Source organism: Rhinatrema bivittatum, chromosome 6, assembly GCF_901001135.1.
Source record: "Rhinatrema bivittatum chromosome 6, aRhiBiv1.1, whole genome shotgun sequence".
Lineage (NCBI taxonomy): Eukaryota > Metazoa > Chordata > Amphibia > Gymnophiona > Rhinatrematidae > Rhinatrema > Rhinatrema bivittatum.
In genome coordinates, this window is record NC_042620.1 from 334,050,270 (window position 1) to 334,122,358 (window position 72,089).

Here is a 72,089-nt window from a genome sequence, read left to right on the forward strand (position 1 = left end):
CAATTACCCAAACACTAAGAAAATCCCATGCTACTGATGCAATTAATAGCAGTGGCTATTCCCTAAGTAAACTTGATTAATGGCCGTTAATGGACTTCTCCTCCAAGAACTTATCCAAACCTTTTTTTGAACCCAGCTATACTAACTGCACTAACCACATCCTCTGGCAACAAATTCCAGAGCTTTATTGTGCGTTGAGTGAAAAAGAATTTTCTCCGATTAGTCTTAAATGTGCTACTTGCTAACGTCATGCTAACTTAATTATCATCCTAAATTAGTAGCATGAGTTGTAATAGGTACTGAGGTTCCATGTAAGGAAAGATGAGAAGGAGAGCCAAGCCTAGAGCTGGAAATTGATGTGAGGTAGACAAGTTCAGTCTTAGATGTATTTAATTTGAGACGGTTGTGAGAAAGCCAGGTGTTGATGGTGTTAAAGTAAAAAGACTGAAGATAAAGTAGAAGACAAAGAACTGTTGAATGGCACGAGGAACTGGATGTCATCTGCATATATTTTAAATTGGACGTTTAATGATGATAGAATGTTACACAGGGGGAGTAAGTAGATGTTACAGTATGGGAGATAAAGATGAGCCTTGGGGGATACCAGATGCAATAGTAAAAAGGTCAGAAGTGTGGTTGCCTATATTAATCTATTGTGTGTGATTTGATAAGAATGAGGAAAACCATTTTAAAACAGTATCTGTAACACCTAATGCTTGTAGTCCAGTGAGAAGAATCGTATTTATTTGTTTGTTTATTTATTTATTTAGTGTTTTTATATACCGATAATCATTGGAACTTCTAATCGGTTTACAGAGAACAGAAATTTTAGCAACAGGCTCTACATATAAATTAGTGAATAAACAATTCAAAAACAGTTATAATTAAAGATTGGAAGTCCATGTAACTAATATGAAATTAAATACATTGTGTAACATTTGGCAACGGGTGTCTAAGAAGTGACAACTAAAATACAAAATATACATTTAGTTTGGAATTTAAAGGTTAGTATCGATGAGTGTATAATTATTCAGAGGTGTCGATTGTCATTAATTGTATTACTGCGTACATGTTTGTTTATTTAAAAATTTATTTATTTAAAATCTTTTCTATACCGTCGTTAAGCTAGTTGCCGTCACAACGGTTCACAATAAGGCACATAATTTCAAACTTAAATGTGTTGAGTTATATTAACTAAACAGGTGCCATCAAATACTGTAACATAGTTTCATATTAAATATTACTTAGTGGTTGTGATAAGTCATGTCTACTTTAAGTATAACGGCTATAAGATAAATTAACACTTAAGTCTGGTCCTCTGTGGCTGCAATCTAATAGAGGTAAAGTAAAATAAAATATATACACACACACACACCATTCGAGTAAACTGATGTGTGTGTGTGGGAGTTCTTCGGACTGCATCATACAATTCCCTGGATTCTACTCTTCATTCCCTTTGTGGTATGCTTGCTTAAATAGCCATGTTTTTAAACTTTTTTTGAATGCTTTGATGTCTCTTTGTGTTCTGATTTCTAAAGGCATTGTGTTCCATATTATAGGTCCTGCTTAAGTTGAGTGAGAGACATGCTATTGGAGGTAAAGAGGTGACTGAGACCAGCGAAGGGAGGGGAGGGAGAATGACACAAAAAAAGGGGGGGGGGGAGGAAGGGAAGGGGGAATGGCTTAGGTAAAGGCTTGCTTGAAGAGCCATGTTTTGAGATTCTGTTTAAATTTCTTATAGCATGGTTCCTGTCGCAGCGTGTGGGGCATGCTATTCCATAATGAGGGGCCAGCGGTGGAGAGGGCACGGTTAGAGGTGGACTTAAGTTTCATAGATTTGTGTGAAGGAGTGTATAATGTAGCTGCGTGTTGTTTTCTAGAGTATCAAAAGCCGCTGAAATGTCCAAAAAGACGATGATGTAATCTGTATTATTGTCAAATCCTTGTATTAGAATGTTGAGGGTGGCAAGTAGCAGAGTCTCGGTAGAGTGTCCCTTACGAAATCCATGTTCACTTGAATGTAAAATGTCATTCTCATCACCTCTGACTTAGATTCCTACAGCCTGCTCCTCAGATCTCCCAGGGAACTATCTCTCTGCGCTACATTCTTTCCAAAATTCAGCTGCACAGTATCACTACATTCATATAACCTTTCTTCTCCCTATCCATTTCTTCATATTGTTCGAGTTCCTCTTTCTCACTTAAAATGCCTTCACTGTAGCTCCTCACTTCCTCTCTTCCCTTTTTGAAAGGGTTAATAAACATATTGATAAAGGTGAATTGGTAGATGTAGTGTATTTGGATTTTCAGAAGGTGTTTGACAAAGTCTCTCATGAGAGGCTTCTAAGAAAACTAAAACGTCATGGGATAGGAGGTGATATCCTTTCATGGATTACAAACTGGTTAAAAGACAGAAAGTAGGATTAAATGGTCCATTTTCTCAGTGGAAAAAGGTAAACAGTGGAGTGCCTCAGGGATCTGTACTTGGACCTGTACTTTTCAATATATATATAAATGATCTGGAAAGGAATATGACGAGTAAGGTTACAAATTTGCAGATGATACAAAATTATTCATAGTTAAATTACAAGCGGATTGTGATACATTGCAGGAGGACCTTGCAAGACTGGAAGATTGGGCATCCAAATGGCAGTTGAAATTTAATGTGGGCAAGTGCAAGGTGTTGAATATAGGGACAAATAATCCTTGTTGTAGTTACATGATGTTAGGTTCCATATTAGGGATGTGAATCGTTTTCCATATCGTCTTAACGATAGAAATCGTGTGGCAGGGCAAGAAAATCGTCTTAGGCACGATTTTTTAGTTAAAAAATCGTTAAAAATCGTTTTTTCCGATTAGTGCGCACTAACTCGAGTTAGTGCTCACTAACTGGGAGTTAGTGCGCACTAACTGAAAATGATACAATTTGACACTTTTCAGGTCAGTTAAGGTCAGTTTAGGAATGAATATGTATTCCTATTGGCTGCCCTCTTATTTATTCATGTTACCAAGTTTCCTACTGACAGTATATGGGGGATGGGAAATGGAAACAGTTGGTAGCTTGACAAAACAAGTAATGTGATCAGTCAATGTGATTAGAACTTGTGCCCTAACCCTGATACCAGGGGTATTGTGATCTTCCTGCACACAGTGCCCTATCCCTATTAATACCAGGGGTGTTGTGATCTTCCTGCACACAGTGCCCTATCCCTAATACCAGGGGTGTTGTGATCTTCCTGCACACAGTGCCCTATTCCTGATACTGGGGGTGTTGTGATCTTCCTGCACACAGTGCCCTATTCCTGATACCGGGGGTGTTGTGATCTTCTTGCACACATCCCGATATCAGGGATAGGGCACTGCATGCAGGAAGATCACAACACTCCTGGTATTAATAGGGATAGGGCACTGCATGCAGGAAGATCACAACACCCCTGGTATCAGGGATAGGGCACTGTGTGCAGGAAGATCACAATACCCCGGAGGAGTGAGGGTCAGGCAGCTCCCCCCTGTCTGTGAAGCCAGCCTCTCACTAGTAATGCAGGGAGGGAGCTGTCTCAGACTTCACCATCCTCCCCCCCCCCTTACCCACACACCATTCACTAGCTGGGACATGAGGGAAGTCAGGAGTGAGGGTCAGGCAGCTCCCCCCTGTCTGTGAAGCCAGCCTCTCACTAGTAATGCAGGGAGGGAGCTGTCTCAGACTTCACCATCCACCCCCAACCCCCTCACCCACACACCATTCACTAGCTGGGACATGGGGGAAGTCAGGAGTGAGGGACAGGCAGCTCCCCCCTGTCTGTGAAGCCAGCCTCTCACTAGTAATGCAGGGAGGGAGCTGTCTCAGACTTCACCATCCTCCCACCCCCCCCCCCCTCACCCACACACCATTCACTAGCTGGGACATGGGGGAAGTCAGGAGTGAGGGTCAGGCAGCTCCCCCCTGTCTGTGAAGCCAGCCTCTCACTAGTAATGCAGGGAGGGAGCTGTCTCAGACTTCACCATCCTCCCCCCCCCCCCCCTCACCCACACACCATTCACTAGCTGGGACATGGGGGAAGTCAGGAGTGAGGGTCAGGCAGCTCCCCCCTGTCTGCGAAGCCAGCCTCTCACTAGTAATGCAGGGAGGGAGCTGTCTCAGACTTCACCATCCTCCCCCCCCCTCACCCACACACCATTCACTAGCTGGGACATGGGGGAAGTCAGGAGTGAGGGTCAGGCAGCTCCCCCCTGTCTGTGAAGCCAGCCTCTCACTAGTAATGCAGGGAGGGAGCTGTCTCAGACTTCACCATGCTCCCCCCCCCTCACCCACACACCATTCACTAGCTGGGACATGGGGGAAGTCAGGAGTGAGGGTCAGGCAGCTCCCCCCTGTCTGTGAAGCCAGCCTCTCACTAGTAATGCAGGGAGGGAGCTGTCTCAGACTTCACCATCCACCCCCCCCCCCTCACCCACACACCATTCACTAGCTGGGACATGGGGGAAGTCAGGAGTGAGGGTCAGGCAGCTCCCCCCTGTCTGTGAAGCCAGCCTCTCACTAGTAATGCAGGGAGGGAGCTGTCTCAGACTTCACCATCCTCCCCCCCCCCCCTCACCCACACACCATTCACTAGCTGGGACATGGGGGAAGTCAGGAGTGAGGGTCAGGCAGCTCACCCCTGTCTGTGAAGCCAGCCTCTCACTAGTAATGCAGGGAGGGAGCTGTCTCAGACTTCACCATCCTCCCCCCCCCCCCTCACCCACACACCATTCACTAGCTGGGACATGGGGGAAGTCAGGAGTGAGGGTCAGGCAGCTCCCCCCTGTCTGTGAAGCCAGCCTCTCACTAGTAATGCAGGGAGGGAGCTGTCTCAGACTTCACCATCCTCCCCCCCCCCCTCACCCACCCACCATTCACTATCTGGGACATGGGGGAAGTCAGGAGTGAGGGTCAGGCAGCTCCCCCCTGTCTGTGAAGCCAGCCTCTCACTAGTAATGCAGGGAGGGAGCTGTCTCAGACTGGTATCAGGGTTAGGGCACTGTGTGCTGGAAGATCACAACACTCCTGGTATTAATAGGGATAGGGCACTGTAAGAGATGACTGTAGTAGATTGAATAAAGATCTGATGTTTCTGCTCTCCTCACACCAAACAAAAACAACACACAAGCAGAGAAGCCCTTCTTACAAAGCTGAGCTAGTGAGTTAAGTAGGAGGAAAAGTAAACATACTGGTGCCAGTGTGGCTACTTAAAAAATACACTTACCAACAATCAATTACATATATTTGAACTGTGTACAGTTCCAGCCAGGACCACCTTTCTAAAATGCACAGTGATTGGCAAATTCAACATGCACTAGCATTTCAGGTGCCTGCTAACAAAAATAATAAACAAACAAGTTCTAGTCACGTGAGTGCTGATCATTACATTACTTTTTTTGTCAAGCTTCCAACTGTTTCCATTTCACATCCCCCCAACCATATTGGTAACATCAATAGATAAGAGCACAGCCAGCCAATAGGAATACATACATACATACATATTCATTCCTAAGTGACCTTTACTGACCTGGGAAGTGTGAACACTTTGTTTCATTTTCTGTTGGTGTTCGTTAGTTTCCAGTTCCATTTCCCATCCCCCCAACCATCACCTCAGTGGTAACCTTGGTAACATCAATAGATAAGAGGGCAGCCAGCCAATAGGAACACATATCATTCCTAACTGACCTTCAGTGACCTGGAAAGTGTTTATTTGTATCATTTTCAGTTAGTGCGCACTAAATCGAGTTAGTGCGCACTAACGGGGAGTTAGTGCGCACTAACTCGAGTTAGTGCGCACTAACACGATTTAACGATTTTTAACGATAAATCGTTAGAATTTCTATTGTATCGTGTTCTATAATGATTTAAGACGATATAAACATTATCGGACGATAATTTTAATCGTTGAAAAACGATTCACATCCCTATTCCATATTAGGAGCTACCACCCAGGAAAAAGATCTAGGCATCATAGTGGATAATACTTTGAAATTGTCAGCTCAGTGTGCTGCGGCAGTCAAAAAAGAAAACAGAATGTTAGGAATGTTTAACAAAACGGAAAATGTCATAATGCCTCTATCATTCCATGGTGAGACCGCACCTTGAATACTGTGTACAATTCTGGTCGCCGCATCTCAAAAATGATATAGTTGCAATGGATAAAGTGCAGAGAAGGGCAACTAAAATGATAAAGGGGATGGAACAGCTCCCCTATGAGGAAAGGCTGAACAGGTTAGGGCTGTTCAGCTTGGAGAAGAGACGGCTGAGGAGGGATATGATAGAGGTCTTTAAGAGCATGAGAGGTCTTGAACGAGTAGATGTGAATCAGTTATTTACACTTTCAGATAATAGAAGGACTGGGGGCACTCCATAAAGTTAACAAGTAGCACATTTAAGACCATTCAGAGATAATTATTTTTTACTCAACGCACAATTAAGCACTAGAATTTGTTGCCAGATGGTTAGAGCAGTAGGTGTAGCTGGATTTAAAAAAGGTTTGTCTAAGTTCTTGGAGGGAAGTTAATTAACTGCTATTAATCAAGTTGACAGGGAATAGCTAATGCTTTTAATCACATCAGTAGCATGGGATCTTCTTGATGTTCGGGTAATTGCCAGGTTCTTGTGACCTGGTTTGTCCTCTGTTGGAAACAGGATGCTGGGCTTGATGGACCCTTGATCTGACCCAGCATGGCAATGTCTTATGTTCTTATCTTTCCATACTCCCTTCCTCATGAACTCTACTCATCAAAGTCACTCTTATCTAGATCCTCTCTACTGCTAACTCGCAATTCTTTACTTTTCATCTTATTGCACCATAGGCTTAGAATAGACTTCCTGAGTTAGTGTGTCATGATTCCTCTCTGGCCTTATTGGAATCCAGCTTAACAACACACAATTTTTAGATGCTTTTAAATCTATTCATCTTACAGCTTTGCTGATTTTAACCAAGAAAGCATGAAATAAACATAGAGAATCTCTAAGGGAGTGGTAGGATTATAAAGATGATTAGTTGGTGTGGATAAACAAATTAGATAGGCTGTAATAGACTTTTTCTACTATCATGTTTCTATCTTTATAATCAATGAGATTTTCCAAGCCCCTTTTGCCCTGTCTCTTTGTCTTGAGTAGATTGTAAGCTCCACCACGCATGGACTGTCTCTTATGCATGTTTGCACAATGCTGCATATGTTGAATAGTGCTAAAGATGTATTTATTTATCTATTTATTTATTTTATTTATTTATTTATCAAATTGCTTTTATTTCACCATTACACACAATGTGGTTCAAGGCGGATTACATCTCAAACATTCACAATAAAAGAACAACAATCAGCAATAAAACAATTCTTAAAACACTATCACAGTCATAACACAAAATGAAAAATAACATTGTTTGCATGCTTCAATAAAATACAAAGTCTTTAAAAGCTTTCTAAATATCTTTAAATCCATCTCATCCCTCAGACTTGCCAGTAATCCATTCAAAATTTGTGGATCTAAATATGATATACAGTAACTCTTTTCTATGCTTGTCGTAGACTAGTTTTTGAGAGCTAGGAAAATTAACAATTATGTGGCAGTGGACCATAGAACACGTGGAGGTACATAAGGTTTTAATCTATTTTCTAGTGGGCAGACCTCCTCAGAGTCTAGATACTTATACAAAGTATAAGCATCTTGAATTGCACTCTCCATTTCCTAGGTAACCATTGAAGCTGACTCAACACAAGAAAAATATGCTCAAATAATCTCTTCCAGGATACAAGTCTAACGTAGCAGGTTGAACATGCAGCAGCTTTTGAGGGAGTCCTACATAGAGGCTATTGAAGAAATAAAACCTGCCAAAAATTACAGTTTGCACTATTGTTCAAAATAATACAGGAGCCAACAATTATTTCAGGAGTCTCAACAGTTTAAGCTTAAAGAAGGCTGCTTTTGCCACATATTGTATTTATTCTTGAATTCATAAACTAAAATGTAAATAAAACCCCAATTTCAGGCTTCGGTTTTCACAGGCAAAATTGTGCCATCATATTCTAAAGTTAGTAGCCCTTCACTAGGAGGGGACTTTCCTAGCCATAAAATCGATGTTTCCCAGAGATTAAATACTAATTGGTTACCTTGCAGCCAACCATTTATGGTCTTTAAGCAATTCTGGAATCAATTTTTAAACAAAGTAGTTTGAACAGTATATGGAAGAAAAAAACTGAATATCATCTGCATAAACCTAATGGAGAAAGATAGATATTAAATAAAATAGAAGATAAGGCTGAGCCCTGAGGAAAGCCAGAACTCAACTGACACCAGAGAAATTGCTCTCCAACTGGATGCACTGTTTCCTATCAGTAAAGAAGGAGGTAAACCTTGAGATTACAATACTCTCCAATAGGGATGTGAATCGTTTTTTAACGATTTAAATTATCGTCCGATAATTTTAAAATCGTCATTAATCGGTAAGGGACTCGTTACAATAGGAATTCCCTCGATTTATTGTGAAAAATCGTTAAATCGAGTATGGGAATTATTTGGGGGGAGGGCGGGAAAACCGGCACACCAAAACAACCCCTAAACCCACCCCGACCCTTTAAAACCAATCCGTTACCCTCCCCTACCCTCCCGAACCCCCCCAAAATGTTAAATTACCTGGTGGTCCAGTGGGGGGGGGGGGGGCCCAGCACGATCTCCCGCTTTCGGGCCATTGGCGCCATTTTGGCTACCGCTGATAAAATTGGCGCCGATGGCCCGATAAAAAAAACCCCACCCCGACCCTTTACAAATTACCCCTTTGCTTCTCCCACCCTCCCGACCCCCCCCCCAAAAACCTTTTACATGTACCTGGTGGTCTAGCGTGGGGTCCGAGAGTCATCTCTTCAATCATACCCTCGGTGCTGGTGCTGGACTGGTTTCAAAATGGCGCCGATCGCCTTTGCCCTCAGTCCCTCGCTCCCTGTGACATAGTGAGGGCAAAGGCGCCATTTTGAAACCAGTCCGGCACCGAGGGCGTGATTGAAGGGATGGCTCCTGGACCCCCCAGACCCCCCGCTAGACCACCAGGTACATGTAAAAGGTTTTTGGGGTGGTTGGGAGGGTGGGAGAAGCAAAGAGATAATTTGTAAAGGGTCGGGGTGGGTTTTTTTTATCGGGCCATTGGCGCCATTTTTATCAGTGGTAGCCAAAATGGCGCCGATGGCCCGAGAGCGGGAGATCGCGCCGGGACCCCCCCCCCCACTGGACCACCAGGTAATTTAACATTTTGGGGGGGTTCTGGAGGGTGGGAGAGCAAAGGGGTCATTTGTAAAGGGTCGGGGTGGGGTTTTTTTTAATCTGCTCAGGCCTCACTAAAAAATTAACGATGTGAATTGGAATCGGAACCGATTCCAATTCACATCTCTAACGATCCGATTTTTTTCTCCCTCCATCTTAACCTGATCGTTAAAACGATTGGGCACACGATTCACATCTCTACTCTCCAAGGCTAGCTTCAACAATCAATTCAGCAGTATCTTATGACTTGCGCACGCAAGGGGGTGCACATTAGTGCATGTTGCTCACTCCAATGCCCGCAACCTTCCCCCGTTCCCTTCCCCCTAATATAATCTTCCCATCCCTTCCCCTAACCTTTCCACCCCCTAGCCCTATTCTAACCCCCCCCCCCCCCCCGACCTCTATCCTACCTTTTGCGCCTGCTGGCAGCCTGCCAACACACGATCCTCCAACACAGCAGCAAATGGTCGCTCTGCTGGAGGCCTCTGGCCCCACCCCCTCCCCGCCCCCAGACCATCCCTTTTTTAAAGCCCCGGGATATGCACATAAAATAGACCCAGCACGTGTTAGCCTTTATGTGCATAGAGCTTTTAAAATCCGGCCCTTTTTCTTTTATGATCTTAATTACTTACCCATTCTTCTTGAATATGTAGACAGCCCTGGGCACAAAACTACTTTGGGCACTGTCACATTGGTAGCCAGATGATTAAGCTATTGGAGTTTCCACTTTTAAAAGTTGTTAAGGAAATAGTTTGAACACCCAGAATATTTTCACCGTTAAAAAATTAAAATAGAAAAATGAAAAAGGAACTTTTAGAATCAAATTAATAGATTTATTTTGCTGGCAAATGGATAACTCTTCAAGTTCTTCTTCTCTGGAATTACATTTAATTATTAATTAATAGAAATAAACATTTCAATTATTCCAATATTTTCAATGACAAATATTTCACTTTTGTTGTGCAAAACAATTTTTTATATTTTATTCTCACTCTCTTTGTGTTAGCTTTTTATCATTACAGGATATTACAAGATATTCTAGAATTCTCCATGATTTCTCCTTCAGATATGCATGAACAGTATTTTCCTCCTCATTTATCTCCTCACTAACTAACTCTGAAGTCTTGTCTGTTTATGTTTGCACTAATTTGCTAATGCAGTTAACCAAAATTTGTCATAGTTCGTTGATACGCACATCTTGATTTTACTTCTGGGTGATACATTTTGAGTGAGCAGCCTGTGAATGCTGGATAGAGAGCACTGACCCAGAAATGAAGTAAAGTTTTGGTAGCTTGTTATCGAGGAACAGAATGCACCAATTGATAGCGTCAACTGGATCCAGACTGCCACTCTTTATCATGAAGTCTCAGGATACAATGCTTTACCTAATATGCTAACTCAAATCAAATCAATACAAAATGCTGACTTCCTCATTCCGCAGCCTACAATGTTGCCAATGTGTGTCTTGACATCTAATTGAGACTGGAGTTCTTACTAACAGAAATAAAAAAATAATTATATCAGCCCAATGTAATTATACTTAGAGGCTCACTTAGGTGTTAAGTTACAGGCAATTTCTTTGTGGGAACTAAGAGTAAGATAATAATGATGTTTACTAGGGATGTGAATCGTTTTTTGACGATTTAAAATATCGTCCGATATATTTTAAATCGTCAAAAATCGTTAGGGCCACGATACAATACCAATCCGGAACCCCCGCTGAACGACCTCCTGCAGTCGATCTCCTGCCGGCGCCATTTTCCGTACGGAAAACGATTTGCGGCAAGAAATCGCTCCCGGAACCCCGCTGGACTCCCAGGAAATTTTGGCCAGCTTGGGGGGGGCTCCTGACCCCCACAAGACTTGCCAAAAGTCCAGCGGGGGTCCGGAACGACCTCCTGCGTCGAATCGTTTTGGTCTATGGCCGCCGCCATTTTGCGGCGGCCATTTTGCAAATGGCGCCGGCTGAAGACAACAGGATTCAATTGAGGGGGCCGTTCCGGACCGCCGCTGTTCTGGACCACTGCTGGATCCCCAGGTAATTTAAAGCATTTGGGGGGGGTTCGGGAGGGTGGGGGATTTAATTTAAAGGGTCGGGGGTGGGTTTTAGTGTGCCGGCTCACGATTTTAACGATTTTCACGATAGTTTACACACCCAAACGGCAACAATACGATTCCCTCCCCCTCCCAGCCGAAATCTATCGTTAAGACGATCGAGGACACGATTCACATCTCTAATGTTTACTCTCTCACACACTTTCCAAACTTACCCACTTTTTCATCCTTTATTATCCTACTGATAAATTTGTCAGTAATGACAGGAACAAGTTGAGGGAATTCTATATTCCAAATTATTACAAATATTTTTCCTCTAAGGAAACAACAAAGAAGTGCCTTTATCTACAGGTATTGTGTATCTAACACTGAGGTACCTTTATATACAGGTAGAGTGTCTATTGGATTCTATGAAATAGTATTTCTGAGGTAGAATGTACTTCAGTTAAATAAATTCAGAATCAGATCGCCAATCATCCACTCTTCCTCACATTCACTTATCAAAGCTGATAAACATTGCAAATCAGCTATGAAATTAGATTTACAAACACCACTTACCCACACTTTCATACATTGACCATGTGTTTCGAAGTGTTTTGGGTACTCTTCCACATAAACTAGGCCTCTGTGACAAGAATCTGTGACATTGTCTCACTCTGTCAGTGTCCAGCTCAGCTCTGCCCTGCAGTTCTAGCATGTGGCTGGTGAAAATCCTCAGCAGAGTGTTATGTGCGAGCTCCTGGAGGGGAGGAGCTAGCACTCTGAGATGAAGTGAGCTCTTCTGGAGGGAGGGGCTAGCTATCTGATATGATCTACTCCTCCAGAGGGAAGGAGTTAGCAATCTATTGTAGATCTGATGCCGGATGGGCGGAGGCATCAGATAGGAGTTAGCAATCTGTTATGGATCTGCTAGGGAGTTAGCAATCTCTAATGCTTCGACTACTGAGAGAGGAAGAGTAGCATTCTTGTAGGAAAGCTCTAGTTAGAGCTGGGAGTAGCAATCTGTAGTGTACTAGCTCCAGCAGGAGGTTTAGCAAGCTGTTATGAATCTATTGCTGAAGACTCCTGGTAGGAAAGGAGTAGCCATCTGTTACCAGCGGAGGGCTTGGAGAGGACACTCAGCTGTAGAGGAATGTAGATAGGTGAATCCTTGGGCCAATGGCAGATGACAGCGCCCCCAGGAGGATATCCTGAGAGGAACCACCGGCTAGGCTTGAGTATGGAGACAGACACAGAATTCTTTTATTAGACAGGTAGTAGAACCACCAAAGGTGGCAGTAGTTGGCTGCTATGCCCTGCAGGCCTGAAGTCCCTCCGGCACTGGAACCACAATCCCAAGGTAACTGAGCTATAGAGAAGCTATAGATAGTGAGTAGACAAGGTATACTGTGTTCATAGCCAGAACTGGATGACAAATCTCACATAAGATCTTTAGAAAGCTCAGTAGCTGGAAAGGGTTAGGCCCTCGAGGAGCGAGTACCTGGTTCCAGGGAGAGCTCTGAGAGAGCGATGGTAACTCACAATTGTCTGTATCTGTGATAGCTTCCAGGCAGTAGAGAATCTTCAGAGTGTTCAGGAACATGGACCCTCGAGGAGTGAGTACTGGTTCCTATCGGAAATCTGAAAAAGAGAAAAGAGAGCGAGGCCCCCGAGGAGTGGGTACCCCTGGTAAGTCCGAGGAGGCAGAGTAGCTTAGGTAACGAAACCCTTGTCCGGTAAACCTTTGCTAACTCAATCCGTTAGCAATTTCTGAGACCCTTTATATTGGAAGCGGATGACGTCAGTTCAGGGAAATGCCCCCGAGGTTCGCGCCCTTGCTGGTATATCATTTGGAGCGCGCCCGCCCTACGTCATCCAGAACATGGTAGATCCACAGCGTCGTGCCACTCCAGGGACGCCGGAGGAAGACGGCAAGAAGACACCGCGGCAGCATCCCGTCCATCAGGCCTGGAGGGAGTTGCAACAGTGGTAAGGAGGGCGGAGTGAGGGTGTCGAGCAGCGATGGACGCGACACAGATTTCATTCTATGAAATAGTACTTATATACTTCAGAAAACGTACTTATTCTCTAAGGAATTGCTCAAAAATCACTTGGCTAAGAAAAACATCCTAAAAATGAATTTTTAATTAGTTCAAAACATTCTCTTTAGGTAATTTATTTCTTAAATCTTCCTGTGCTTTGGCTTATCTTAGTATTGTTACACAGACCTAATCACTTAACTGCTTTGCATAAACACTGAGGTATTCTACTGCTGCTATAGTGTTGCTATGATGTTGTCCAGGCAATGGCTTAAGGAGTTATTTTTTCCTTCTCTGAGAGTTGACTTTATCTTATTTTTAACCACTCTTTAAATTGCCAATTAAAGTGAATGAGAAAAATTAGTCAATTAAAACCAATAAAAACCCCTCTCACACAGTTTTAAACTACACCAAATGCTCAGTTTAGATTCCAAATAAATTCTACAGATGTTCTGTGTCTTTTCATGACCATATTAGCTATTTTATGTAGTCTTAAAGCTAATTATATTTAAATTCTGCAAATTAAACATTTTTTCCTCAAACCAAAGATAAAAACAGTGTTTTTATAATCTTATCTGGAAACCATCATCACCACTAAACCCCCCTTTCTGAAGTGTTTTTATCACATTTTAATCTCCAGGAATCCTGGGAAAAATGGGTGCAATAGCTCCCTTAAAAATTAACTTTTACTCCAAATTCTAACTGTGGTAAGGTTACTAGAACCCCTAAACCAGAGCAATTCTGTCAAATAAATGAACTTTATTCAAATTAAACAGTTCATTAAACTTAATAGCACCAAGTTTGTCAGGATATTTCCTGGGGACTGATTTCAAAGTTGGAGCCTCTTGACATGCTCCCCAACAAAAATACACCATTTTTTAATTTATAAAATGGCTGGTTAATTTTTCATTTACTTTAAAAACTGTCTCAGGCACTCTTCTGGCCAGCCTCTTGCTGATGCCCTTGCTGATGTCAGCAAGGACCCCTGGGCCTGCACTCCCAGTGCATTGGGGCTTTGTTTAGAGTCCCAATACCTTTTGACTCCTCAATATTGCAGGGGCAGCGATCCCATCACTGCCGTTGCATTTTGGACCCAGCCGCACATAGCGGCTCTGATTAAGTATTAAAATATGCTGCAGCAGCAGCCACTCCTAGCTGAGCAGGAGACCAAGAGCAGGAGCCACAGGAACATCTTTTAGCTCCTCTCCCGCCAAGCCACTGCCTTTCTTCATGCTGCCAAGAGCTCCCCAGACTCCTGCGGCCCTCCCTGCCTCCATCGCAGCCAATCGCCACATCAGGGAAATCCCTGGCATGGCACTGACAGCACAATCAGCTGCTCAATCTGGGATTCCCTAGTGCATGGTTAGCCACTCCTCGATCATGGCTCTCTGCTGCTTTCATTTACAATTACGGCACACTTCCACCAGCGTCAGGATCGCTGCCCATGAAAACCTTCCCAAGTCACCGGGGCACCAAAATCTCATGGATGTCAGCTGCTAGCAGCAAAAGGCAAGCAGCTTTCTCTCCTCAGCCCACTGTTTATATAAAAGTAAATTGGGGATCTCTCCCATGGGCTCTCCCAGGCCAACGATCCAAGCCCAGGACACCCTTGGGGGCCAGGTAATTATAATTTTATTATTACCTCTTTTTACAAATTAGTAAATAAGGCAAGGGTTTAATACTGAACAAGTCAATTTTAGGCTCCTATAATATCTTTAATCTCCCTTTCTGATACCTGTCTGTCCATTTAGGATCTACATTATTAAAGCTTTCCATCTCAAAAACAGATCCATTGGATGCATGAAGATGTATTTGTATCTGCACAACCTTATTTTCAAAGACATCTGTATTTGATCATAGCATAAATTATTTTGGCCTTGCACAATTGGCATAACCAATCAACTCCCGAATCACTGCAAACAGTTCTAAAGGAGATTTACATTTTTTTCTGTTAAATATTCTTTTTTATTTTTTTGACAAAGTATTAGTATCAGCCCTAACATTCTCTGCATGTCTAAGTACTTGTCACTGAAGGTTTAGTCCCTGGGAAACCACGGTATGTATACATCTACATTTTTTGACTGCAGGCCTATTTTATCATGTCTTAGAAAGGGATGAATATAAAGCTTCAGTTATTTTTGTGGCTGATTGCGCTTGGTTTAAACATGATAAGCAATAGTAGTATTTTATCTATTTATTAAAAAAAAAATTATATATATATATATATATATATTCTGCCTTATCCAAGTCAAATTACATCAAAGGAGCCGACCCTCATCCCACATTAGGGGGAAGGCCACAATAGTGGGGCTGCTCCGCCTCCATGGAGGGCTACAGAGGCTGGGGAGGGCTGGTGATCTCAACTTAATCCAGGAATAGTTTTCCCACCAGCTTCTACTTTCGGCATTTTTTCCCCGCCTAGTCTGCCCATCTCGGGACAGAATTTGTGGTCTCGATGTAACGTGGCAGGGTGCTGAACAGTCACAGAATGGGGGTGGCGGGGTCAACCACGCCCTAAAGGTGTACAGCAAGTGCTATTTTAAAGTTGTTCAGAGAAAACCAAGCAGATTCTCCTGCTGCTATATTACACACAGCATGTGCGATGTGAAATTTGGTCAGCTATTGAATTCTAAATGGGTATCTCCTGCCACTGGTGGGTGGGTCAGAGTGTAGATGAGTTGCGTCGTCTGCTGCTTTGATGGCCAGGATTGGCCTGATCCCCCCCCCCCCCCCAGTACTCCTGCTGCATCCTGAACAAGTGAGATCTGCTCTTCCTACAGCCCTGGACATCATCAGTGGGGCGAGGTTTCGATGGCCCTGCGTCCCCAGCATCAGAATATTGCATTACGTGATGAGTCATTATAAACTGCTACTCAGGTGAGGGCATGGTCATCCTATAGATTGCATAACTGTCCAGGGTTTAATTAATTGTTGATTTTAATATTGCAAATTGACCAATGCTGGTTGTTAGGCAATCTTGCTTCTCGGCCAGCGACAGATGAAAAAAAGGTGCTGTGTTCCTCCGTTCTCCTCTCTCTCTCCCTCCAAATGAACAATTTTTTATTTGTTTGAAACTAATTTCACAAATGGAGTTGCCCTACAAACTAAATGCATGAATAGAAATGAAATGTTTTCCCCTGCATATCCCTGATATTTAAGTTTGTCCCCATATGCTTTATTTTATTTATTTAAAAACTTTTCGATACCGTTGCTAAGTTAAATACCATCGCAACGGTTTACATGTAGGCACATATTTAATGTAGGTAAAAGTGTACTATAGTTATAGTACATTCTAACAGGTGCCGTCAAAGGTTCGGTTACAATATATCATTAAACATAGACATTAGTGAAGTAGTTCCTGACCAATTGTACCAAGGTACTTACACCGGTAGTTTGTCACATCTAGTATTATCGTTATGCTTTATTGTGGTGTGGAGTTCGTAGACTAATCTACTGTATAGTCCTCGGACTGTGTGTCGGTGCCTTTCTGTCTTTTCCTGAATAGTTTCTCTCTATTTTCCTGTCTCTTTATAAAATGCTTGTTTAAAAAGCCATGTTTTTAAACTTTTCTTAAATGTCTTGAAATCACTTTGTAGTCTGATCTCTGGAGGTATTGTGTTCCAGATTATGGGTCCTGCTAGTGATAGGGCTCTTTCTCTCACTTGTGTCAGCCTTGCTGTTTTAACTGATGGGATGGTTAGGAGTGCTTTATTTGCTGATCGGAGGTTTCTGTGTGGAGTGTGTACCCGTAATGCTGTGTTTAGCCAATTTGCTTTCTCATCATAAATTAGTTTGTGAATGATACATAGGGTTTTGTATTTAATTCTATGTTCAATTGGTAGCCAATGTAACTCTGCTAGGGTTTCGGTTATATGGTCCCTCCTTCTTTTTCCGGTTAGTATTCTACCTGCTGTGCTTTGAAGTATTTGCAGTGGTCTTAATGTTGTATTAGGTAGTCCTAACATAAGGGCATTGCAGTAATCTGTGCTGGAGAAAATTAGTGCCTGTAGTATTGTTCGGAAGTCATTTTGAGTTAGTAGACAATTGACCCTGTAAACAAGAAATACAATTATATGGAAGGCAAAGACAGAATTTGAAAAAAAAGCTTGTTGTGGAAGAAAAAACTCATAATAAAAATGTTTTCAGTTACATTCAAAGCAAGGCCTGTGAGGTAGTCAGTTGGACCATTAGATGATCAAGGGGTAAAAGGGGCACTAAGGGAGGACAAAGTCATAGCAGAGAGATTAAATTAATTCATTCCTTTTGTCTTTTCAATTGACCAACTAAAGATTAGCAAATTACCTGGAACAGATGGTAATCATCCCAGAGTGTTTAAAGAACTGAAAAATGAAAATAAAGGCCTGCTATTAGTAATCTATAAACTATCATTAAAATCAGCTACGGTACCTGAAGACTGGAGAGATGCCAATGTAACACTAGTTTTTATAAAATGTTCCAGAGGTGAACCAGGAAATTCAGACCGGTAAGCCTGATACAGTATCAGGAAAAATGTTTGAAACTATTATAAACAACAAAGTTACTGAACATATAGACATAGTTTAATAGGACAAAGCCAACATAGATTTAACCAAGGAAAGTCTTGCTTCCTTAATCTGCTACTTTTTTTGAAGGCATGAATAAATATGTGAATAAAGGTGAGCCAATTGATATAATGTATCTGGATTTTCAGAAAGCATTTGACAAAGTACCTCATGACAGACTCTTGAGGAAACTAAAATGTCAAGGAATAGGAGGCAATGCTCTATAATGGTTTCAGCTTGGAGAAGAGACGGCTGAGGGGGGATATGATAGAGGTCTTTAAGATCATGAGAGGTCTTGAAAGAGTAGATGTGACTTGGTTATTTTCACTTTCGAATAATAGAAGGACTAGGGGGCATTCCATGAAGTTAGCAAGTAGCACATTTAAGACTAATCGGAGAAAATTCTTTTTCACTCAACGCACAATAAAGCTCTGGAATTTGTTGCCAGAGGATGTGGTTAGTGCAGTTAGTGTAGCTGGGTTCAAAAAAGGTTTGGATAAGTTCTTGGAGGAGAAGTCCATTAACGGCTATTAATCAAGTTTACTTAGGGAATAGCCACTGCTATTAATTGTATCAGTAGCATGGGATCTTAGTGTTTGGGTAATTGCCAGGTTCTTGTGGCCTGGTTTGGCCTCTGTTGGAAACAGGATGCTGGGCTTGATGGACCCTTGGTCTGACCCAGCATTGCAATTTCTTATGTTCTTATGTTCTTAGGAATGGCATAAACATAGTAAGTTACTGAACCAAGAGAGATACAAGGCAGGAGCAGCAGGCCAGGCATCAACAATGGCCTAACAAGAAGCTGAACCAGAAGTGAGGCAGGGCATATGAAAAGCAGGGGTGGAAAGGAGGGAAAAGTTGTTGTTTGGTTTTTTTTTTTTGGGAGGGTGCTTTTTTCTCTCAGTTTTTTTTGTGTGCAATGTTTATTTTGTTTCATTATAAAAAAAAAACTAAACAAACTGATAAAAAAAAGGAAAACAAAAGAAATGGGGGTTCCCATGGCTTCCTGTTCCACCCACTCATCCATCTCACCTAGAAAAGGGCTTGGATCCTTCAGGACTCTACTTAGCTAACGCGGAGGCAATCCACACATGAGATCTAAGCCATGACCCAAGCAGGGGCCTTGCATGGGTCCTAGGCCGAGGTTGTGTCATCCTACCAGGGCCTAAGCCTATGAAAGGTTGAGGATTTGGCCTGGGGTAGGTGTCCAGCCAGCTGGTTCCAAAGACTCGGCCTTGTGTAGCCCTAGGCCATGGTAGGTTGCCGTGACCTCGGCTTAGGCCCCATGTAAGGCCCAGGCTTGGAGGCCTGGACCTGGCACCAGGGCACAGCCTGGGCCTTACATGGGGCCCAGAGGCTAGGTCCCAATGTCTGGTCCAATGTCTAGGCCCAATGTCTGGGCCTTAGCCTAGACCAGGGCCTGGATCAAAGCCCAGAGCCATGGCCCAGTCTGGAGGCCGGATCCTGATACCAGGGCCTCAACTTAGACTCAGGCCTGATGCCAAGCCTCAGCCAGGAGGCCAGGATCTAGACCTAGGCCCAATTCTGCAGCCCAGCCCAGGGGCTGGGTCCCGATGCTGAGGCCTCCAACAATATTTCATCAGCATTTAACTAATTTCATTTTGAAAATGATCTGAAATGAAATAGCAAATTTAATCTCATTTCCTATTTCATTTCTCCCAAATGCCCATCCATAATGAGGAGCAGGCCGAGCAGAAACAGCAAGAGCAACTGACATCAGCATAGCAAGGTTTTGAGGCTAAATCATATGTGAATTGGTTAGGTGTAATGTGCAATCAGTCTTCCTGCCACTCTATCTTAAGAAAGATCAACATTTCCAGCCATGAATGATGGTGACTCATGATATGCTCTGCTATTCACTAGGCATATTGTTTGGTGAGTAGGAAGGAAAATGCTGGCAGCCTTGGGTATGTCCAACCCGACTGTAGTCTTATGTGGCCAGTATGTGATCCATGTCCATGACCTCAATAGATTTGCCATGTGACTGCAATTTCTATAGGTATCTCCTTTGTTGGGAGGGGCAGAGACACTAGTCTCTGTTGCCAACCTCCGAAGTTATGACCTGTTGCAGATGAGACTATTGTATGGTGGTCATGAGGCAGTTACAGGTTAAAGTGGGGAGGAAGTGATTGCCTTCAGGGTGCTGCTGAATCTAACAGTACTGCATGGAGGGCCTATTCTTTCCATGCCTGAATTCTCACTGCCCTTCTGCCTCTGCCACTTCCATTCTCCTTCCATTAAGTCTAATATTTAATTCTTCCTTCTGCACCTTTCAGAACTGCCACCTATCTTATTTCCCAGCTCCGGGTTTTCCCTTACAGCCAGGTGCAGCGTGTATGCAGATCCCCTAGTAATAGAAACATAGAAACATAGAAATGACGGCAGAGGATTACCAAACGGCCCATCCAGTCTGCCCAGCAAGCTTCACACATTTTTTTTTCTCATACTTATCTGTTTCTCTTAGCTCTTTGGTTCTATTTCCCTTCCACCCCCACCATTGATGTAGAGAGCAGTGATGGAGCTGCATCCAAGTGAAATATCAAGCTTGATTAGTTAGGGGTAGTAGGGGTAGTAACCGCCACAATAAGCAAGCTACACCCATACTTATTTGTTTACCCAGACTATGTTATTCAGCCCTTATTGGTTATTTTCTTCTCCCCTGTCGTTGAAGCAGAGAGCTATGCTGGCTATGTGTGAAGTATCAGTTTTTCTTCTCCCCTGCCGTTGAAGCAGAGAGCTATGCTGGATATGCGTGAAGTATCAGTTTTTCTTGTCCCTTGCCGTTGAAGCAGAGAGCTATGCTGGATATGCGTGAAGTATCAGTTTTTCTTCTCCCCTGCCATTGAAGCAGAGAGCTATACTGGATATGCGTGAAGTATCCGTTTTTCTTCTCCCCTGCCGTTGAAGCAGAGAGCTATGCTGGCTATGCGTGAAGTATCCGTTTTTCTTCTCCCCTGCCATTGAAGCAGAGAGCTATGCTGGATATGCATGAAGTATCAGTTATTCTTCTCCTCTGCCGTTGAAGCAGAGAGCTATGCTGGATATGCGTGAAGTATCAGTTATTCTTCTCCTCTGCCGTTGAAGCAGAGAGCTATGCTGGATATGCGTGAAGTATCAGTTTTTCTTCTCTCCTGTCATTGAAGCAGAGAGCTATGCTGGCTATGCGTGAAGTATCAGTTATTCTTCTCCTCTGCCGCTGAAGCAGAGAGCTATGCTGGATATGCGTGAAGTATCAGTTTTTCTTCTCCCCTGCCGTTGAAGCAGAGTAATGCCATTGCTCACTGCCCTCATCATGTTCCTACCTCCATATTTAATAAACGCTCAGAAGAATCAGGTCTTTTTGGCCCAGCTGTCAACTCTCCTTTATTCTCATGGATATGGGCAAGAGATATGGCTCTGATTCATCATCTAGATCTGCAGCGCAGCCCACTTGTACCTTCCTGGTGTGCCCCCAAAGCTCCTGCCTTGTCCAGCTACCACCAATGTGCCATGAGGGAGTGGTAGGTATAGATGTCTCTGCTCCACTTCTCTGCCTTGGCTAGTTGTGCCTGCAACTAAGCTCAACACTGATTGTACAGAGTAGGGGTCACCTACCTACTAAATATTGTCTTGGAGGTAAGTTTGTGATTTGGAACTAAGATGTGCAGCAAATGCTTAAATCCTATTTTCTTAACCACTTGCAGGAAATTGAATAATTCATCGTGTTTTTCCATTCAGATCAAAGTAAATGCATCTCTCTAATTTCCATTGTGACATTTAGTGTTCTGACTTCCATCCTTTTGTACCAGAAACTTCATCCATTTGCATTGTTTATATGTAGATATGCTCCCTTTTTTCTGCCAGGAGCACTTGCACAAACACCAACAGAACAGCTTCTACATGGGTTTATTGTGGTATTAATGGTCCCGAATTTACACTGAACTCTAAGTGCCTTGATACTCAGCCTCACTGAGTGCTTTAAGGTTTTCAATTGCACTGACCAAGTAAAGAAAAAATGCTGTCAAAAAGAAGTACATTAAAAAGCAGCAAATACGGTTCCTGTTGGGTGCTGTCATATGCTGAGCTCCCAGTATCTTAATGCAGGCTGTGAGTGGCACGTGAAGCATGATGTTCTGATTTTAGCTTTTACAGGAACGCTTTCCAGTACATTTTTCCTCCCTTTCATATCACTGAGACACATAACCTTGGGGTTTTTTTATGCATCAAATGAAAAACCACAAAAATGAAATTAAACAAAGAAAATCAAAGTGCCCCCAAAAAGGTAAACAAGTGAACAATTAAAAAGGAATGAGAAAACAATAAAAAAAGATGATATATATTACAAAAATAACATACATTATATATGCAGATGATTTTTACACCTATTACCATGACAATTCAAAGTTAATCATTGCACACCAAAACTCAACACTATTATTCATATTGATGCCGAGTTTAAGAAAGTTAACTTGTCACCCAGATTTCTTACACTGCATATGTAATCCTTGTAGAAGGATACAATTTTCAAATAGTCCACATAATAGGGATGTGAATTTGTTTGAACCATTTTTGGTTTTTAGTGTGAACTAAAAATGATGGAGGAAATTTTCTAAGGAGTTATGTGCTTAAATGTAACATACTATCTTAGTCATTTTCAAAACATTTACAATCACACTGTTGAATTTTAAGAGTTATTCATGTAAAAAGGTCCATTTACACGAATATATGGGCAAAGCCTACACAGCTCTTATTTTAAAAGCAGCAAATTATGTGCCTATATGTGCATGTTCGAGCAAAAGATTTGCACAAAAAAAGGGTGGATATGGTGCAGGTTAGGGTATACCAGGACGTAGCCAACATTTACGTGCATAAATCCTGATTTAAAAAAAAGGCGAACACAGCCCTCATAGGAATGTTACCTGCACATATTTACTTCTGCGCTTTATCAGGTGTAAGTCTGAATAAAACTAGTTATAGCCAAAAAGTGACTGGGTGAGGGGTCTGGTTAAACTGGGGTGAACGCAGGATGAAGAACCAGAGGGCTGATGACCTAGAGAGATTGGGCAAACAGGTTAAAAATACACAGAGAACCACAGCTGTATCAACCAAGATAAACTACCAATATAAAGAGATAGTACATAAACTATTAACTACACAGAGTATCACCAGTGAGTCATTGTACAGTTAATAATTTATGTACTATCTCTTTATATTGATAATTTCCTTCACTCGTGCATGTTTTAAAATGTTCTCACTTGTCAACAAGTCCTAAGGAAACATACGCAATAACATTCCCTTGTGTAACTACTTAAAATTAGGAGCACACATGCATGTGCTAGTTGTATTTTATATAATACTTGTGCTCACATATGCACATATATGGGCATGTGCGCACTTCTTTTAAAGTTATTATCCTAAAGTGCACTTATGTGTGTGTAAAATCTATTGACAATTGTATGTGCAGGACCAGGCTAGCGGCCTAGTCCACCTTAAATTTCACAGAGGGAGAGAGCTCTATGGGCGGGACCCTGCTGGGGCAGGCGAGAGGCCAGGGTGAGACCACCTGGGGAGTATAAAATTATAAGCTCAGCTGGGTTCAGGAGGTCCCTACATCTCCAGAACAGGCTGCTTCTGTAAATCTGGGCTGACCCAAAGCCCAGGGAGTGGGAAGTGTACTGCAAAGGTAGGCAGTCCTTCTATTGTGTTGGAAGTGCTTTAACTTGAATAAAGTTTTATCTGCATTGGAAAAGGCTGAAGATCATGTGACTTTGTGCCTCCAGCCTCGGAAATACTGCTTGGTCTCTCACATATGGTGTCAGGTTGGGGATTTTTTGTTCTCTACTCTGGGAACAGAGAAAACCCCAAGTCTCCAAAGGAAGACTGTGAAGTTAAAGTCTGTTCTGTGGCCTGCCAAAGACATTGGAGGCAAAGCAGTGATGGAGAGAAAAATGTGTGGCTGTGGGAGCACATTGAAGTAAGGCAGGCTGCATGAAAAAAGCTTGCCTAACATTGCCTAAGGATTAAAAGCAGTGCTCTTAAACTGTGTGCAAGTATACTGGAAGACAAAGGCTTGTGGGCTCATAGAGGACACAGGAAAATAAAACCTGAAATCTGCCTTTAAATTAGTAGTGGTCTGTGGGGCCTGCAGGCAGTGTGGGTTTATCTTTGCAGACTAACAGGCCGATTCAGTAAAGTCTGCGGGAAAGCGGGCGAATCAGCGCGCGCACAGGCCACTCACCTGTGCGCGCGATACAGTATTCAAATGAGGCCCGGCGGTAGAAACGGGGAAAAGGACGCGCTAGTGACACTAGCGCGTCCCTAGCGCTTCCTTTTTGACAGGAGCGGTGGCTGTCAGCGGGTTTGACAGCCGACGCTCAATTTTGCCGGTGTTGGTTCTCGGGCCCGCTGACAGCCACAGGCTCAGAAACTGGATGCCAGCAAAATGTAGACTCCACAAAAGGACATCGCCACCTATCCCATGACTTTTACTTTTCCTAGAAGCCTCTCATGAGGAACTTTGTCAAATGCCTTCTGAAAATCCAAGTACACTACATCTACCGGTTCACCTTTATCCACATGTTTATTAACTCTTTCAAAAAAGTGAAGCACATTTGTGAGGCAAGACTTGCTTTGGGTAAAGCCATGCTGACTTTGTTCCATTAAACCATGTCTTTCTATATGTTCTGTGATTTTGATGTTTAGAACACTTTCCACTATTTTTCCTGGCACTGAAGTCAGGCTAACCGGTCTGTAGTTTCCTGGATCGCCCCTGGAGCCCTTTTTGAAATATTGGGGTTACATTTGCTATCCTCCAGTCTTCAGGTACAATGGATGATTTTAATGATAAGTTACACATTTTTACTAATAGGTCTGCAATTTTATTTTTTAGTTCCTTCAGAATTCTGGGGTGTATACCATCCGGTCCAGGTGATTTACTACTCTTCAGTTTGTCAATCAGGTCTACCACATCTTCTAGGTTCACCGTAATTTGATTCAGTCCATCTGAATCATTACCCATGAAAACCTTCTCCAGTATGGGTACCTCCCCAACATCCTCTTCAGTAAACACTGAAGCAAAGAAATCATTTAATCTTTCCGCAATGGCCTTATCTTCTCTAAGTGCCCTTTTAACCCCTCGATCATCTAACGGTCCAACTGATTCCCTCACAGGTTTTCTGCTTTGGATATATTTTAAAAAGTTTTTACTGTGAGTTTTTGCCTCTGCGGCCAAATTCTTTTCAAATTCTCTCTTAGTCTGTATTATCAATGTCTTACATTTAACTTGCCAACATTTATGCATTATCCTATTTTCTTCTGTTGGATACTTCCAATTTTTGAATGAAGATATTTTGGCTAAAATAGCTTCTTTCACCTCTCCTTTTAACCATGCCAGTAATCGTTTTGCCTTCTTTCCACCTTTCTTAATGTGTGGAATACATCTGGACTGTGCTTCTAGAATGGTATTTTTTAACAATCTACATCACCTCTTGCACATTTTTTACTTTTGTAACTGCTCCTTTCAGTTTTTTTCTAACAATTTTTCTCATTTTATCAAAGTTTCCTTTTTGGAAGTTTAGCACGAGAGCCATGGATTTGCATACTGTTCCTCTTCCAGTCATTAATTCAAATTTGATCATATTATGATCACTATTGCCAAGCGGCCCCACCACCGTTACCTCTCTCACCAAGTCCTGTTCTCCACTGAGAATTAGATCTAAAATTGCTCCCTCATCGGTTCCTGAACCAATTGCTCCATAAAGCTATCATTTATTCCATCCAGGAACGTTATCTCTCTAGCATGTCCCGATGATACATTTACCCAGTCAATATTGGGGTAATTGAAGTCTCCCATTATTAACGCATTACCAATTTGGTTAGCTTCCCTAATTTCTCTTAGCATTTCACTGTCCGTCTCACCATCTTGACCAGATGGATGGTAGTAGGGGTGTGCATTCATTTTGACCGCATATGTAAAACACAACTTATTTTTTTTTTTAACTTAAAAAAGTGATGAGGCGAAAACGATCGGATTTCCAACTTATTCAACATAGCTATGTTGAATACGTTGGAAATCGCGATTGTTGATCCTAAATAAAAATTTAAACCCCTCACCCTCCTTAATCCCCCCCCCCCCAAGACTTACCAAAACTCCCTGGTGATCCAGCGGGGAGTCAGGTCGCCATTTCTGTATTCCTTTGCGAGAAGCAAGTGACGTCGGTGTCACGTCGGAGTGACGTGAATGTCACTCCGATGTGACGCCGACGTTTTTGGCCAGCTTGGGGGGTCAGGAGGCCCCCCCAAGCTGGCCAAAAGTCCCTGGGGATCCAGCGGGGGTCCGGGAGCGATCTCCTGCAATCATGCTGTCGGACGCCGACGTCACGTGCTCCTCACAAATGAATACAGAAATGGCTACCTGACTCCCCGCTGGACCACCAGGGAGTTTTGGTAAGTCTTGGGGGGGGGGGGATTAAGGAGGGTGAGGGGTTTAAATTTTTATTTAGGGAATCGGTGCACGTATGGACATAGACTCAACTTATGGAATTCTACATATGTCCATATTGACCGAAATTGACCCCCCCTTTCGACTTATGGACTTATGAACATAAACGTTTTGTCTGCACATCCCTAGACGGTAGTATACTCCTATCACTATAGTCTTCCCCGACACACAAGAGATTTCTACCCATAAAGATTCAATTTTGCATTTAGTCTCATGGAGGATGTTTATCCTGTTGGACTCTATGCCGTCCCGGACATAAAGTGCCACACTGCCTCCCGGGTGCTCCTCTCTGTCATTGTGATATAATTTGTACCCCGGTATAGCACTGTCCCATTGATTATCCTCCTTCCACCATGTCTCTGAGATGCCAATTAAGTCTATGTCATCATTCACTGCTATACATTCTAATTATCCCATCTTACTTCTTAGACTTCTGGCATTAGCATACAAACATTTCAAAGTTTGTTTTTTGTATTTTCATTCTGCTTTTTAATTGATAGGGATACGTTTTTAAGTACAGGCACTTGGACTACTTTTCTTATTATTGGAATCTCACTGTCAGGATGCCCTAATTCTAATGCATCATTAGTATCCTTTGAAGATACCTCTTTCCGAACCATGCACTGCTGAGCAACTGTCGGCTTTCCCCTTTGTTCTAGTTTAAAAGCTGCTCTATCTCCTTTTTAAAGATTATTGCCAGCAGTCAGGTTGCACCCTGATTAAGGTGGAACCCATCCCTTCGAAAGAGACTCCCTCTTCCCCAAAAGGTTTCCCAGTTCCTAACAAAACTGAATCCCTCTTCCTTGCACCATCGTCTCATCCACACATTGAGACTCCGGAGCTCTGCCTGCCTCTGGTGACCTGCGCGTGGAACAGGGAGCATTTCAGAGAATGCTACCCTGGAGGTTCTGTATTTAAGCTTTCTAAGAGCCTAAATTTGGCTTCCAGAACCTCCCTCCCACATTTTCCTATGCCATTGGTGCCCACATGTACCATGACAGCCGGCTCCTCCCCAGCACTGTCTAAAATCCTATCTAGGTGACACGTGAGGTCCACCATCTTCGCACCAGATAGGCAAGTTACCAGGCGATCCTCACACCCACCAGCCACCCAGCTATCTACATTCCTAATAATCAAATCACCAACTATGACGGCCGACCTAACCTTTCCCTCCTGGGCAGTAGGCCTTGGGGAGATATCCTCAGTGCAAAAGGACAATGCATGACCATTTTGAGCGTGGCTAGCACTAGCACACTGGGCACGCCACGGAGGGACAAATGGCACCCGGGACCCCGCTGGACCACCAGGGATGTTGGTAAGTCTTGGGGGGGGGGGGGTGTGTGTTACTATAGTTAATGTTAATGTTTGGGGTGGTTTTTAATTTAAAAAAAAAGTGCCTCTCTCCTCATACAAACCCGAAAAATGGATTTTCCCCGAAGTTCGGGGAAAATCCTTTTCGGGTTTCGGGGCCCCCGAACCAGGACGAATTAGACAATTTCTTTGTGTGCTTGCATTCACATATGTGCTTGCATTCTTTGTGTGCTTGCATTCACATATGTGCTTTTGTGGGCTCAACCAATTTTGTTTTAAAGTTACCATCATAATATTTTGAAAATTCACCTTATATTATATACATTGGACAGTTTTGAAAGTTGGGCTCTAAAGGTTTGTGTCACTTGTTTGAATAAGTAAGGACTTATCCAGCTAAGTGGCAGTGGCTGAATATCTGGCTGTGTTTAGTGGCCAGCACTTATCTGGATAAGTAGTTATCCGGCTAAGTGGTGGATGAAAAATTGTCATTTCGCTAACTTAGTGGGATAAGAATATTTAAACATAGCCAGTTAAGTTAAAATGATAAGTTAGACCTGCTCAATAGTAGGTCTAAATTTAGCCAGATTAGACTTATCTGGGTAACTAGCATCTTATTTGAGGAAATTCAGCAGTATAGTCATGCTGAATTAGATGTTTTCTTTTGAAAATCTGTCTCCCTGTATTTTAGTTCACACTAAATCAAAACAAACAAAGAGAAGCACATGCTTAGTCTGCATTTTATATGGCACTAGCGGACCCCTGCCACGCGTTGCAGTGGCTGAGTCAGATTCTTTGCCCTCCCTGCCCCTTCCCCTTGCTCATTTAGCTCAGTCACTCATCCTCTTCCCCCTTGGTCACTCCCCCCCCCCCACTTCCCTCCCCCCCCCCCACTCCAACTCTGTCCCCTCACACTCACCTCTCCCCTCATTCTTCCTCCCCTGACAGTTACCTCCCTCCTCATTCTCCCTCCCCTCACTGTCACCTCAGTGACTCCCCACCTGGTGAGGGCTGTTTTGTAACCTTTCGGAGATGGTGCACATTTTGTGTATGTGTTTGTGTGTGCCCTCCCCCTTTGCACCCAAAAGTAATCCCCACAGAAATGTTGTGTTTATAGAAGCCTCCCCCCCCCCCCCCCCCCCCCCCCCCCCCCAGGCTGGCGAAATAGACTAACTCACAAGAGTTGCAGAATCTCCCCCTGGCCCCTTCCCCAAACATGGATGCAAGAACATTCCCACGCCCCCCCTGCAGGCCCGACGATACCTTACAAAAATGGTAGTCGGTGGAGCGGGCGTTCATTTTGGCATGGAAGTATTGGCGCCGGGCCCTCAAGGTGGAGCAATGGGATCGGTCATCTCGCTCAGATAGTAAGGGCGAAGGGGCGCCAGTTGCCAGCAGAAAATGGCGTCGACGGGCCCTCGCCCTTACTATGTCACATGGGCTACTGCCGCCATTGGCGTTCCCGAGTGTCCTAGTAAGGGAAAGAGCCGTCGGCGCCATTTTGATTGCTGGCAGCCGACAGACGTAGTGTATGTGATGTGTCCCGGAGTGGTGTTGCCCCCCCCCCCGCTGGAGCAGCCCGAACTATTCTGCAGTTTTCCGTGCGTTTGGAGGTTGAGGGCAGTAAATAGAAAAGTCATGTGCGTGAGGGGTGTGAGGAGGGTGTTTGTGTGTGAGTTCGTAGGGTGTGGGAATTGCAAACATGTGGCATCTTAGTGGCCTCCCGGTGTAGCATGCTGGTATTTAGTGTGTTTTTGTGTGTTTTTTGAAGGTGTGTGAAATAAGTACAATTGGCATGTGTGCGGGGGTATGTGAGGAGGGTGGATTTGTGTCTGCTCGGAGGGTGTGTGAATCGCAAACATTGGTCACGTGTGTGGGATGTGAGCATTTGTGCAAGGTGTAAGAGCTTCCGCTTACGTCCACCAGATGTCGCTGTTTTGTGGAACCACATTTTAAAACTTTTTTACCAGCCCCCGGTGTGACATATATGTAATGTAAGTGTAGAAGATCCTTGCCGTATGTGAGGTGAAACTTGTGTCCAAATTTGAACAGAATTGGTTAAGTGGTTGCTGAGATTAGCGATTTGGTACAAACTATTTAACATTTTTATTCATATAGATATCCTTTTTATTCATATAGATATCCTCTGGCATGAGTCATGGCAGAACATCATAACAAAAAGCAGGAAAAATCTGATGTTTGTGGATAGTTCATATTTTTTTTTATAACTAAAGGAAAGATGTACAAAGGTATTTCTCAAAATGTGTGCTTTATTTATTAAGGGGTTGTTTTTCAAACAAGCCACGAACAACTAACCTAATCTGTCAAAATCCAGCTGGCAAAGTTGATCACAGTTTCAGCCACACCTAGCTAAGTTTTCAGCTGAAAGTGAACTTAAATCTAGCTGGTCAAAATATGACCAGATAGATTTAGACTATTCAAACATGGTCAACAAAGCTGAAAATCAGTACTAGCTGAATAACTCCTCTCAGGGAAGTACCCCTAAATCTAACAATCTCCCTCCCCCTCCCATTCTGCTAAAAAAAAAAAAAGGCCCGATTGCCCTCCATCCTGTCCAAAACCTTCACAAAAGCTATGGCCAAATAGGGATGTAAAATTTAGACAATCTACAGTCATTATGAAATAGAATAGAGCCATGACTACTTTTATGGTATTTTTTGACTATTTATTAATAATGATACAAATTTGTAAATTCCCTGAAGCAGGGACTGCCTTTATTATGTATCTGTACAGGACTATGTATGTCTACCAGTTCTTTAAAAATGATAAATAGTAGTAGAAGTATATGCAGTAATTGCTGTTTGCTTCCACAACATTAAAATGCTTTAATCCAAAGAGAAAAATAGAGTGCAGTATGCCGATATGCCAGTTTCAATTTACATATGCATGACATATTGAAACACTGAATTAGCCCTAAAATAATACACTATCAGCAGTGCAATGGAGTAGCAAAGTGCATCAGTAACACTGATATCCTTGGAAGTTTTCTTTTTTATATGTTAATATACGTTGTTAGCAATGTCTTCTCCTATATGTGTGTCACAGTTTGTGCAAATTCTGGCAGTTTGCATTGCAAGAGATACCACCAAAACATAATATTATCAAGCACCTAGAAATCAACATTTGTTGGTGTTTTATAATAAACTAGATGCTATTTTTAAGGGGAAAAAAATGTCCTTCCAAGTGGAAAGATTAATTTGTTGCTCACAATGGAACAATTCAGTTTCCATTCCACTGCACATGAATACAGCAAACAAGAATCAGAAGCAAGATGGATGTAAGTCAGTCAAGCAATTTGATTGGTTAATCAAGGATGGCCAACCTGTGGCTTGTGAGCCACATGTGAGTCTTTCATGTACAAAATGTGGCTCTTGACCTCCTGTCCCCATGGCAACTGAGCAATACTACAGAGGACAGGAGGACAGGGTGGAGCAGTGGGCACACACATACACACAGAAAAATAGAGCAGAGAAGAGCAGTTCTGTTTCCAGTTTCAGTCCCTCCTCTCATGTCCTTATAGTGCTGTTGACTACACTGGAAAAAGGAGGGAGGGGCTGCAGCAGGGAGCATAGGCTTTTTTTTTTTCTTCATCTCTACATTGCCTCTTCCCTCCTGTCTGCAAGAAGCAGTACTGGAATACAGGAGGGGAAGGGGTGAGGCTGTGGCTGACAGGAAAGCAAAGAAAAGCCAGTTAGCTCCTTGCTCCAGCCCTGCTCATCCTGTCCACCCCTACCCTATCTGCTGCCTGGAGCAGTGGGTGCTATTGTTATGCTGCCCAGTGCGAGAGGTTGTAGTGAACACTGCCTCAGGCCCAGCATATTACTGTGCTCCCAGGACTTGGGATTACGCTAACAGCAGAAGGGTAGAGGGTACAACCCAGAGCTGCAAACAGGCCTGAATAATTTGTGGTGAATACTTGGGGGGAGAGGGGCACTAGTGTGAGAAGTGGAGAATGCTGAGGAGGTGAGGGGGGTGTGTATACTTGAGGGAAAAACAGTGCAAGAGGAGATGAATATTTCTGGGATGAGTGACATGAAAAGGGAGAATAATGGGAGAGTTGAGGGGGATGAATGCTGGGATAGATGCCGAGAGGCTTGAATGCTGGGGAAGAGCACATGAATGAGCTAAATACTGTTGAGGTGAGGAAGGGTTAATGTTGTCTCATTCTTCATCTCCCAGAAGCCAGCAATACAAATTGGACTGTCTGGTACCTTTATTCCTCCCCAGAGTCCACACTGCTCCATGTTATGCAGCAGCTGTGAGGAGGAGGACTGAGGCTAGGGTGGGATGAATGGAGGGAGGGAGGGGGAGAGAGAGAACCAGGCTAGAAAGTTGCATGGGAGCAATGTGGGAGTATATGAAATAATGTGGGGAGAGCAGAGGGGACATAATTTAGCCAGGGATAAGAACATAAGAACATAACAAAATGCCATACTGGGTCAGACCAAGGGTCCATCAAGCCCAGCATCCTGTTTCCAACAGTGGACAATCCAGGCCATAAGAACCTGGCAAGTACCCAAAAACTAAGTCTATTCCATGTTACCATTGCTAATGGCAGTGGTTATTCTCTAAGTGAACTTAACAGCAGGTAATGAACTTCTCCTCCAAGAACTTATCCAATCCTTTTTTAAACAGAGCTATACTAACTGCACTAACCACATCTTCTGGCAACAAATTCCAGAGTTTATGCATTGAGTAAAAAAGAACTTTCTCCGATTAGTTTTAAATGTGCCCCATGCTAACTTCATGGAGTGCCCCCTAGTCTTTCTATTATTCGAAAGAGTAAATAACCGATTCACATCTACCCGTTCTAGACCTCTTATGATTTTAAATCTCTATCATATCTCCCCTTAGCCCTCTCTTCTCCAAGCTGAAAAGTCCTAACCTCTTTAGTCTTTCCTCATAGGGGAGCTGTTCCATTCCCCTTATCGTTTTGGTAGCCCTTCTCTGTACCTTCTCCATCACAATTATATCTTTTTTGAGATGCGGCGACCAGAATTGTACACAGTATTCAAGGTGCGGTCTCACCATGGAGCGATACAGAAGCATTATGATATTTTCCGTTTTATTCACCATTCCCTTTCTAATAATTCCCAACATTCTGTTTGCTTTTTTGACTGCCATAGCACACTGAACATTGAAACATAGAAACATAGAAATGACGGCAGAAGAAGACCAAATGGCCCATCCAGTCTGCCCAGCAAGCTTCACTCATTTTTTTCTCTCATACTTATCTGTTTCTCTTAGCTCTTGGTTCTATTTCCCTTCCACCCCCACCATTAATGTAGAGAGCGGTGACTGAGCTGCATCCAAATGAAATATCTAGCTTGATTAGTTAGAGGTAGTAGGGGTAGTAACCGCCGCAATAAGCAAGCTACACCCATGCTTATTTGTTTTTACCCAGATTATGTTATACAGCCCTTATTGGTTGTTTATCTTCTCCCCTGCCGTTGAAGCAGGGAGCTATGCTGGATATGCGTGAAGTATCAGTTTTTTTCTTCTCCCCTGCCGTTGAAGCAGAGAGCGATGCTGGATATGCATCGAAAGTGAAGTATCAGGCACATTTGGTTTGGGGTAGTAACTGCCGTAACAAGCCAGCTACTCCCCGCTTTGTGAGTGTGAATCCTTTTTTCTTCTCCCCTGCCGTTGAAGTTATGCTGGATATGCGTGAAGTATCAGTTTTTCTTTTCCCCTGCCGTTGAAGAAAAGAGCTATGCTGGAAATTCGTGATGTATCAGTCTTTCTCCCATGCCGTTGAAGCAGAGAGCCATGCTGGATATGCGTCGAGAGTGAAGTATCAGGTACATTTGGTTTGGGGTAGTAACCGCCGTAACAAGCCAGCTACTCCCCGCTTTGTGAGTGCGAACCCTTTTTTCTTCTCCCCTGCCGTTGAAGCAGAGAGCTCTGCTGGATGTGTGAAGTAACAGTTTTTCTTCTCCCCTGCCGTTGAAGCAGAGAACTATGCTGGATATGCATTGAAAGTGAAGTATAAGAATGGAGTGATCAAGCTAGTTGAAAGGCATCAGGAATAGAGGAAGGTGGAGTTAGTAATTTGGTTATTTGGTTTGGGGTAGTAACCGCCGTAACAAGCCAGCTACTCCCGTCTTTGTGAGTGCAAATCCTTTTTTCCACATTTCCACTTGCTGTTGAAGCTTAGAGTGATGTTGGAGTCACAGTAACCATGTGTATGTTTATTGAATAAGGGTATTGTCTCCAGGCAGTAGCCATCATTCTGGCGAGTCACCTACTCTTCATTGGCGGCCTCTTGACTTTATGGATCCACAGTGTTTATCCCACGCCCCTTTGAAGTCCTTCACAGTTCTGGTCTTCACCACTTCCTCCGGAAGGGCATTCCAGGCATCCACCGCCCTCTCCGTGAAGAAATACTTCCTGACATTGGTTCTGAATCTTCCTCCCTGGAGCTTCAAATCGTGACCCCTGGTTCTGCTGATTTTTTTCTTATGGTAAAGGTTTGTCGTTGCCTTTGGATCATTAAAACCTTTCAAGTATCTGAAAGTCTGTATCATATCACCTCTGCTCCTCCTTTCCTCCAGGGTGTACATATTTAGATTCTTCAATCTCTCCTCGTACGTCATCCGATGAAGATCCTCCACTTTCCTGGTCGCCCTTCTCTGTACCGCTTCCATCTTGTCTTTGTCTTTTTTTGTAGATACGGACTCTAGAACTGAACACAGTACTCCAGGTGAGGCCTCACCAAGGACATGTACAAGGGAATAATCACTTCCCTTTTCTTACTCGATATTCCTCTCTCTATGCAGCCCAGCATTCTTCTGGCTTTTGCTATCGCCTTGTCGCATTGTTTCGCAGACTTCATATCCACTATGACGCATAGATCTCTTTCGCAGACTTCATATCCACTATGACGCCTAGATCTCTTTCTTGGGTTGTAGCACCTAATATGGAACCCAACATTGTGTAATTATAGCATGGGTTATTTTTCCCTATATGCATCACCTTGCACTTATCCACATTAAATTTCATCTGCCATTTGGATGACCAATTTTCCAGTTTCACTAGATCTTCCTGCAATTTATCACAATCTGCTTGTGATTTAACTACTCTGAACAATTTTGTGTCATCTGCAAATTTGATTATCTCACTCGTCGTATTTCTTTCCAGATCATTTATAAATATATTGAAAAGTAAGGGTCCCAATACAGATCCCTGAGGCACTCCACTGTCCACACCCTTCCACTGAGAAAATTGTCCATTTAATCCTACTCTCTGTTTCCTGTCTTTTAGCCAGTTTGTAGACCATGAAAGGACATCACCAACTATCCCATGACTTTTTACTTTTCCTAGAAGCCTCTCATGAGGAACTTTGTCAAACGCGTTCTGAAAAGTCTTCAAACAAAATGGGAGAAAGGCAGACGATGGTTGCAAGAAAGCCAGAGGGGAAGTATGTATGTGAAAAAAAGCCAGGGTTGATCATGGAGTAGTGGGGAGGGGATGAAAGAGCCAGATATGGTGACAGGGCAGTAGATGAGAATATGTGAAAGACAGAGCCAGAGTTGATGGAAGAGAGTGAGTCAGAATTGGTGAAAAGGGGAGGAGGCAATAATGGGTGACAGAGAGCCATAGGTACTGAAGGACGAGGGGGGTTACAGAACAAACAATGATGGGGGAGAGGGAGGGTACTAGTGCCAGAAGTGGTGATGGAGGAGGAGAGAAAAAGAGCCAGATGAGCAAGAAAGGGCCAGAGAATGGGAGTGGGGAACAGTTTGAGAGAGACACACAGAGGAATGATTGAGGGGAGATGAGAGCCAGAGAATATATAAGAGAGGGCCAGATGGATACTGGAGAGGAGGAAGAGAAAGAGAGAGATGGAGGCAAGGGGAGAGAAAAAAAAAAGAGGAAGGAGTGGGGACAGGAAGGTGGTGGGAGAGAGAGAAGAGTGTGGTGACATGGAGATATTGGTATTGGGCATAGGCTGAGAAGGAGAGGGGAAAAAGTGGGTGGTGGAGGACTGCTCACAGTGATCTTCCTTGGAAGAGGATTCTAGAGGTCACAGTGAGTGATCCAGGCTTCAAACTCCATAACCCCAGCTTCCAGAAGCCCCCACACCCCATTACAGCAGAAGACCAGAAGCATGCGCTGTTCAAACCTCCTTACTATATCCATTTACCTTGTTATATCTTATCTGTTTATTAGACCTTGTCTGTTTTTATATAGATTTATATGTTTTGATTTTATGTGGTAATTGGTAGGAGTAATTTGCTACATATTTTATATAGAAGGAATGTAATTGAAAACAAGAGTCAATAAGGTGGCTAACTAGGAAGATATAGTAGAATAATTACAGTGTTTTGCAGGTCATTGCTAGACAAATATAAAATAAATCTATAGACAAAGTATTTTAGGTTAGCTTTACATCCCCGCTCCCTTAGAAATTTGAACTCGATAACAAATCAACAAAATTATGATGCAGAAAGTAGTCCAGCAGTGAGAAGGAGTCTTTCCAGTCTTTTGCACTGAGTGCCACATGTATGTTTTATCTCCCAGCTGGCGAGAGGTTGTATGTGTGCACCAAGTGCAAAGAGCTCCTAACGCTCAGAGAACAAGTCAGATTCTGGAGGCTAAAGTGACAGAGCTGGAAGAGCTAAGGGAGACAGAGTGGTATATAGAGGAGACCTTCAGGCACATAGGAGAGAAGTCCCACCTCCAATCTATTAGCCCCTGTGCTGCCCTGGAAGAAAAAGGTCACCTGGAAGGCGAGCATCAGCTTGATGAGGCAGGGACAAATCCTGTAGCTAGGACCTGTCCTCAAGGTGATGTGGCATCCTCTTGCACCAAGGATAGGTCTCCAGGGGCAACGTGCCCAGGAAGGAAGGGTTAGGATGGCCGTTATAGTTGGTGATTCGATTATTAAGAAGGTTGACAGCTGGATGGCTGGTAGATGTGAGGATTGCTTGGTAACTTGCCTACCTGGTGCGATGATGGTAGACCTCACGCATTACATAATAGGATTTTAGATAGAGCTGGGAAGAATCAGGCTGTCTTAATATATGTGAGTACCATGGCATTGAAGGAGGGAGGCTCTGGAAGCCAAATTTAGGGTTTTAAGTAAAAAGCTAAAATCCAAAAGGTCCAGGGTAGCAGAAATGATCCTTGTTCCACATACAGGACCCCAGAGGCAGGCAGAGTTCTCAATGCGGAGATGAGATGATGGTACATGGACGAGAGTTTTAGGTTTGCTAAAACTGGGATTCATTTTGGAGAGGTGGGGAGGCCTTTTCCTAAAGGATATGCTCCACCTTAACCAGAGTGGAACCAGGCTGCTGGCATTAATCTTTAAAAAGGAGACAGCACAGCTTTTAAACTAGATGATGGGGGAAAGCTGACAGAATGATGTTTCTTTGAAAGATACTAAGAGAACAGGGAAAATAAAGTATCCCACTAGAGAGGATGTAATAAATGCCAAATGGAACCCTGTGTCTTCAAGTGAAATGCAGAAAGATTAGCCCTATCAACTGATGAGCAATTTGTTAATAGAAACAAAAAAATACCTTGAAATGTCTGCATACAAATGCTTGAAATCTAAAAAATAAGATGGGAGGATTAGCGTGTATAGTACTGGATGAAGAGGTAGATATAATTGGCATCTCAGACACCTGGGGGAAGGAAGATAACTAATGGGACACTGTGATACCAGAGTACAAATTATATCAAAATGATAGGATGGATCACTATATGTTAAAGAGAGCACTGAGTCAAAAAGGATACAATTTCTGCAGGAATTAAAATGCAATGTTGAATCTTTATGAACAGAAATTCCAAGTAAAAAGAGGGATAAAGTAGTAGTGGGGGTGTTTTACTGTCCTCCTAGCCAGAATGAACTAACAGAAATAGACACACTGAAATCCTAAAAGAAATTAGGGAAGCTAACAAAATCAGCAGCACAGTAATAATGGGTAGAGATGTGCTTCAGGCAAAAATTTCGTGTCGGGCTTTATTTCGGGGTCCCCCGTCCCCCCCCCCCCCCCACCCGTGGGAATTTCATTTTTCCTGTGGTTCGTGTTTTTTTTTTCTTTCGGGGACCCCAATTTTCAGGCTAGTGCGCACTATCGGGAGCTAGTGCACGCTAACTCCCAATAGTGCGCACTAACCTGGCAGAGTTAGTGTGCGCTATTGGGAGTTAACGTGCACTAACTCAAAAATGAATTTTTTCTGAAATTTCGGAAAAAATGCAATTGTTTTCGGTTCTCCCGAACCATTCCAAATTAGGCATTTTTGTTGACATTGCCTAATTCGGGAAAAATGATTGCACATCCCTAATAATGTGTGATTTCAATTACCCCAGTATTGAGTGGGTAAATGTTACATCAGGATATTCTAGAGAAGTAAAGTTCCTAGATGAAATAAATGTTTGCTTCAAGGAAGTGCTGGTACAAAACCAACAAGAGGGGAAACTATTTTAGACCTAGTCCTTAGTGGAACATAGGATGTGTTCAAGAGGTGTGGGAGCCACTTGGCAACAGTGATCGCAACATTATCAAATTTGACAATAACTGGAGGGAGCACACTAAAGAAATGTACTGCAACAGGATTTAACTATCAGAAGGGTGATGATAAAATGAGGAAAATGGATAGGGAAAAACTGAAAGGAGGAACTGCAAAGGTTAAGAGTTTAACTTATGCATGGACGTGGTTTAAAAATACTATCTTGGAAGCCTAGACCAGATAAATTCCATACATTGGAACAAGTTGAAGGAAGGCTAAATGACTACTGGCATGGTTAAAAGGTGAGGTGAGTGAGGCTATAGATCTAAAAGTATATCTTTCAAGAAATGGAAAAGGGTATTCAAATGAAAACAGGAAACAGCATAAGCACTGACAAATCAGATGCAAAGATTGATAAGGAACACAAAGAAAGAATTTGAAAAGAAGCTTGCTGAGGAAGCAAAAACTCATATAAAAAGTTTTTCAGATATATTTGAGGTAAAAAGCCTGTGAGGGAGTCAGTTGGACCTTTAGATGATCAAGGAATAAAAGGGGCACGTAGGGAAGACAAAGCCATAGCAGAGAGACTAAATGAATTTTTTGCTTCAGCATTGAAGAAAATATAAGAGATATACCCATGCCAGAACTGATATTCAAAGGTGTTGATTCAGAGGAACTGAAACAAATTTCAGTGAATCTGTAAGATGTACTCGGGCAAATTGACAAACTAAAGAGAAGCAAATTACCTGGTCCAGATGGTATACATCCCAGATTGCTGAAAGAACTAAGTAATGATATTACAGACCTGCTATTGGAAATTTGTAAACTATCAATAACATCATCTATAGTGCCTGAAGACTGGAGGGTTGCTAATGTTACACCAATTTTTAAAAGGGATCAAAGGGTCATCACTACAGACCAGTGAGTCTGAAGTCTGTGCTAGGCAAAATAGCAAACACTATCATAAAGAACAAAGTTGCTGAACAGATAGATAAGCAATGTTTAATGGGACAAAGCCAACATGGATTTAGCCAAGGGAAGCCTTGCCTCATAAATTTGCTACATTTTTTAAGGGTGTAAATAAACATGTGGATAAAGGTGAGCCAGTTGATATAGTATATCTGGATTTCCAGAAAGCATTGGACAAAGTCCCTCATGAGAGACTTATCAGGAAATTAAAAAGTCATGCGATGGGGGCAGTATCCTGTTATGGATTGCCAACTGGTTAAAAGATAGAAAACAGAGAGTAGGGCAAAATTGTAAATATTCCCAATGGAGGAAGGTGAATAGTGGAGTGCCCCAGGTATCTGTTCTGAGACCACTGCTTTTTCATATATTTATAAATGACCTGGAAATGGGAGCACGTCTGGTGATCAAATTTGCCAATGACACAAAATTGTTCAATGTTGTTAAAATACAAGAGAACTGTAAGAAATTGCAAGAGGACATTGTAAAACTGGGTGACTGAGCATGCAAATGGCAAATTAAATTTAATGTGGACAAGTTAATTTAAGGAAGACTAACCCAATTTATAGCTACAGAATTCAGGGTTCCACATCAGAAGTCACCACTCCAGAAAAAGATCTAGGTATTAGGGATGTGAATCGTTTTAGGACGATTAAAATTATCGTCCGATAATTTTAATATCGTCTTAAACCGTTATGGAACACAATACAATAGAGATTCTAACGATTTATCGTTATAAATCGTTAGAATCGTGAGCCGGCACACTAAAACCCCCTAAAACCCTCCCCCGACCCTTTAAATTAAATCCCCCACCCTCCCGAACCCCCCCCAAATGACTTAAATAACCTGCGGGTCCAGCGGCGGTCCGGAACGGCAGCGGTCCGGAACGGGCTCCTGCTCCTGAATCTTGTTGTCTTCAGCCGGCGCCATTTTCCAAAATGGCGCCGAAAAATGGCGGCGGCCATAGACGAACACGATTGGACGGCAGGAGGTCCTTCCGGACCCCCGCTGGACTTTTGGCAAGTCTCGTGGGGGTCAGGAGGCCCCCCACAAGCTGGCCAAAAGTTCCTGGAGGTCCAGCGGGGGTCAGGGAGCGATTTCCCGCCGCGAATCGTTTTCGTACGGAAAATGGCGCCGGCAGGAGATCGACTGCAGGAGGTCGTTCAGCGAGGGTTCCGGCGCCTCGCTGAACAACCTCCTGCAGTCGATCTCCTGCCGGCGCCATTTTCCGTACGAAAACGATTCGCGGCGGGAAATCGCTCCCTGACCCCCGCTGGACCTCCAGGAACTTTTGGCCAGCTTGTGGGGGGCCTCCTGACCCCCACGAGACTTGCCAAAAGTCCAGCGGGGGTCCGGAAGGACCTCCTGCCGTCCAATCGTGTTCGTCTATGGCCGCCGCCATTTTTCGGCGCCATTTTGGAAAATGGCGCCAGCTGAAGACAACAAGATTCAGGAGCAGGAGCCCGTTCCGGACCGCTGCCGTTCCGGACCGCCGCTGGACCCGCAGGTTATTTAAGTCATTTGGGGGGGTTCGGGAGGGTGGGGGATTTAATTTAAAGGGTCGGGGGTGGATTTTAGGGGGTTTTAATGTGCCGGTTTTACGATTTTTCACGATTTTTCACGATATTTTACCCCCCCAAACGGCAACAATACGATTCCCTCCCCCTCCCAGCCGAAATCGATCGTTAAGACGATCGAGGACACGATTCACATCCCTACTAGGTATCATCACTGAAAACACGTTGAAATCTTCTGCTCAGTGAGCAGCAGCAGCAGCCAAAAAAGCAAATAGAATTCTAGGGATTCTTAGGAAAGGAAGGGAGAATAAAACAGAGATGCCTTCGTATTGCTCTATGGTGCAACCTCATCTTGAGTATTGTGTGCAGTTCTAATCACCTCAAAAAAGATATAGCAGAATTAGAAAAGGTACAGAGAATGGTAACCTAGATGATAAAGGGGATGGAACAATTCCCCTATGAAGAAAAGCTAAAGAGGTTAGGACTTTTCAACTTGGAGAAGAGATGGCTGAGGGGAGATATGATAGAGGTCTATAAAATAATGAGTGGAATGGAACGAGTAAAGGCTAATCAGTTGTTTACTCTTTTTGAAAAGTACAAAGACCAGGAGACACACAATGAAGTTATTAGATAATACATTTAAAAGTAGCAAGAGAAAATATTTTTTTATTCAATGGATAATTAAGTTCTGGATTTCATTGCTGGACAATGTGTTGAAAGCCATTAGTGTAGCTGCGTTTAAAAAAGGGTTGGACAAGTTTTTGCAGAAATTCATTTCTCATCTTTTTTAGATAAGCAGCTTGGAATCTCTCTACCCCTTGGGATCCTGCCAGGTACTTGTGACCTGGACTGGCCTCTGTTGGAAATAGGATACTGGGCTTGATGGACCTTTGGTCTGACCCAGTATGGCATATTACGGGCAGAGGGGAAAGAGAGGGGTTGGGCAAATTAGCACAAGGAGTGGAGGGTGGATGATATTGTGTTGGGGCCGCCAAGCCATCATTGCTTTTGTAGGGGGTAAGGAATGTTATGCAGAGGCTGCCGAGAGAGAGGCTGATCAGGAGAGAATAGGGGATTAAGAAAAAGAGAGACTGATGGAAGGATTGATTGAGACGCTCACCTCCCAGTTCTTAAAACTGTGAGACTGTTAGGTATTGTGCATTCTGATTCCTTGGCTCTTGTTGCATGAAAGGTTGATCACCAGTGCATAGTAAAAAATAAATAAGCTTGTGTATGGCTACATTTATGGCATACGTCAACAAAGGGTATCAAGCCCATCCATTTCCTTTTCCCACAATCTGTGTAACAACGGTGCAGTATTTTGAATGGAATCTTCCTAGGACTGGAATCCAATGGGAATTTATGGGCCACCAAAAACAATTGCTGCATATGTTGAACCATCAGTTCACAACCCATTGCCATATTACAATCCCTTGCCAAGGTCTCCAAAATCTCATTGGATAGAATTCTCCATTAGTCCCATTTGTTTAATATCTATTTCTGGCAATGGTAAGGACCAAAGCAAGTAAATAATGATCTGTTTGTGAGTATGTGGAATATCAAATTTTTCCTGCAGCTGTGTACAACTTAAACATGAAGTCCATATTCAGTCACTATCCAGATAGCAAAGTAAGTCAGATAAACTTATTTGCTAACCCTGGAGATATATTCAATAGTGCAGCTGTTGTGTCAGAGGTGAACCCTTGGGCCGAGGTGGAGTTGACACTACCCGTAGCCAAAGACCTATGGGTCCCCACCGTCAGCAGGCAGAGTGGGCTTAGACAGAGGCCGCTGGAGCTTCACCTATACCAGCCCTCGTTCCTCGTGAGTTGAGCCTTTGGGTGCCAGGGCCGGCAGGACTTAGGTGGGTCTCTATATGTAGTTGCAGTAGGAATTGGTTCAGCCCAGAGAAAGCAGGTGAGAGATGGTACCGTCTTACCCCAGACTGGGTAATGTCCTGGAAACTCAGGCACCAATGGAACGAAGGCAGCCAATGGAACTCGAGCGCCAATGGAGAAAAAGCAGACCAAAGCCTGAAGAAACCACAAACAGGGAGTAAGCTGAAGAGGCGTCCAAAGGTAGGCTTGAGTCAGGGCTGGCGGCAATCTGAAGGCAGTGGCAAGCAAGGCTGAGGTCTGATCAGGGAGATAGTCAAGAGTGTAGTCAAGCAAGGCAGCGGTATGATCACAGAGATGATCAAAAGCATAGCTGGACAAAGCAGAGGTCTGGGTCTGGAGATAGGCAATGTGTAGTAGACAAAACAGAGGTCTAGGTCTGGAGATAGGCTGCAGCATGGTCAGGCAAAGCAGAGGTCTAGGTCTGGGCTGGAGATAGGCAGTAGCATAGTCAGGCGAAGCAGAGGTCTGGGTCTGGAGATAGGCAGCAGCATAGTTGGGTGAAGCAGAGATTTGGGTGTGGAGATGATCAATGGAAAAGTCAGGCAAAGCAAAGTCGAAGTCCGTGTAGTCAGTCCGATGCATAAGCAGGGTAGGAACAAAGAGACAGGAACCAGGAACATGAGGAACAGGAACACAGGGATGAGATGAATCTCTAGGAAGCAACAAGTACTCGACCAGTGAGGAGACCTGTTGCAAAGGTGGAGCAGAGCCTGAGCTTAAATACTGTAGTTAGTTGACGTCATCACCCGGGGCCGTGGCAAGGTTCCCACCGCGGTCCCTACTTAAGAACCTAGGGAGGGGCATGGCGCAAGTAGCAGTGTCTCTCCACGGGCCACATGGAAAGGCCTGACGAGAAGTGGAAGCAGGACCGGGAACACCAGGGATAGTTGCAGAACCGGAGGCACCGGGGAAAGCCCGAGGATGGAGCTGCCGCCAGCGAGGAGGAAACAGAGGCTGGAGTCACTGTAGAAAGGTGAGGGTGCTGTGCCACGGGTCTGCTGCGGATGGCACACGTAACAGCGGCCAGCTAACATTAACTGGTTAACTTTAGGATAGCTCCTGGGTCAGACCAGACTTAGCTGGCTAAGGGCATGATTTACTATGCCTTTTCTTCCATTCTGTCTCTATGGAAAAAATGCTTAGTAAATTAGCCCCTAAGTCAGTTGGCTAACTTTGAATATGGGAATTAGCTGGTTAACTTACCCTGGCTAAATTCTAGCTGGCTTATTATCTGTCTAAAATTTAGCTGGATACGTGACACAATCTTCATTTTGCTGGAAAACTTCTGGGCTATCCAGGTAAATGCTTTTTATGGACCTCCCTATGTCTACATCTACTAAATGTCTCAAAGAGAACAAACTTATGGCTTGCCAATGAGAGAAAACTTTATTTTCCAATCCTGGAGGAAATGCAGCATTCCCTCTAAAAAAAAAATTAGGTGACAAGGAGCAATGAGGGTCCAAACCCCATAATTTATGAAAATATTTCCAAACCAGGATCATTGGACATAACAAAGTGTTATTAATGGCTAAAGCAGATAATGTTCCATCTAATTCATGAGTCAAACTCAAAGGAATAATACAGGAATAGCATGGTCTCCGCTCAGTTCAGAACATCCAGTTTATAAAACCCTGTCAGCCATTCTCCTACAAAACACAATTGAAGGCTATATTATGTAAAGGCACTGGGCCCAATGTGTGTACACTGCCATTAAAATGGATCTGTGGTTGGAACCTGGTGGGAGGGGGGGGGGGGGGTCCCTGGGTGTTGTCCCTATTGGGCACTTCATGTCGTGCTGAGTCACACCCAAGCCGGAGCACCACCAACATCCCAGCCACACCAACGGTGTGCCCAGGATGATGTCAGAGCACAATGCCATCGCTGCGTGATGTTGTCCCCATCATGGGGCTTGCTGCGTATGCCTAGTGGCCAGAATGGGTCAAAGGGATGCCTGAGGGAGGGGTGTCTTGGGCGAATCAAAGATGTGGGATGTCCGGGGGTGGAACTTTTGATCCTGATCCCCATGCTACCACTGCTGCAAGGTGGGATCAGGATCACTCAGAAGATCGCAGGGTTTGGGTCCAGCATCCCAGCACCCAGGATATATCTAGCTGAAGGGCACCAGGATGCAATTGGTGCAGTGGGAGGAGCAGGACCTAGCCTAGAGAGCCCTTGGTTCCTGTGGCTGGCCTTCCAGCCTGCCACATGAGCACCACACTCAGGCGAGTGTGTCTCTTTCCACCCTGGTAGCCTCACCAGGGTGGAAAGAGACACAACATGGTTGTTGGAGCCATCATTTGGCTACCCTGCCCTCTCTTATTTGATGCCACCCAGCCAGGCCCCAGCATGGAGATTGGCAGAGGCCGTGTTCCCAGGCTAGCTGGCCTGCCCATACACAGGCCCCTTTGTCTTTTCCTCTGCTTGCCTGCTCAAGGCTGGCAAATCAGGGGTCCTGCAGCAGCGAAGTCACGGTCTGCCATGCAAACCCCATGGCCCTTGCTCCAGGGTGTGGGTAATGTGGGGCCTAGCCTGCAGCCTCTATCTCATGACAGTGCCTGGTGGTGAGACATTGTTGGAACCATCTTTGGTCCAGACTCCTGGTTCAGCAGTGGATCTGAGGAAACCCCCACCATCTGGCACAGCACAGGACTCATTGGCCAACCCACCCGAGGTGGTGCAGATGACAGAGGGTGAGTCTAAGATCAATAATTCTTCCATTAAGTGTCAAGGGTGGAGTTCATGGAGCCAAGAGCATAGCAGATAGTGTTAAGGATGCTGGGCACAAGCACAAATGCAGAGGCAGGAGGCACTCTTATTGCTCCCAGTTTTCAGGCAGTCTGTGTTCCTCCTCAAATTCCTCAGTGGCTTCACAGGGTTCTTCCATGATAGGGGGCTCGGAGAGCACCGTGGCTGTGAGTATAGGCCTGCCTGCCTGCCCTAAACACAACTAAGCAACTGTGGGAGGGTGTCCCATGTTCTTTGCAGCACATTATTAAGCACAGGGCAATAGTCTTTCTTATTCGCTTTGGTTAGCTTAGGGAGAAGAACCAGGAGAGAAGAGCTGAAGGAGGACATCAGAACCTGCAAGAGCTTCAAGCTAAGTGTAAACACTTTAGTGATATAGCCAGGACTGAGCTTATAGACACATAAAACACAAACCAGTAGATAAACAAAAGAAGAAACAAAGAAGAAAGGAAAGAATACTAAGGAAAGGAAAGAATACACATAGAAAACAAACATAAAAGTATCTGAATAAAAACATCAGAAAAGAGATCTCTCATTTACCTTAAAAACATTACAGAATCTGTTCTTGAAGTAAAGGATTATTGAGAAAAGTTTGAGCTAACTTAGGGCCTGATTTTCAAAAACATTTACACATGTAAGTGGGCTTTTGAATGTTGCTACAATATATACCATTGATTTGTCCATAGGAATTACTCGTGTAAGTGCACTTTACATGCATAAATGGATTTGAAAATTGCTACATTTATGCATGTAACTCCTTTTAAAATTAATAATCAAAGAATATAATATAATACAATACTTATTTGACTACTGCTTGATAACATTTGCTTGGTAGAATCCTGAGACTTCTGAGTTCCTTTCTTTATGTTCTTAAAGTAATAGTACCTAAGAGAAAAGAAAAAGTTCATTGCTATATGCACTTTTTATTGAATTAGAAAAAAAAAAGTATTGTTTATTAAAACAGGAAAAACTGTTGCTTGAAATAAAATTTTTAAATTTGTTTAAATTGAAAGGGAAGTTTTTTTCCGTTATACAGTACACTTATCCTTAAGAGGGTTTACTAGGCAGGTTGTGGGAAGGAGGGCACTAAACCCATTCCTGTGGGTGCCATCTGAGATCTTGCTGCCCTGGTTACACTTCCATACCATCAAACTCAGCCAGAACAGCAGTCTTCATTCTACAGGAGTGGGCAGTTTACACAGGGAATGCTCTATGCCCAGTTGGGAGGGGAGACAGTGTGAATGGGCTAGCATCGTCATTACTGCTGCTGTCTTCCCAATCTGTTAGTTAAATAAAGAGTGTCTCAAGTATCTGGGAGCCTTGGGGAGGCACCCAGTATCGAAGAGGTAAGCAGGCCCAGCCCGGCAGTGACATCGATATGACTCTGGGATCACAGCACTGCTTGAAATGTAATAAAAAGTTTTAAAATGGAGGAAGTGACGTCATCTTCCCTGATGGCCGTGTAGTGATCAAGCTCCCAATTGATATAAAATGAAATCAAAATTTATCAGCATTTCCAGTATTTAAAAAGCTTTGTGGAGACTATATATGGCAGCAGAAAGGTGTCTGACATGGGAATGCAACATAAAACCTCCAAAATGAAGTCTTCTCTTGATCTGAGTGGCATGCAGGGAAAAGGTGTGAGCAGAGAGCTGGCCGCGAGTGATTGAGTCAGAGACTGACAGTGTGGCATGCAGTAAAAAAGGGAGTTGACGACTTGGTTCTGGGACGTCCATTGATATTTAATGGCAGTTAAGAAAGTGATTCTGGAGCACATGACTAAATTAAGAAGTAAAGTAACAGAAATAGGAGGCCACAAACAAAAAGTTGAAAAGCGAATTGAGGATCATGATGTTAGGAAAGTGGACCCTGAGCTGATGTGAGGTTGTTGCTACCCCCAGGGGTAGGCCCCTGGAGGCCCTCATCATCAGCAGGCCCAACGGGAGCTTCACCTATACCCACCCTCGTTCCCCGCAGATTGAGCCCTTGGGTACCGGGGCCGGCAGGACTTTGGTGCAGACCTTCCCAGCGATACCAGGGGGCGAGTAGATGACGTGAGGGTGAGGTCCAACAGAGATGGCTGGCATCGGACAGACAGTATAAGGCCACAAGCAAGGAGCTGGATGCCAGGCGGAGTTCAAGCAGCAACGAGTACCAGGCAAGGAGTCAGGGCAGGTGGAGTTCAAGCAGAGTATAGTACCAGGCAAGGAGTCAGAACTGAGAGAACAATCCAAGGGGCTAGGAGAAAGCAGGAACCGGAGACAGGAACAAGGACAGTGGAACTGAGTATCAGAAGAGAGGCAAGGCAAAGGCAGGAACACAGACAACCCACACTATAGTGGAGAGCAGGATCCATTCCTGAGGCAAATTGAGAGTGGAGAGGCAGGGGTTAAATACCCTGTAAGGCTGACGTCATCAACCTGGCCCGTTCTAGACCTCTCATGATTTTAAACACCTCTATCATATCCCCCCCTCAGCCGTCTCTTCTCCAAGCTGAAAAGTCCTAACCTCTTTAGTCTTTCCTCATAGGGGAGCTGTTCCATTCCCTTTATCTAAATATTTTATAGTTCCCTATTATTTCTTCCAAACTTTGCAATCCCTCAATGCATCTGACATGTATACTATTGTTTCTACTCTCAATTTATATCCTATTTACGTTCAATCACAAATTGTATCTTTCTTACGTTCAATCACAAATTGTATCCTATTTATGTTCATTTCATTGTACCTGTTAGCTGTTTCCTGTATTGTTGCTTCTCTTGTAAACCATTGTGAAGGCCAGCTCCAAACAATGGTATATAAAAACACTCAAATAAATAAATAAATAAATAAATACATGAGACAATTTTTGATAAAATCTGATTGATTAGGATGTATGAGGTGTGGCATAATACAGGCTAGACGAGATGCTAGAATTTTGGCAAAGATTTTGTAGTCTGTATTAAAGAGAGATATTGGATGGTAGTTGGAGACCAATTGTGGGTCTCTACCAGGTTTTGGAAGAATCACAATGCAGGCTTCTGAAAAAGTAGAATAGCAGCTGGGCCAAGAGAGTAGATCTGTATAATAGGTATGTAATTTTGGAGTAAATAAGTCCTGAAAGTTCTGATAAAACTCCATGCGGAATCCATCTGGACCAGGTGCTTTTCCGTCTTTGAGTGCTGCTAAAGCAAAAGTTATCTCTGTAGCTGAGATATCATCATCCAATATTTAGAGGTGATCTGAGTGAGATTTGGAAGTGAAATATGGGAGAAGAATCTTTCCATGATCAAAGATGTAGAAGTAGTATCAGATGAATAAGTTCCTGCTAGAAGGCTTGGAACTCTTGTAGGATACCCAAATCTTTCAGAAGAAGATTTCCAGCATTATTCTTTACAACTGATATGCATTTCTTATCTATACGTTTTTTCAAATAGCTGGCTAATAGATTTCCACATTTGTTGTTTTCAGCATACTACGATGGTAACATTTATCTAAGTGGCTCCAGAGTTTAGAGCACTGTTTGAGAAATTGATTGAACTGTTTATTCAATGGGATAGATTTGCAATGCTGATCTTATATGTCTAAGGTTTATAGGGTTGGGGTGAGTGTGAGCATTGTGTAGTATGAATCGTGATGAATGAGTGTTTGTGTTTTAAAATATTAAATATTAGAATATTGTTTAATATGGTATTTATATTGTTGAGGAAAGTTATAAATGAATATAGTATTATAAAAATGTAATGAGTATTGTGATATGTAGTGAGCAAAAATTGAGACCTTGTCTTTTGTGGTATTGTGTTTCAACATCTTTAAGTTCCTAATCAACACTGAGGAAAAATAATTTAAAACAAATGTAGTTTTTATAAAAAAAATAACTCCAAGCCAGACAGTTTTGCCAGATCTGGCCCGGGTTTTAGCTGCAGTGGGCCTAATTGGAGCAAGACTGCCCAACATTCCGAACACCATGGGATGTCCAGGATAAGCTATTACTATTGACACCTAGATGGCTTCACTCTGATGAGCCTGAGGAAAGACAATAAAAAGAAGGGGTAAAGTGACCAGTTCCCCAATGGGACTGTGTTTTTCAAAAGCGTTTACAAGCACTTTACTCATGTAAATGGGTTTTGAAAACTGCTATAATATATGCCATTGAATTGTTCATAGGATTTGCCTGCATAAGTGAACTTTACGTGCATTAATAGCTTTCGGCATGCAACTCCTTTGAAAATTCACCTGTAAATTTGTAAAAATCAAAAGTATTAAAAATATGCTCATGATGTCCTAAAGAGTACTAAAGTGTTAACATCTGAGTAACTGACGTGCATGCATTGACTGTTTCGAAAGTAGTCCCTCAAAAACGTCATTAAGGCAAAGATACCATAACACCTTTTGCTGAAGTTGCAGTTTAGAATCATGACAAGACATCTTGAAAAACTGCTGAGGGCAGGCGACTATGATGCAAGCTTGTTCCCAAATCAGTCAGAAGCTGCTTTATTGTAAAAAAATAAATCAATGAAAGAAAATCCTAAAGCATAATTCATTTAATTAAGAGAGTGTGAAATGTCTGTGCTAAGGTAAGGCTGAATTTGAGAAATATTAAGATGGTAGCATTTAAACCGGCGGTCAGACGCATATGTGCGCACGTTCATCAGCATGCATCCAGGGATGCGGTCATTTTATAATATACGCGCGCATGTGCATGCAGTTTTAAGTGGACGCGCGCCTATGCACACAGCCGCGACTTCTACAGCATAAGTGGGGGGATTTTAAAAGACATGCATGCCAATGGCAGGGGGGAAAAGGGGAATTGGATTCAGACTGCAACCAACAAAGGTCCCAGCTTTTATGTCTGAGGAACAAATAAGCATGGAGGTAACTTGCTGAAGCAGCTGTTACTACCCTTAACCAATAATCATGATACTTTTGATACATTACTTTCTGCTTCTACTTCAAGGGGTAAAATGGAATTGGATTCAGATAGCAACTAATAAGGGCCTTAATTTTTATGATCTGGAAAACTGATAAGCATGGGGGTAACCTGCGTAAGCTTGCTGGGCAGACTGGATGGACCATTTGGTCCTTTTTTGCCATCATTTCTATGTTTCTTTGTTTAATGTTCCCAGTTAGGCAGAGCAATAACTGAATAAAATAAAAAAAAAAAACCACTCAGAAATAAAATGTACATAATGGGCTGGATTTTCAAAAGGTTACACACGTAAATCTGGAGGATTTACGCGCATAACCGGTCTTAGGCGTGCCGGGACTATTTTCAAAAGGCCCGGTGATGCGCGTAAAGCCCCGGGACGCGTGTAAGTTCCGGGGCTTGCAAAAAGTGGTGGGGCGGGCTGGGGGCGGGGCGGGGTCTGAGGCTCCCGGCACAGCGGCCATTTGCCGCTGTGCTGGGGATCGCATGCCGGCAGTCAGCCGGCATGCGCAACTTACTTCAGCCCCAAGGCTGAAGTGAGTTTTGCAATAAAAGAAAAAAAAAAGAAAAAGATAGGGGGTAAAGGGCGGGGAAGGTAGGGGAAGGGAAGCTCCCTTCGAGGCCGCTCTGATTTCAGAGCACCTGGGAGGGAACAGGGGGAGGCAGCATGGCTCAGGGCGGGTTCGGTGCGCGCAAGGTGCACAATTGTGCACCCCCTTGCGCGCGCCGACCCCCAATTTTATAACATGCGTGCGCCTACGCACGCATGTTATAAAATTGCGTGTCCATGTCTGTGCACCAGGTAGTGCGTGCACATGGACGCGCTCGCGCCGGTTTAAAAATCTACCCCAATGTCTTTTTTCACTGATGAAATAGGGACAAATTAATTATCTATTATTTTATAATAATAGAAAAGTGAGTTCAACAAGACTACTGGACAGACACATCAGGGAACACAGTAGATAATCAGAAGAACAGCAACAATAGAGTGTAGTAACTCCTGTGACGGAAGATATGTGTGTATCTTGGCAGCTTTTAAAATCCACTCGGCGGGCGCAAGACCAATATATTCGCACATCCCCTGTTTAATGCGCACATCAGGCTTTTAAAAGTCACCTTTTAGAGCACAAATAAAAAATGTTGTGAATGTTTTATTAAGTAATGGAGGCTTAAGGAGAATCCAAAGCAGTATATAGATGAATGCCTGTATCTCCAGCTGGAAAACATATACTAACCCTTTAAAAAGCAGTTTTTGCACGCCAAATTTAGTTACTCTAAAGTACAGGAAGGTTGCTGACACCTTTGACTCTTGACCCCCATCTTCCCCCTCCAAACAAAAAAGCTTTGTTGAATCTCTCCTTATATTTTTCCCCAAACACAAAGTTATAAAGATTTCAAGATTACTCCCTTAGGAGAGAATGAGAGCTGTGCATCTGCCGTTGCTTTTCTCTCTGAAATTGCTCTTGCCTTAGGCAGGATTGCATTCGTGGGTGTAATTCCTCCTTGAATTTTGTATACATGTATACAAGAAGGCTTAAATATATTTGACAGGATATCTTAGTTCTCATGATAGTCCCTAATAGGGATGTGAATCGTTTTAGGACGATTAAAATTATCGTCCGATAATTTTAATATCGTCTTAAACCGTTATGGAACACAATACAATAGAGATTCTAACGATTTATCGTTATAAATCGTTAGAATCGTGAGCCGGCACACTAAAACCCCCTAAAACCCACCCCCGACCCTTTAAATTAAATCCCCCACCCTCCCGAACCCCCCCCCAAATGAGTTAAATAACCTGCGGGTCCAGCGGCGGTCCGGAACGGCAGCGGTCCGGAACGGGCTCCTGCTCCTCAATCTTGTTGTCTTCAGCCGGCGCCATTTTCCAAAATGGCGGCGAAAAATGGCGGCGGCCATAGACGAACACGATTGGACGGCAGGAGGTCCTTCCGGACCCCCGCTGGACTTTTGGCAAGTCTCGTGGGGGTCAGGAGGCCCCCTACAAGCTGGCCAAAAGTTCCTGGAGGTCCAGCGGGGGTCAGGGAGCGATTTCCCGCCGCGAATCGTTTTCGTACGGAAAATGGCGCCGGCAGGAGATCGACTGCAGGAGGTCGTTCAGCGAGGGTTCCGGCGCCTCGCTGAACGACCTCCTGCAGTCGATCTCCTGCCGGCGCCATTTTCCGTACGAAAACGATTCGCGGCGGGAAATCGCTCCCTGACCCCCGCTGGACCTCCAGGAACTTTTGGCCAGCTTGTGGGGGGCCTCCTGACCCCCACGAGACTTGCCAAAAGTCCAGCGGGGGTCCGGAAGGACCTCCTGCCGTCCAATCGTGTTCGTCTATGGCCGCCGCCATTTTTCGCCGCCATTTTGGAAAATGGCGCCGGCTGAAGACAACAAGATTGAGGAGCAGGAGCCCGTTCCGGACCGCTGCCGTTCCGGACCGCCGCTGGACCCGCAGGTTATTTAAGTCATTTGGGGGGGGTTCGGGAGGGTGGGGGATTTAATTTAAAGGGTCGGGGGTGGGTTTTAGGGGGTTTTAATGTGCCGGTTTTGCGATTTTTCGATTTTTAGATTTTTCACGATTTTTCACGATATTTTACCCCCCCAAACGGCAACAATACGATTCCCTCCCCCTCCCAGCCGAAATCGATCGTTAAGACGATCGAGGACACGATTCACATCCCTAGTCCCTAATGGCTGTTCTTCTTGCACTCTTTTTCCAGATTATTATGAATATATATATATTTTTTCCAAAATATTAGCTTTTGCTTCAGTGACTTTTTCCCCCCTTTATTTCTCATCCATAAGCCAAAAGAATTTGATTGAATAAGGCCTGGAATAAATAAAGTGTCACACATTATCTGAATGTCTTGCTAATTAGCATAACATGCATTCTGATCACTAAACAGATTAAATGTATTTATTTTATTTTTATTTATTTCGTATTTTTTTATATACCGCGGCACGTTAATAACATCATGTAAGATTTCCTAGGAGAAATACCAACTTTACTTTAGATGCCCAACAGTTATGTATCTTCATGCAGCATGCCTAACTTTTTCTCACGAGTAATGTGGCAGACAGTATAAACTTTCATGCCTTTAGTCTATACATTTTTGCCGCATTCCTTTGCAATTTTTTTTAATGCTTAAAAAGTTTGAGGTTTTCTGCCAACACGTTGCCTTATCCTCTCAATGTTTTTTTTCTTTTCCATTGTAGATCATTTCACCCTGTAACAGCCATATCTTTAACAGTGTTGGTTATCATGTCTTGTCAGGACATATATGTCAGTGACACTGTTAACCAAAATAGCTGGTAGGAATTCAAAATCAGGAACATTTATATTATGATTAAAATTATATATAGCTGTCTTTTGATGGTCTTGTCCATATTCATAGTTAAAATCTGATTTTACTGCCAGGGAACCCATAGCTTACTTAGGGCCTGCATTCCTAGGCTTTTATTTTTCATCATAGACACAGAATGGGAGAAATACCTAACAAATCAGCTTAAGGTAGTTAAGCAATCCTATAATTGCTTCTCCTTAAATAGTGAGAAAACATGGGGAGCGCAGTGTGAGAGTTGGTGACTGAGGAAATACAAGCTGTACTTTTCGACCAGTTAAAGCAGGCTTAGCTAAAGATACAAAAGTAGGAGGGAGAGGCAAAGAGAATAAAACAATTAGCACTCTTCCATCTTATTTACAGATGCAGAAGAAAATCAGACCAAACCAGGAATAGGTTGACAGCTGGAACTGTACAATATTAAGGCAAACAGAAAGGATTAACCTTTGGGCAGCCACCGCTATACAGCAGTGGGACCTCATCACAGGCTAGAAGTCATCAAGTGCTGGTCAGACCCATGTTGAACTCAAAGAAAAAAATAGAGATCTTGTCCCTAGATTCACTAAGCTGGGATGTCTTATTGCAAGAGAAGGGGGGAAGAGGTCTCTGCAATAACCCCTCCACCAAAAAAGCATTATGCCTGTATGACTTGACTCATTCTATTGCTGCATGACCAAACACAGTGGCACAAAATAACATGGTAGCCCCTTAATGTGATGGTGGCTCAACCTCATGGGTCCATCATCTCCTTAAAGAGCTGCTAGCCTCCCAAAAAAATCTCTGCAAACAGGGGGGTTGAGTGGGAGTCAGTACTGACCCCCATCTCAACTCAGGGCTGCCAATTGAGGTGGCCACAACACCCCCCCAAAATGTTAAAAAGCAAAAATAATAACCATGCAGGGAAGAGGGGACTGAGGCCATTGCCACGTGGTTCATTTTTTTACTTTTAACATTTTGGGGGGTGTCAGGACTGCCTCAACTGGCAGCCCTGGGTTGAGATGGGGGTCAGTACTGACCCCCACTCATCCTCCCTATTTGCAGCAATTTTTTCCCCTGCCACTTTAAATGTGTGGCAAGAACCTCGGGACCCGTTGCTGCACATCTAACTCATTTCAAATAGGTGTAGATATTTTATTGTGACTGACCATCTTCTCAGTCAACAAAAATAAAATGTTTACATAAAATGGACTAGTAATGACCTCGTTTGAATGCATTTGCATTATTCATACATGCAAATTATGTACAAAGAAAGTCATTGTAATAGGAGAGGGTATCTGGGTGGGGAGATGTAAAATATTGCCTACATCACATGATATACACAATTATAGAAACATAGAAACATAGAAATGACGGCAGAAGAAGACCAACCGGTCCATCCAGTCTGCCCAGCAAGCCCCACACATTTGTTCTCATACTTAACTGTTTCTCCTGGCTCCTAGCAACCTTATGGCATCTAATGTGCATCAATTAATGCACATTAGAGCAGTAACACATATGGAAGAATCACTTGGTTAGTAAAAAAAAAGCTAAATGACAACAACAACAATGAAAAGAAAACCAACATAGGTCAATGTAAGGTTATGCAAAACAGTCCTTGGTTCTCTCGCTTCCCACCCTAGCCAGTCTGGTTTTCAAGATAACTAACAAATATGATATTAGATATGTGTGATGAATTAGATGATTTTTCATTTGTTTTCGGTCCAGTAGACCAAATTATTGTGGTCCCCCCAAAAATTGGAATTCTTTTTGACTCATCCAGTTAGATCACAATAAAGTTTAAGGGGGAAGAAAACAGTGTGGGCTGGATTTTAAAAGCTCTACACGCGTAACTCTCCCTATGCATGCCGGGCCTATTTTATAAAGTTCCGGGGCTTGCAAAAAGGGGCGGTCCGGGGTTGGGGCATGGGCAGGACGGGGCGGGGCAGGGTCAGAGGTATCGACACAGCGGCCATTTGCTTGGACTGGTGCTTTTCAATATATTTATAACTGATCTGGAAAGGAATACAATGAGTGAGGTAATCACATTTGCAGATGATACAAAATTATTCAGAGTAGTTAAATCACAAGCAGATTGTGATAAATTGCAGGAAGACCTTGTGAGACTGGAAAATTGGGCATCCAAATGGCAGATGAAATTTAATGTGGACAAGTGCAAAGTGATGCAAGTAGGGAAAAGTAACACATGCTGTAGTTATATGGTGTTTGATTCTATATTAGGAACTACCACCTAGGAAAAAGATCTAGGCATCATAGTGGACAATACATTGAAATCATCAGCTCAGTGTACTGTAGGGGTGTGCATTTGGTCCCTACGTATTGGCAATCCGCAACGGATGTGCCAATATTCGTTGTATTCGTGGGGAAGCGAAATGTATCGCGATTCCCCATGAATACAACGAATTTTCGCCGAATTATTCGGCCGCCAATTTAAACAACCCCCCCACCCTCCTGACCCCCCCCCCCCCCCCAAGACTTAATCTGACATATGAACCATGAAGCAATAATTAGAGATGTGCATCATTTTTTTGTGTTCGCGTCGTTCTTCGTTTTTCGGCCGCCATAGAAATTGTCGGGTTTTTTCAGTTTGGGTCTTTTTTTTCATGAAAAATCGATTTTTAGTTAGTGCGCGCTAACTCCCCATTAGTGCGCGCTAACTCCCCGTTAGTGCGCGCTAACTTCCTGTTAGTGCGCACTAACAAAACTGTTAGATTCTGTTACTTTTTGTTAGTTTTTGTTAGTGCGCGCTAACTCCCGTTAGCGCGCACTAACGGGGAGTTAGCGCACACTGACTCCCATTAGTGGGTACTAATCGGAAAAATGAAATTTTGCGAAAAAAATGGGAAAATCACGATCTTTTTCGGGCTCCCTGAAACATGCCGAATTGGACAATTTCGTTGAAATTTTCCAATTCGGTGAAAATGAATGCACATCTCTAGCAATAAAAGCCATAATAGCACACATATTAAGAGTTCCAGGTCAAATCAATACTTGCAAGTGTAGGGTTAAAATAGAAATAATATACCAGCTGCGGACTGCCAGAGCAAAAAGCTTCCAGTGCTTTAAGAATTGAGGGAAGAAAAAAAAAAAAAACAAAACAAGAGACAGCCTGCAAAATAGCGGAGCGAGCAAGAAGTAACAGAGCTGAAGTTATCTGCAATAGATGCAGAAAATCACTTAGTTATGGGTTTGCCTAATATAATATCTGGCAGTGCTTTTTTTTTTTTTTTTTATTGTAGCCAAGCTGCTTTCTAAATAAAATAAAGTCCAGACATATTGCTTCCTATCTGTTTTAAAAATTAGTCAAGTACATTTTGGAACTCACTATCTATGATTCTGCAGATGACACAGTGCACTTCTGCTTTCAAGAAACTACTGAAGACTCATCTTTTTTGTCAGGCCTTTGAAGTATGAATTGTACTAGATTCACTCTTTTTGCACTTAGGGTCAATCAGTTTGTTTGATGTTGTTTTATAGCCTGTTTTATTGTATCTGTATTTTATATGCTCTTCTTAGCACCTGTGAATAGGCAGCATTGAAATCCCCAAATAAATAAATAGTAAATTGATTGATAATTTAACAGAAATCTGCAATTGTGGGTCCTTGTGCTTTAAGTAATAAAAGTGAAGCATTGAGACATTTTTGTTAATGAAAGCTCTTTGGGGGTGAGGCAAAGAACAAAAAAAGGCGGAGAAGGAGGTTGCCAAGTGAAACTACATCACCCAGAAGCCTTAACAGTCAACCGCAGAAAGTGCTGGCAGCAGGAATGGAAGGGGATGGAGCATCCCCTACTTCTAAACAATAGGCTAGCCTCTCTTTATAGACAGGAGACTGGCCTCTGTATAAAGACAGGGGAGGAGACGGGGGGGGGAGGCTAGAGACTAGAAAGCAGCTGGGGATTTCAGCATGGAGGAGGCTTCTGACAATGAGGAAGAACCAGAATAGGACCAGGGATAACTCTACCCTAAAAGATAAGCTTTTTTTTTCTTTAAACTATATTACAAGGAAGAAAGAAAATGTTACCAGGGTGTAATTCAGAAAAGGATTTTCTGCTTTAATCTGAAATACAAAGAATGAAAATTAAAGGCTGCAAATTTGGGAAGTTTACTATTTTTTTTTTATAAAAACCTTGCTTTAAAAAAGACCATGTCCTGAATGGTGCTTATGCTGAAATATATACTCACCTGCAGGCCAATTAAGTGAAAGAGAGAGAAAAAGCAGGAAACTTCAGGAAAGCCAGAGTATTTGCAAAGGTTGTTTATTTGGTTTGTTTAAACCCTGACTTTAGAGACTGTCTGAACTGTGCGTGTGCCATGCTATATACTCACCTGTGAGCCAATTAAGTATTCACTCCCCTTTGACCAGACTATGAAAAATCATCACACCATAATAAAATATTAATTAACCTTTTTACTAGTATTATGTAAGAAGACAGAAAATCCAATCAGAACATTAAATAGAACAGTCGTGAAGTATAATGTAAACTTTCAGTTTTCTTATTTTAAATCAAGCAATGCAAAAATAACACTGGTGATGCCCTGTTAGCCAGGACAACCAACATATTCATATGGATAGTAAAATAAATAAGGAAAGCTAATAGAGAAAGATTTTTTTTTGTGGGGAGGGAAGCAGTGAAGTCAACAACAATCAAAAAAGGGAGGGGGAAAACAGATCCACCCCAATGTCACCAGTTTCTAAAGGGTGCAAGGTGTGGAAAAAAAAATAAAAAAAATGAAGTCCCTCTTGATGGTGGAGCTAGCTAACTAGCTAGACAACAAGCCAAAGTTCTGGGGAACTTTCCGAGTGTTTTACTTGATACTAAACAGAATGCAGACCTGGTTTCAGTCTCTTATAGAAAACCATGGTCTATTGGCTTCTCTTTCCCTGCCCTATCTCTTGTGGCTGTGGCAAGGGTTTATGCTTGACTTCAGCTGAAAGGCTGAAGCAGATGAGATACTGAATTTGGAGACAAAAGGCAAGGAAATAAATCTTCTCCCTACTCTGCTAAAACACTCTCTGTGCAAAATTTAGATTACTTAATTCAGGAGGGTGATCCAGAAATGTGCTCCTGGGCCTGGATATCTCTGGAAAGGACGTCTCTCAGTCTCTCAGCCCCTGGCTCCTCTGTCTCTTGTTGGGATATTACATGTAGCTTGGCTATGAAGCAAGAACAAACAACTGTCTCTCTATTTCCTCAGAGTGCAGAGCTATCTCTCCCTCATGATAATTAGCTCTTTAGTAGAAGAACCTATTACTGAGCTTCAGGATGCACTACAGGCTCTTGGCTTCAACTCAACTTCAATTTGTGCCTTTTTTGGCTTAAATGGTCTCTCAGAATTCCTTTGGCTTCCTCTTCTACTGGTTATGTAGTGCTACTCTCTGGGCAGGCTAAACAGTACAGCTCTTTTTCCAACTTGTTAACTCTGTGAGTGAATATTGCTGGTTTTGCAGAACTTTTGTCATTCATAGGACAGCATGCAGTGGTTTTGATGTATTTTTATATTCCTTCACCTTGGCTGCAGTGGCTTGCAGTCTCTGCAGGGTTGAAAACCCTTTCTGGCAGGTCCAAAAACACATCACTCAAATCCAGACATAGCTTGATCAACATTATAAGGCTCTAGCACATGATAAGCTCGTGGGGACATGAACCTGGTTTACAGTAGCTTGCTATATAAGTAAATTAGAGAGGGAAGCAAGCAGCAAGAGGTGAGATGCAGTAAAAGCCATATCATTTATTTATTTATTTATTTAAAATCTTTTCTATACTGTCGTTTGGTGGGGACCGTCACAACAGTTTACATTAAGGCACAAAAAAAGTAATGATACTACAATTTATCCGTTTACATAGGTGCCATAAGGTTCAGTAACATAGTTTGTGATCAATGTTAATTGTTATATGTGATGAATCATGTCCATGTCTTTCTATCTCAGTTTTGAGTACAGAACTAACTTTATAGTTGTAACTTGTCCTTTAGTGATGATGTGCTATCTATTAAAAACTACACATTTAGTGAATTCTGCAGTGTGTGTGGGTATTTAATTGTTCGTGCTTTGCCCATCCCTGTCTTCTATTATCCCTTCTCTTTTTGAAAAGCTTGTTTAAAGAGCCAGGTTTTTAAATTTTTCCTGAAGGTTTTGCTGTCTCTTTGTAATCTTAAATCCAAGGGCATGGAGTTCCATAGTATGGGAGCTGCCAATGATAGCGCCCTCTCTCTTACTGTTCTTAGCATGTGTGATTAAAAACTGGCTTTAAAGGACTGTGTTGAGATGTGCGTGTTCTCATCTGTATGCTCCTCTAAAAGCCAATCAAGTAAGAGAGAGGGTACAAGGAAGCCAGAAACCACTAAAAGATGTTCTGTATTTTGGTTGATTTACAACTGGCTTCGAAGGGCTGACCTGAGTTATATATGAACAGAATCGTACACACCCTGCGAGCTAAGGAAGAGAGAGGTTGAAGGAAAGTCCACGTTTTAACCACAGTAGTGCTGTTTTCTGACTCTACCTGCTCAGTATTGAAATAGGGGAATCATTGCTTGATTTAATACCTATGGGGAGTTATTCCATTATCAGTTTTTCCTTATAAAATGTTTGAACCATGAGTGTCTCTAGGAAGCCCGGTAGAAGACTGGGATGAATGCTGAAGCTCCTGCTGAGCTGGGCTAACGTCACCTTCAGAAACTGAATGAGTAATTGCTTCACCTACCCTGAAGAGCTGGAGATGGGCCATGCTGGATTTGGTTTTGTTTTATTATTTTAAAAAGCTGAGCAAGTGAATTTAATTCCTATCATGGGGCAAATGTAAGACCCTCTGAAAGAAGGGAAATCGAGGAATTTACATGTAGACTATCTTGTGTGCTTGGAGAAAAAAATAAACTCATTATTGTTTGGAAACATCTATTAGTGCTGGACTCTAATTAAGAATATTTCTATTCTTAAGCAGAAAGACTTTGGAAGAGAACAGTACTCCTAAGGGCCTACACCAAAATACATTTGGGAGAAGGCACAGGAGGGCAAAATAGAGAGAGGCTGAAACATAGCCCTACATAGGGTCCATATAGAGCTATAAGGAAGCATTGATGAAAGGATAGGGGGTGCTGGTACCTCCTGGGCTGCCTCCTCTCAGTGCTCCCACTGAGAGGAGAGGATCACCTTGCTGATGGCTGAAAGGAATCAGTAAGTTCTGCTTGGGAATTTTTTTTAAAGTATTGGGGAGAAGTAAACTATTAGGGTATATTAGTGTTTTTGTATGATTATTTTTTAAATAGTCAGTAAGAAGGCTTATAAACAGAAGTTAGTGTTTGTTTTTTAAATAGTGTTTGTTTTTTTTAAACAGTAAGTAAAGCAGGTAATAAACAAGTTAGTGTGTTTGTTTCCCACCCCTCTCTTACTCACCCCTAGCTCATCCTTTAATTTGTAGGCAGCTTCCACTTTCACACAAAAAAAAAAAAATCAGCCCTATAACTTCACAAATTCCCCACACCTTATTGAGAGTTTGATCATTCTCCTGTAGGCCACTACCAGGTATATAATGAATACACTAATATATTTAAAGGACTCTAATTAGACACATTCCTACTCCCATAGCAACCTAAAATTTAACTAGGAACTGAACAAAATTGAGATGAAGGCAGCAGTCCAGCAGCAAGAAGGAGGCCTCCCAGTTATTTGCATTGAGTGCCACATGTATGATTTTTTTTACCCGCTGGTGAGAAGTTGTACATGTGCATCCGATGCAAAGAGCTCCTGTCTCTCAGAAAACAAGTACAATTTCTGGAGGCTACAGTGGCAGACCTGGAGGAGCTGAGGCAGAGAGGTATATAGATGAGACCTTCAGGGACATAGTAGCCAAGTTCTAACCAGACTAGCAGCCCTGGTGCTGCCTTGGAGGAAGAAGGTCTCATGATCAGAGAACATCAATCTGGTACAGCAGGAAAGGATCCTGTGGCAAGGACCTGCTCTCCAGGTGGTGCACCCTCCTCTCGCACCAAGGAAGTGCCTCCCAGGTCTACAGCCCAGGATGGTAGGGTTAGGTCAGCCATCATAGTTAGTCATTCGATTATTAGGAATGTAGACAACTGGGTGGCTGTTGAGTGTGAGGATCCCCTCTTAACTTCCCTACCTGGTGCGAAGGTGGCGGACGTCACGTGCAGCCTAGAAAGGATTTTAGACAGTGCTGGAGAGGAGTCGGCTATTGTGGTACATGTGGGCACCAACAACATAGGAAAATGTGGGAGGGAGGATCTGGAAGCCAAATGTAGACTCTTAGGTGGAAAGCTAAAATCCAGAACTTCCAGGGAAGCATTCTCTGAAATGCTCCCTGTTCCACGTGCAGGTGTCCAGAGGCAGGCAGAGCTCCGGAATCTCAATGTGTGGATGAGACAATGGTGCAAGCAAGAGGGATTCAGTTTTGTAAGGAACTGGGGAATCTTTTGGGGAAGGGGGATTCTTTTCCAAAGAGATGAGCTCCACCTTAACAAGGGTGGAACCAAGCTGCTGGCTTTAAAAAGGAGATAGAGAAGCTTTTAAACTAGAACAAAGCCGACAGTTGCTCAGCAGCACATGGTTCGGAGGGAGGTGTCTTCAAAGGATACTAATGATGCATTAGAATTAGGGTTTCTCGACAGTGAGGTTCCATTAATAAGAAAAGTAATCCAAGTGCCTGTAATTAAAAACTCACCAGAGTTAAACGATTCTAATTTATCCCTATCAATTAGAAAGCAGAATGAAAATACAACCAAAAAACACACTTTGAAATGTTTGTATGCTATTGCCAGAAGTCTAAGAAATAAGATGGGATAATTAGAATGTATAGCAGTGAATGATGACATAGACTTGGCATCTCAGAGACATGGGGGAAGGAGGACAACCAATGGGACAGTGCTATACCAGGGTACAAATTATATCGCAATAACAAAGAAGAGCATCTGAGAGGTGGGGTGGTGCTTTATGTCCAGGACGGCATAGAGTACAACAGGATAAAGATCCTGTATGAGACTAAATGCACAATCGTTTTGGGTAGAAATCCCTTGTGTGTTGGGGAAAAGTATAGTGATAGGCGTATACTACCATCCACCTTATCAAGATGGTTAGATGGACAGTGAAATGCTAAGAGAAATTAGGGAAGTTAACCAAACTGGTAGTGAGGAATAATGGGAGAATTTTAATTACCCCAGAATTGACTGGGTAAATATAATATCAGGGCATTCTAGATAGATAAAGTTCCTGGATCGGAATAAATGACAGTTTTCTGGAGCAATTGGTGGTGGAACGAACAAGAGACGGAGCAATTTTAGATCTAATTTTAGTGGAGAACAGGATTTTGTGAGAAAGGTAATGGTGGTGGGTTCGCTTTGCAATAGTGATCATATTATGATCAAATTTGAATTAATGACAGGAAAGGGACAGTAAGTAAATCTATGGCACTAGTGCTAAACTTTCAAAAGGGAAACTTTGATAAAATGAGAAAAATATTTAGAAAAGAACTGAAAGGAGCGGCTACAAAGATAAAAGTGTGCAAGAGGCATGGACATTGCTAAAAATTACAATCCTAGAAGCACAGTCCAGATGTATTCCACACATTAAGAAAGGTGGAAGGATGGCAAAATGATTACTGGCATGGTTAAAAGGTGAGGAGAAAGAGGCTATTTTATCCAAAAGATCTTCATTCAAAAATTGGAAGAAGGATCCACCAGAACAAAGTAGGATAAAGCATAAACACTGGCAAGTTAAATGTAAGACATTGATAAGACAGGCTAAGAGAGAATTTGAAAAGAAGTTGGCCATAGAGGCAAAAACTCACAGGGGCGGATTTTCAGAGCCCTGCTCGCGTAAATCCGCCCAAAACCGGGCGGATTTACGCGAGCAGGGCCCTGCGCGCCGGGAAGCCTATTTTACATAGGCCTCCCGGCGCGCGCAGAGCCCCGGGACTCGCGTAAGTTCCGGGGTTCTCGGAGGGGGGCGTGTCGGGGGGGCGGGCCCGGTCGTCGCGGCGTTTCGGGGGCGTGTCGGCAGCGTTTTGGGGGCGGGTACGGGGGCGTGGCTACGGCCCGGGGGCGTGGCCGCGCCCTCTGTACCCGCCCCCAGGTCGCGGCCCGGCGCGCAGGAGTCCCGCTCGCGCGCGGGGATTTACGCCTCCATCCGGGAGGCGTAAATCCCCCGACAAAGGTAGGATGGGGGTTTAGACAGGGCCGGGCGGGTGGGTTAGGTAGGGGAAGGGAGGGGAAGGTGAGGGGAGGGCAAAGGAAAGTTCCCTTCTTGGCCGCTCCGATTTCGGAGCGGCCTAGGAGGGAACGGGGGTAGGCTGCGCGGCTCGGCGCGCGCAGGCTATACGAAATTGATAGCCTTGCGCGCGCGCCGATCCAGGATTTTAGCCGATACGCGCGACTACGCGCGTATCTACTAAAATCCAGCGTACTTTTGTTTGCGCCTGGAGCGCAAACAAAAGTAGGCTGTTCGCGCTCGTCTGAAAATCTACCCCACATTGAATACTTTTTAAAATATATCCAGAGCAGAAAGGTTGCGAAGGAGTCAGTTGGACTGATAGATGATTGAGGGGTTAAAGGGGCACTTATTAACATAAGAACATGCCATACTGGGTCAGACCAAGTGTCCATAAAGCCCAGCATGCTGTTTCCAACAGTGGCCAATCCAGGCCATAAGAACCTGGCAAGCACCCAAAAACTAAGTCAACTTAATTAATAGCAGGCAATGGACTTCTCCTCCAAGAACTTATCCAATCCTTTTTTAAACATAGCTATAATAACTGCACTAACCACATCTTCTGGCAACAAATTCCAGAGTTTAATTGTGCGTTGAGTGAAAAAGAACTTTCTTCAATTAGTTTTAAATGTGCCACATGCTAACTTCATGGATTGTCCCCTAGTCTTTCTATTATCCGAAAGAGTAAAAAATCGATTCACATCTACCCGTTCTAGACCTCTCATGATTTTAAACACCTCTATCATATTCCCCCTCAGCTTTCTCTTCTCCAAGCTGAAAAGTCCTAACTTCTTTAGTCTTTCCTCATAGGGGAGCTATTTCATTCCCCTTATCATTTTGGTAGCACTTCTCTGTATCTTCTCCATCGCAATTATATCTTTTTTGAGATGCCGTGACCAGAACTGTACACAGTATTCAAGGTGCGGTCTCACCATGGAGTGATACAGAAGCATTATGACATTTTCCATTTTATTCACCATTCCCAACATTCTGTTTGCTTTTTTGACTGCCGCAGCACACTGAACTGACAATTTCAATGTGTAATCCACTATGACGCCTAGATCTCTTTCTTGGGTTGTAGCACCTAATATGGAACCTAACATTGTGTAACTATAGCATGGGTTATTTTTCCCTATATGTATCACCTTGCCCTTGTCCACATTAAATTTAACCTGCCATTTTGATGCCCAATTTTCCAGCCTCACAAGGTCTTCCTGATATTTATCACAATCTGCTTGTGATTTAACTACTCTGAACAATTTTGTATCATCTACAAATTTGATTACCTCACTTGTCGTATTTCTTTTCAGATTATTTATAAATATATTGAAAAGTAAGTGTCCCAATACAGATCCCTGTGGCACTCCACTGCCCACTCCCTTCCACTGAGAAAATTGGCCATTTAATCCTACTCTCTGTTTCCTGTCTTTTAGCCAGTTTGTAATCCATGAAAGGACATCGCCACCTATCCCATGACTTTTATTTTTCCTAGAAGACTCTCATGAAGAGCTTTGTCAAATGCCTTCTGAAAATCCAAGTATACTTCATCTACTGGTTCACCTTTATCCACATGTTTATTAACTCCTTCAAAAAAGTGAAGCAGATTTGTGAGGCAAGACTTGCCCTGGGTAAAGCCGTGCTGACTTTCTTCCATTAAACCATATCTTTCTATATGTTCTGTGATTTTGATGTTTAGAACACTTTCCACTATTTTTCCAGGCACTGAAGTCAGGCTAACCGGTCTGTAGTTTCCTGGATCGCCCCTGGAGCCCTTTTTAAATTTGGGGGTTACATTAGCATATCCTCCATTCTTCAGGTACAATCGATGATTTTAATGATAGAGAAGAGAAGGCCATCGCAGAAAGATTAAATAATTTTCTTGCTTCAATGTTTACTGAAGAGGATGTTGGGGAGACCCATTCCAGAGAAGGTTTTCATGGGTAATGATTCAGATGAACTGAATCAAATCATGGTGAACCTAAAAGATGTGGTAGGCCTGGTTGACAAACTGAAGAGTAGTAAATTACCTGGACCAGATGGCATACACCCCAGAGCTCTGAAGGAAAAATGAAATTTCAGACCTATTAGTTAAAATTTGTAAACTATCATTAAAATCATCCATTGTACCTGAAGACTTGAGGGTGGCTAATATATCCCCAATATTTAAAAAGGGCTCCAGGGGCGATCCGGGAAACTAAAGACCAGTTTGTCTGACTTCAGTGCTAGGAATATTAGTGGAAAGTGTTCTCAAGATCAAAATCACAGAACATATAGAAAGACATGGTTTAATGGATCAAAGTCAGCATGGCTTACCCAAGGCAAGTCTTGCCTCATAAATCTGCTTCACTATTTTGAAGGAGTTAATAAACATGTGGATAAAGGTGAACTGGTAGATGTAGTATACTTGGATTTTCAGAAGGCATTTGACAAAGTTCCTCATGAGAGGCTTCTAGGAAAAGTAAAATGTCATGGGATAGGTGGCGATGTCCTTTCATGGATTACAAACTGGTTAAAAGAAAGAAAACAGAGAGAAGGATTAAATGGAGAACTTTCTCATTGGAAAAGGGTATACAGTGGAGTGCCTCAGGGATCTGTACTAGGACCCTTGCTTTTCAATATATTTATAAATGATCTGGAAAGGAATATGAACAGTGAGGTAATCAAATTTTCAGATGATACAAAATTGTTCAGAGTAGTTAAATCACAAGCAGATTGTGATAAATTGCAGTAGGACCTTGTGAGACTGGAAAATTGGGCATCCAAATGGCAGATGAAATTTAATGTGGATAAGTGCAAGGTGATGCATAAAAGGAAAAATGCTGTAGTTACACGATGTTGGTTCCATGTTAGGAGCTACCACACAGGAAAGAGATCTAGGTGTCATAGTGGATAATACTTTGAAATCATTGGCTCAGTGTGCTGTGGCTGTCAAAAAAGGAAACAGAATGTTAGGAATTATTAGGAAGGGAATGGTGAATAAAACAGAGAATGTCATAATGCCTCTGTATCGCTCCATGGTGAGACCGCACCTTGAATACTGTGTACAATTCTGGTCGCCGCATCCAAAGAAAGATATAGTTGTGATGGAGAAGGTACAGAGAAGGGCAACCAAATTGATAAAGGAGGTAGAACTGCTCCCCTTTGAAAAAAGATTAAAGAGGTTAGGACTGTTCAACTTGGAGGGGGGAAAAGATAGAGATCTATAAAATCATGAGAGGTGTAGAATGGATAAATGTGGCTCGGTTGTTTACTCTTTTAGATAATAGAAGGACTAGGGGGCACTCCATGAAGTTAGCATGTAGCATATTTAAAACTAATTGGAAAAAATTATTTTTCACTCAACGCACAATTAAACTCTGGAATTTGTTGCCAGATGATGTGGTTAGTACAGTTAGTGTAGATGGATTTAAAAAAGGATTGGATAAGTTCTTGGAGGAGAAGTCCATTACCTGCTATTAATCAAGTTGACTTAGAAAATAGCCACTGCTTTTACTAGCATCAGTATCATGGGATATACTTGCCAGGTACTTGTAGCCTAGATTGGCCACTGTTGGAAACAGGATGCTGGGCTTGATGGACCTTTGGCCTGACCCAGTTTGGCAATTTCTTATGTTCTTATGTTCTAGGTCTAGAGCATTGAATCTGCTCAACCCCAATCATAAACCTCTCTGCCTAATGACATTTGACTGCCAGGTTGTTTTCCCCCACAAGTTTAAGCCTTACACAAGTGGCCCAGTACTCCAATAAGCCTCCTTAAGTTCTAGCTACAGCCCCGGATCACCACAGTAATGCATATATTTAAATACATCTTAACACTAGTTTACTGAAACAAGATAAGCAAAACCACAAATCCTAGAATGCCAATCAATGGATATGATGTCACAGATTCCACATGGGAGACATTTAGAAAAACAATGAAAATAAATTTATAGTGACACCTATTTAAAAATTAGCACATCTTTCACAGGTACAGGCAGTTGCTGGTATATTCTTATTTAATGTATTGGAAATAGAGCTGAATATCTAGTTGGACAAATGCCAGAATACAGTGGAGAAATCTTTGCTTATACTAACAATACTAAATCAACTACACAATCCAAAAGACACCTTAATATCAGGATGAGCATTACTTCCTATTTTTTCCTTTCAGTATCATAAATCCACATTTCATGATATTTCAACACAGAGCAAATCCTTCTTTAGTCAGAGCAAACAAGCAAATAGCTTTTGTAATTTTAGCATTTCCCCATTTAAGGACAAAATCTATTCTCTTTTTGTCTATCACCTCAGTAATAAACTTTCTGACTGCTAGTAACATTTGCCAACAATTATCACATTCTAGGACCATCAAAAAGAGAACAATAATGCCAAATTTATATATATATCTGTAATACTTATATAAAATACATTGCATTCATTTTTAGGAATGAAAAAAAGAAATGTGATTGCAGATAAGCACAGACTGAGAGAGAATGTAAGGCATTTCAGAGGAGAATCTAGAAAGACTTGAGAAATGTGGAATGGATTTTTTTTTCCACTGCAAAGGAACAATTATGAAAAGTAGTCCCTGCAGTAAGAAAGAGAGAGAGAAGAGAGAAAGAGACATGATGCAGGGTTAAGTAAAGACACTTAAAGAAGTAGTACCTGAACCATGTGCCAATGGTTCGATTATTATAGCCTTACATCCACAGCCAAAACAAATCCATGCCAGATTGTCTCCTGCACACCGGCAGAATTTTCATTATGTGTTACAAATTCCTGTGAGGTAGAAGACTAAAGGCATCAGGTTATTACTGGAAGACAGATTTTTTCAGAGAGCAAAGCCCGGCCAAGCAATCTTCTAAATGTACTTTGCAGTTTGGATGCAAGGACCAAATGCTAGTTGAAAGGCTCTCAGTTAGAATCCAGAGTTCAGTATAAATTGCAGATTACTTAGATTTCTGTTTCCAAAAGATTCTTCCAGTAACAGAGATATTATATCTAGGTGACTAACTCTATAAACATTATCCTTTTGTTTGCAATTTGTGCACTCTGTGCAGGCACCGTAAGCAGTTAAATTATTTATTATATGTTAAATTACATATTTGTGCTATGTAAACAATACATTGCTTCAAGTTCTTAATACGTCTTAGTACCAGATGTTCTGATGGATTTTTCCTATTTTGTGTCTATGGTAAAAAAATCTTTGGGGCAGATTTTTAAAAAGTACGCCGGCGCATGCAAGGCTGCACAAAATCAGCAGCCTGTGCGCACCTTGCCTCTGTTCCCTCCGAGGCCGCTCCAAAATTGGAGCGGCCTCGGAGGGAACTTTTTTTTTGTCCCTCCCCCCACCTTTCCCTCCCTTCCCCTATCTAACCCACCCCCCCAGCCCCAGCTAAATCCCCCACTACCTTGTTCGATGGAGTTACGCCTGCCCCCCCCGGACTCGCCCCCAGACCATAGACACGCCCTCCGGACCGCCTATTTTAGCAAGCCCTGGGACTTATGCGCGTCCCGGGGCTTTGCGTGCGAGTGCCCTGCGCACGTAAATTCAGCAGGATTTATGCGTGCAGGGCTTTTAAAATCTACCCCATAGTATATCTAACCATCAGTAGTATGGCAAAATAGTATATCAAATTAAATGTTACGGTTGCTATATGAAGTATTCAGTATTTTGTAATACCACAAGGTTTCTTTTGGTTCGTGGACTACTAGAATCTAGAAAATGTAAAAGAATCACTTGTATAAAGCAAAATCATTTTCAAGAAATATTTTATCTAGTTCAAAATATAACATTTATCACAGTGAATGCAGGATCTTATAATTGGAAATCAAATCGGTCATATGAAACTGAACAACAAACTTATCACAGAGATAGCATATTTCCCCCTAAAACATCAGCCAACATTTTCATTCTACACCTTACCATGCTGCATATCTTTTCAAACACCAGATAATGCACGCTTATAGTTATTTTGCTACTGCCCATTAAACCTTTTATATGTACTGCTGTGATGATCCATTTTAACTGCCTGTAGGGATCTCTACAAGCTTTTTGAAAGATTAATGAATTAGCTGTTATTTTACGATAACATTTCAAAGGAAAGCATGCATACATAATGGGGTTATTTCGACAAGCTGAGATTTAAATTGCTCGCCATAAGAGAGACTGAAAGCCCAGAGTATCCATGCAATCCATATTTTATCTTTTGAAAGTCATTTGTTGGGAAAATTTAAAAACAGTCAAAAATGCAATGTATAACACTGCTGAAAAAATATGAAATTGGAAACAAACGTATGGTACACCAAAGTTTTTGTAATTGAAATATAGATTCATGACAGCAGACTACAGAAGACTGAAATAGAAGAATTTGGGGGGGGGGGGGTGGGGGGAAAGGGAGAGTTCTACTGTCCTTTTCGATAAGATTTTCAAATCCTGAGAACATTTATTTTTGTATTCAGAATTAGCTGTTTGTCAGATTCTAATATGAATCTTCACAAATTTGTGAATTGTTAATGTGTGATACTAAAGGATAAAAAGAAACACAGACCATTTAAATTAGATTAAAAATATCGATTTTGTAAGCACAAATGTTAAATATGCAAAAATCTGTCAGTGAATAAAATAAGTAAATAATATGAATCAATGTTTAAATTGTTCCAGGTATATCTAAAAACAAAGAGAAATAAGGAACTCAAGAGGTCATCTGGACCTTCTCTTATCTCAGATGCAGGTTTTCCTAAATTATCAACAATGAAGATTTCACCTTCTCTCTCAGGTAACTTTTCCCATTGTTAGATTATCCTCACACTTAGAAAGATTTTTCCTACTATTTAACATGAATATCTCCTTGCTGAAATTATAGTCTGTTATATCTTGTGTTTTCCTCAGTGAAGATATGCACACAGTAGTAACTAACTATCAGATTCCTTTCGTGGATTACAAACTGGTTAAAAGACAAGAAACAGAGAGTAGGATTAAATGAATAATTTTCTCAGTGGAAAAGGTTAAACAGTGGAGTGCCTCAGGGATCTGTACTTGGACCGGTGCTTTTCAATATATTTATAAATTATCTGGAAAGGAATATGACGAGCAAGGTTACCAAATTTGCAGATGATATAAAATTATTCAGAGTTGTGAAATCACAAGTGGATTGTGATACATTCCAGGAGGACCTAGCGAGGCTGGAAGATTGGGCATCCAAATGGCAGATGAAATTTAATGTAGATAAGTACAAGGTGGGCAGCTGTACCCGGACATAGAGAGTTTTACCTGGTGAGCTCCAGAGAAACCAACTGAACTTTTTCTCCGACGGCCCTGACGTCATCGGGAGGGGCCCACGCGCCCATATAATCGGCGCGATAGCGGCCCTTGAGCGCAGCTGTACCCGGACGTAGAGACTTTTACCTGTGAGCTCCAGAGAAACCAACTGAACATTTTCTCCGACGTCCCTGTCGTCATCGGGAGGGGCCCACGCGCCCATATAATCGGCGCGATAGCGGCCCTTGAGCGCAGCTGCACCCGGACGTAGAGACTTTTACCTGGTGAGCTCCAGAGAAACCAACTGAACATTTTCTCCGACGTCCCTGTCGTCATCGGGAGGGGCCCACGCGCCCATATAATCGGCGCGATAGTGGCGCGCCATCACCGCTGGCGCGCCGCCAAAGCCGTGCGCGCCTAAGGGGCAAGTGCGGCTTGGTCCAGCTTCGTCCGGAGCAGGACGGAGCAGCGGAGAAGAATCTGATCCAGTACAGCAGCCACAGAGGTGCGAAAACTTCACAGTTTTCCTAGTCATATATGGAATACCCTGCTGTAGAAGAAATAAAGAGTTTTTCTTTAAAGATGCCTCCAAAACAAAAGGGGAAAGTCAGGGTGTATCCCTCGACACCCCTTCCATCTCCAATTCAACAGGAGATTGTCCGTTATATGTCAGCTTCTGTACAAAAAAATCCAGCGGCCAAGGAAATTGCTGACCCAGATCATTTGGGAGGAAGATCTGGATCTATAGAGGAGGCATCGCTGAGTCCCAATCTTAGTTAACCACCTTTGCTGAGGGCGATTGAGATTTCTTCTGGGAATATTCTAGCCCAATCAAGCTCTCTGAGGAATCTTGGGAGTGCCCAGGTGCGGGAGCCCCAGCTGAGGGGGAAGTTATCGTGAACCAGAATGTAGAACAGCAAGAGGAAAATGCCATCCCTGAGGCTGCGAGTGGAGGGGAAATGCCAGCAGCTGGTGGAGGGGCTTTGGAGACTTTGATTCACCCTGCAGTGGTAACTCTGGACTTGGTGTGGGACTTGATGGTTATGATGTCTAATAATATAAAAGGG